At 35.3% G+C, this 71,732-nt stretch overlaps 8 protein-coding genes across 8 annotated transcripts; 4 read left to right on the top strand and 4 right to left on the bottom strand.

Moving 5' to 3' along the window:
• Positions 1–415: 415 nt before the first annotated feature.
• LOC112081431 lies at positions 416–1,051 on the bottom strand. Its single transcript, XM_024147874.1, has one exon. It carries the CDS (start codon positions 1,049–1,051, stop codon positions 416–418), a length of 636 nt encoding a protein of 211 aa, XP_024003642.1.
• Positions 1,052–13,859: 12,808 nt separating this feature from the next.
• On the bottom strand, positions 13,860–14,989 carry LOC112081432. The gene is made up of 5 exons (XM_024147875.1): positions 14,759–14,989; positions 14,454–14,677; positions 14,300–14,409; positions 14,012–14,089; positions 13,860–13,942 (listed from the first exon to the last, which is right to left on the bottom strand). Exons 1-5 carry the CDS (start codon positions 14,987–14,989, stop codon positions 13,860–13,862), a joined length of 726 nt encoding a protein of 241 aa, XP_024003643.1.
• Positions 14,990–18,306: 3,317 nt separating this feature from the next.
• LOC112081433 lies at positions 18,307–19,440 on the bottom strand. Its single transcript, XM_024147876.1, has 2 exons — positions 19,053–19,440; positions 18,307–18,995 (listed from the first exon to the last, which is right to left on the bottom strand). Exons 1-2 carry the CDS (start codon positions 19,438–19,440, stop codon positions 18,307–18,309), a joined length of 1,077 nt encoding a protein of 358 aa, XP_024003644.1.
• Positions 19,441–24,482: 5,042 nt separating this feature from the next.
• On the top strand, positions 24,483–26,195 carry LOC18026624 (MATH domain and coiled-coil domain-containing protein At3g44790). The gene is made up of 4 exons (XM_006409685.2): positions 24,483–24,725; positions 24,819–24,979; positions 25,071–25,366; positions 25,533–26,195. The coding sequence occupies exons 1-4, from the start codon at positions 24,502–24,504 to the stop codon at positions 25,995–25,997; spliced, it is 1,146 nt and encodes a 381-aa protein (XP_006409748.2). The 5' UTR covers positions 24,483–24,501; the 3' UTR covers positions 25,998–26,195.
• Positions 26,196–26,491: 296 nt separating this feature from the next.
• Positions 26,492–28,861, top strand: LOC18026625 (flagellar radial spoke protein 5). Its single transcript, XM_006409686.2, has 9 exons — positions 26,492–26,907; positions 27,178–27,262; positions 27,377–27,493; positions 27,592–27,656; positions 27,743–27,831; positions 27,919–27,998; positions 28,080–28,191; positions 28,305–28,424; positions 28,515–28,861. The coding sequence occupies exons 1-9, from the start codon at positions 26,601–26,603 to the stop codon at positions 28,698–28,700; spliced, it is 1,161 nt and encodes a 386-aa protein (XP_006409749.1). The 5' UTR covers positions 26,492–26,600; the 3' UTR covers positions 28,701–28,861.
• A 4,105-nt stretch (positions 28,862–32,966) lies between these two features.
• On the top strand, positions 32,967–33,566 carry LOC18026626. The gene has a single exon (XM_024147877.1). It carries the CDS (start codon positions 32,967–32,969, stop codon positions 33,564–33,566), a length of 600 nt encoding a protein of 199 aa, XP_024003645.1.
• Positions 33,567–49,818: 16,252 nt separating this feature from the next.
• LOC112081434 lies at positions 49,819–54,033 on the bottom strand. Its single transcript, XM_024147878.1, has 9 exons — positions 53,191–54,033; positions 52,002–52,653; positions 51,876–51,923; positions 51,508–51,785; positions 51,360–51,419; positions 51,060–51,254; positions 50,695–50,969; positions 50,542–50,626; positions 49,819–50,457 (listed from the first exon to the last, which is right to left on the bottom strand). The coding sequence occupies exons 1-9, from the start codon at positions 54,031–54,033 to the stop codon at positions 49,819–49,821; spliced, it is 3,075 nt and encodes a 1,024-aa protein (XP_024003646.1).
• Positions 54,034–57,914: 3,881 nt separating this feature from the next.
• LOC18026627 (cytochrome P450 94C1) lies at positions 57,915–59,837 on the top strand. Its single transcript, XM_006409688.2, has one exon. The coding sequence runs from the start codon at positions 57,950–57,952 to the stop codon at positions 59,441–59,443; it is 1,494 nt and encodes a 497-aa protein (XP_006409751.1). The 5' UTR covers positions 57,915–57,949; the 3' UTR covers positions 59,444–59,837.
• Positions 59,838–71,732: the final 11,895 nt, after the last annotated feature.

The raw sequence follows: 71,732 nt of genomic DNA on the forward strand, positions 1-71,732 counted from the left end.
AGTACTTAGTAAACACACAAACACATAAACACATTACCTTTTGACAATCAGAAACCAAAATAAAACCATCACCATCATTCAGCTCCAACTTGTGCTTCAACTTCCTCACAAACCATACCCAATTCTCAGTGTTTTCAGCTTGGACAACACTCCAAGCTATTGGGTATATGGCGTTATCTGCATCTCTTCCTAATGCTACCAATAACCGTCTCTTGATTTTGTGCTTCAAGAAGCAGCCGTCAACTCCTATAAGTGGCCTACATGTAGCTTTCCAAGTTTTTCTGAGGGTTTCAAAGCACACGTAGAACCTGTTAAACTCGTCTTCACCTTTTTCATTTGTCAGAGTTTCAACAACCACATAAGAATGCTCATTTGAGAGACGCAACTCAGCCGCATAGTCTCGGAGACGGGCAAACTAGCGATCATACTCACACTCGATCCACCTCAATGCCTTATTCCTAGCTGCTTGACATTGTGGCCTTGATACAGTAATTCCCCACTCCTCCCTAATCTTTTCTTCAATATTCATAGGCATATAGTACTTAGGTTCCTCTCTAATTTTATCAAGAAACAACCTAGCGATTTGTGGAACCTTTAACATGTCAACATCTCCATTAGGTGTACATGAATGCTCATCTACAAAAATCCTAATCTTCCACACATCATCATTTGGAAGAGTAGAAGCATAGACTCGCCATTTACAACCTCCACTTTCTTTATCACCACCAATAGACTTAAATGATATGTTAGTCTTATCATACCTTGTCTGCGACAAATTACGTCCAGTTCTCAGCACATAGTCGAGGATATTCTCCTTGAAATCTGTCTGATCGAGATACAATCTCCCATTACCACGGATGTAGTAGGTTCGCCGTCTCGGCCTCCTCGGAGCTGCCTCTTCCTCGTCATCACTCTCTGGAATATCATCGTGACAAATTAGAGGCTCATCCACAAATTCTTCAATCATTTTCTCGACTTCAGTTGCATCTTGCTCCACTTCTTCTTCATCGAAATAGTCTTCGCCAAGCTGACGACGGATGACTAACGCCATCAAAATCGACTTCAACCTCTTCCTTCACCTTTAATTTTCGAATTTGATTTCTAGGGTTCTACGATTTGGGGATTTTTCTAATTTGGGGATTTTAGTGTTAGGGTTGGGAATCGTGGGTTTTTAGGTGTATTTGGGTTTAATCGTTTTTTCGGTTTATTATTGCTAATCAGGTCATAATCCGGATCGTTATTGGTTTATACAAGGTTTAGGATTGTTAGGAAACAGTAAACCACCTATAACCGAGCTTAATGGGGTTTGGGATTTCGAACTTTTAAACCGTGTGGAAATAGGATTCAAACTTTTGCTTCGTGTGGATATAGATCTTTAACTTTCAAATGATGGATATATAGAACGAGGTCATAGTTCCGTGTGGATCTGGTACTATATGATAGTTCCCATGGGAAAATAGATCGTCAACCCGGTTTATTTCAACATTACTTTTGCCAAACGAACCGAACCAAATTACCATATTAAACTGATTGTTCAGGCCTATTGGCAAAGGTCAAGGTCACTTTCATGTACGAGACAAAGCAAAAATTGGACCAAAATGAAAATTTGGTGTATGCCACTGGCTCTCTAGGGTTCGGTTGCGAGGACTCTTTTTCGATGCCGAAGCAAATTGACGAAAAGAAGTTCACTTGGGTGATTAAGAATTTCTTCTCTTTGGAATCTGATGTAATCTACTCTGATGAATTCATCGCTGGTGGCTGCAAATGTAAGAAGACCACTTGTTTTGGTTCCTTCAAGCTTTAGACTTTATGTGAGACATCCATTGTTTTTTTTTCTTTTTCTTTCAGGCGTCTTGTGGCCTTTTCCAAAGGATATAATAACACCTGTGATTTGTCTCTGATGAATTATCCAGAAGAATTATTTAAATAAATCAATAACAAATGAGCAAACAAACATGATCTCAATATCAAGAAAAAAGTATTTCCATCCTAATATAATTAATATATCTCTCTTCTTAGGGTTTCGTTTCTTGTCGTGTACAGAGGAGTAGATAGCTATATTCTTCTATTTATATCTTCATTTGTCGATAGATTACTTGTTAACAGAAAAATTAAAAGAAAACTTGTTAATAAAACTTTTAATATAGACAACAAATCTTGAATGGAGATCTAAATATACATGTTACTCATTTGATAACTACCATTTATCAGTTGTGTTGATTTAAATCTATTATCTCACCCGCATGATCGTATGGAGTGTTACACCATTTTATCCAGTTTGATCTATCTTAAAAAAGAAAACATAATTATGTGGGAAGTGTGGGGTTGAACCTAAAGCTTAAACAGTTTACATGATAGTTAGTAATAAACGATCTAGCTATTCCTAACATTAGTCGAAAAGAATTTCAAATTCTGAGATTGACAGTATGGTAATCCACTGGATCTCATAGATCTCATCACTTGTTGACCCAAGTATGCTCGAAACTCATGATGTCGTTGAGCTGTTAAACCTAAATAATTAGTCCACTCTGTAGCACTTCGATGCGTTTCTAACGGGTTGACCGGATCAACCGATAGGGTTTATAAAAAAAATATATTATCTCTACAAAAATGTTTTCGTTTTCATTAGGACTCTTGATACTCTGTTTTTTGTTTTTTTTCCTAATTGTTTGCTATTCTGTTTTCTTACTCTTTGACACTTTCTTTGGTGTGAAAACCTTTGGTTTTGTTTCAGTTTTGAGCTTTTGGTAATGAAACTTTTTCAGATGGCAACAAATAAAAATGTTTTCGGTTTTAGCATGATGTAAGCTATAGAATCTTCCTTCGGCCACTGAAAACAGAGCTATAGATATTAATGTTCAATTTTTATTTTTATTTTTCTTTTAAAAATATTGTTAATTTTCTTTTATTGTACATGCTAATTGTTTTCTTTTATTGATAAACTTTATTATTTTAAGACTTCATAATTAAAAAAGAAAAACAATCAGTTTTGATTTATTTAAAGATAAATAAAAAAAATATTAAAATTTGAAACAGTTAAATAGATATGGTTTATTACACATTTTCCCTTTTTGAGTGCCTATAATATATCTTTTTATCTTTTAAAAAACCTGAATTCCTATGCAGATGAATTTAAATTGAAATTCCTAATAATAATATTTTTATTGGACAGCAATGACCGGAAACCGGAAACAATATTTTTTTAAGTGTTTTCCTTTTCGTCTACTTTTTCTTTTCGAACTTAGTTTTGTATTTATAGCTTCATTAGGAACCTTAAGAAAAATACTATATATAACTTGTTCAACTAGTTAACTTGTCGACTAATGTTAGGAATTTGAACTTAGTTTTTTTCTTGTTAGCTATTTTTAATCAAATGAAAGATAATATATAGTGTAGCACTCCTAAATAATAATGAAGTTAAGCACCTTAAACAAAAGATTAAACTAAAACAGAGTAATTTTGAAGAAAACAGAGTCTATATGTTGGCAAAAATCTATTTGTAGACGATATTCTTTGTGGTTTTCTGCGGTGCTCCTTTGTTGTCAGTAATCAATATTTTTAATCCCTTTTTCGTTGGGACTCTTGAAAGTGCAACATAAAGTTGACCATGTGAGAAAACTGGTTTTGGCAAATACAATCCTACCTTCTCCAACGTCTGACCTTGACTTTTGTTTATCATCATTGCAAAAGCAAGCGATACTGAAAATTATCTTCTGCGCATCTTGAAAGGGAATCTTGCATCGGCTGGAGTAACAAACATTCTTGGGATTAAAACCTTTTCGTCTTCATCACTGTTTGATTTTCCTGTTATCACTCTTGCCTCGATAACATGATTTGCTAACTGAGTAACAATAAGCCGGGTCCCATTGCATAATCCTCCTTTTGGGTCAATGTTTCTAAGCAAGATAATAGGAGCTCCGATCTTCAAAAGCAGTCTATGATTAGACAAGTCTGAAATTTTGATGTTGTTAAGGAACTCTTGTGTGTAGACAATATCTTTTGGAAAATCTGTGTCCAAAGTATCTATATCATCTTCTGGAATCACCACTTTTTCCGGTGGGTCGATACTATCAGTGCTCAAATAAACTCTTTCCTCACCTATAGAATTATACAATTAGAGAGTTATGAGATATTCAAAATTTTAAAAAGAAGACGTTTTAACATATATTATATTGTTAGAGAAATAATACTTTTTAATTGTGTAAGCATATACTCATTAATTCTCTCGACATCCAGATTTGTTGGGGCCAAAATAGCTCGTTCTTTGAAAAACTTGGGGTCATCTCTATTAGCAAAGGATTCTCCATATATTTCCCTTACTATAGTTTTTACTGGATCATCACAGTCTTTAATTAATAAGTTTTCTGGAATCTCTATCTCAGTTTCTCCATCATTAGGCTCATTTATTTTTCCTTCTCCGATTTCCAAAATCCATTTTGAAAAAGAGCTTATATCATTTGTACACTCTCACTTAGACCGGTGTGCAGTCGCATGTTTTTGGTTAGCCGTAGAACCTTACATTTTTTTCCAAAGCTTTTATGCATTCAAAGCAGCCATTACTGTTATATTTCTGCAGGCATCTGGTATTACCAGTAGAACCTGACGAAAATCTCCCCCAAAAACAATGACTTTGCCTCCAAAAAGTTCTTCAGATTTCATTATGTCTTGCATGCTCCTGTCGAGTGTCTCGAAGCAGTGTTTACTCATCATTGGAGCTTCATCCCAAACTTTTAGCTTTGTTTCCTTGATCAACTCTGCTAAATGTGTACCAGATTTCATCGAACATGTTGTGCTGTCATAGACATTTATGGGAATTCCAAACCTAGAATGGGCTGTCCTACCCCCTTGTAATAGCAATGAAGCAATTCCACTTGATGCTACATTTAGGACTACTTCACCTTTAGATCTCAAAGCAGCGCCTAAAACACTCCAAAGAAACGTCTTGTCTATGCCTCCAAAGTGATTTTGTGTGTGTTGTGTGTGTCGAGGGTTGTCAAGTTTTACCCTAATTGAAATCAATAGCCGCAAGTGCACAGCTGATCGATTGTAGTACTTAGGGATCGAATCCACAGGGAAGGAGGATCTTGTCCTGCAAAAAGCCTTTGAAATAAGTTAAAGTAAGGAAGTCTAGAACAAAAACGGTTTTGTAGGGGTTTGGTAGTGTGTTTAAAATCTAAAAACGAAATATTAAAAGAGAAAACGAGAATTAAATGACGTAACAACTAAACTTAATGAAAATGACTAAAAATGATAAAAACGGATATTCTAATGCTTAAATGAAAATGAACTAAAAAGGAAAGACAATATTGAACTAAAGCTTTAAAGAAAAACGGTGTAAATCAATAAGGAAGAAAGCGTTGGGGTTCAGGGAAGTTTTCTCAGGGGTACGAACGATTCAAAACATTGCTAGAGAGTAAATTTGATAAGATCTTAGCTTAAATTTTTTGAACTGGAGTCGCGGACGTATGAATACGCCAATGTCGTGATCATAGACAACTATCTCTCTCAACCCTGACCTGTAGGTTTCCACTCTGGCCCTGGAAGAGAAGAGATGCATTATGTTTAAGACTCGTCCTAATTCACAAATCGCCCATATGTAGGTTTCCACTCCTATGTTTGTTTTGCTCTCCCAAACTAGATCTGATACCTGATGAACACTTTCGTGTCACCAAGCATCTGGATCAGACTGTAGTTCATGACGCTACCTTCATGCAGTAAAAACGAATTCAGAAGAAAAGGCTCTAAGATTCGGCTCAAAAGCTCATGGAATCCTCATCGAACATATAAATCCCCATCGAAAATCCCTTAATCCCAACAATAAAACTACTCAGACATAATGAACGAAATCAAAGACATAATATTAAGAAGTAGAATAGAAACCGAAATTGAAAAAGAAAGAACAAGGGTTCAAGAGAACAAATCTCTCTCTCCCTAAAACCTAAAGCAAAAACAATAAAAGTATGAAGTAAATATTTCGGTGGTGATCTGTTCTCCTCGTTTAGGGTTCCTAAGACATGTATTTATAGTGCTCAAGACCTCTTTGGACGTCACTTAGGGTTTCTCCAAATGTGGGCTTCAGAAATGGGCTTTTTGGGCTCGGAGGTTGATGGCCGCGGTCGGGACAAGTGTGACCGCGGGTAATGAGTGTTTTGCCGCGGTCGGGATGCTCCTGACCGCGGGAAATTGCTTGTTGGCCGCGGGTGGAAGTGCTTGCCGGCTGGTTTACGGGACATCTTGCTCTTCGCGTATCTTTTGATTGAACCGTTGGATTGCCAAGCTGTAAAGTGCACTGGAAAGCTGATACTTCCATCTTTAAGGTATCCAAATTTGAGCTGGATCAGACGGTGAGAAGGCCTTCAATCAGGGGTGAACTTCTGACGGTTTGACTCTGAGCTGAAATCTGGTTTTCTATCCATTTTGTTAAGCTTTTCCCTAAGTTACCTGAAAAGAGTCTTGGACCTACAAATACTAGAAAAACGTAATAAAAGTACTTAAAAGCAATTAAAAACATAGAAAAAGTATTTCAAAACAATCCATAAAAGTGGTCAAAATACGGTGTTATCACAAAGCCGTAGACAAAGAAAATGCCGCCTCTATTGCTTTGAACAGCATTTAGAATTTCATTATAAACACACAACTGCTCTTCTGTGATCATTGTCATGTATTTAATATGATCTGTGCGTAGTTGTTCCTGATCGTAACTCTTTTCGTCGCTGAGCAGTTGATTGTTGAATTTATCAATTTCAATATCGTCTGGCTTTGGCATATCGTCAAAATTGGCAAGAGTACTTCCATGAGTTCGCAGTAACTTTTCAATCTCCGAAAGAGTGAAATTCTTTATCTGTTCCTCTGTTAGCACCAAATCTACGAAAAATGTATAATTAATTGTATAAGTTCAATTTACAGAATTTAGAGTCATTAATAATACAATAAATTTCAAAGATATTTAATTGTGAACATATTAAGAGAAGTTTATATAGGTAAATATATACCTTCTTTCTTCCGTACTTTCTTTTGTTGGTACAATATATCTTCAGAGAGTATTTCCCATGAAGCGTTCCAAACTCCAAGTACTGAACCTACATTATTTGAGAGAATCATGATAACAAACAATTTGCGTGTATATCTAGCAGAACACCAGAAACTGGCCTCCTTTATTACTTCAATATATTCTTTGTCATCGTCTAATAATCCATGTGCATAGCAAGCATCTTTGAATGTCTTGTAGACTACACCTTGATAAGTTCTTATATCCTCAAAACATGTTGCGCCTTTAACTTCATTAAGCAGTAGTCGCAAGTAATAGATTTGACATAGTGTTTGAGATACGAACACAAGCCTTCTTATAACCTTTTTCTCTTTTCTTGTCCTTGGTTCCCTAAAACATTCAAACGAGCAAACAGTCAAAGCTAGAGTGGCTTCTCTCGGGATTGAAAGTTCTTACATTTTGTAAAGAAATAATATTTTGGTTAAGAGGACTCAGGAAGGATTTTGTAAAGCTTGCAGCTTTAATGAAAAGGTAAAATCTTTTAGACATCTAATTCATGACTCAGTAAACTGATGTATCGTGTTTTTCAGAATTTTTAACCATAATTAACTCACTAGAAACCAAAGCAGAAGTCATGAGAATCGCAGTAACACAATAAGAGTTTGGATTACGTTCTGTGGCGATTCAACTGAACTATATACTTTACTCCAGGACCAACCTTATCACCAGAATAGCTACAAATGTAAAGGACATCCATGAGAACGCAACTTAAATGAATTACCTTAATATCTGCCACCCATGAAGTTTAGAAATTTAAGTGTAAGTTGTATGATATTTTAAATGAATTATCCCTTCAGATTTAGTTTTGCACCCATTCATACTTTCAATTTTTTATAGCCCTAAGTAAGCCCCAAGAGTATATATCTAGACCTATTATTCAGTAGCTACGGTGGCTGTATCTTGTTTACTCAATTAGGTTATCAGTTACGTTTGTTTCTTTCAAGAATGCCAAGAACACGATTCTTTATGTTTGAAAGTGTGTGTGCTTAATTGGTTTATTATTTTTGTGTAAACAGTTTATCAGAAGTTCAGAACTCTAAAATTCTTTCATATTTCATGTGTACAAAATCCAAAGTTTACGTTATTTTACCCTATTATTTTTTTCCTCATTACACTCTTTATTTAGGTTTTTCTATAGTAGATTTATTTATTTTTGTTTTTTTCTTTTCTGGTAATAGATTCTTGGTTATAATTACTGTTTGGTTTTCTGTTGACAAAAAAATATCGATAACTGTGTTTTTTTGGCTGTCCAATTATATTATTCTTAAAGATTTAAATTTGAATTCAACAGCATAAATTCATGTGTTTTAAAGAAAGACTAGATTTTACCCCGTGCATCTGCACGAGAATTTTTTTTGTTATTAATCAAATTTTGTAATGTAATTTATATTGCTTTATAGATATTAATTTTTTAATGAGTGACAAAGATTTATTTTTTTATTTATATATAATTTGTATTTATTTTTTTAAGTATTATTATGACCATGATCATAGAAACATAATTATAACCTGGTCATTCTATTAATAAAAAGATAGTTATTATAAAACCATAATTATAAAAATTTAAATTTGAATTCAATTACATAAATTCACGTGTTTTAAAGATAGATTATTCTTGTCAGTCAAAAAGGAAAAATATGTATTAAAGCAAATCTGTTTCAATTTTATTTTGTTACTTCTGTTTAAATAAACTGATTTTCTTTCTTTTTGGATGTAAAGTCATAAAATTAAACAAGTATAATTAGGTTATCAGTTGCGTATAGTATGTTTGTTTACTTGCATTGCAAGAATGCCAAGAATACGATTCTACATGTTTTAAAGAGTACTAGGAGAGAACCGTGCGTATGCGCAGATCTTGTTTTAATTAATATATTAAATATTTTGTATTGAATTTTGTGTTTACTATTAATGTATTTTTGTTTAAAATATTTTTATTTTCTTTAATTCCTTCTTGATGATACATTATTTTGTAATCTTTTCTACACAAGTTGTGTCAAATAGTCTAATTTTTTCTTCGATCTTCATATTTTTTTTATTTTTATAAATCTTACTAATATAATACTTTTTAATTTTCTAGTTTACCATTTATAATTTTTTGGTTATATATATTTTATTGATTCCATCTTTTATTATTATTTTTAATAACTTTTATCTTTTTAATTGTTTATTAAATATGCTTTGTGTTTTATAATTTTATTAGTTGAATTTTTATATAAAATTATTTGAAACTTTTTAACTTATTCAGTCTCATAATTTTTTCCCTTGCATTAAAATTTAATTATATTTTTAGTTTGTAAATAAAGTTTAAAACATTTGAAAATAAAATAGAATTGTGCATTTAAAAAATCTTGTATTATATAATATTTCTAAGTTTTATATATTTAAATTAAATTTAAATTTCAATCTAATATAAATATAAATTAATATTTATTTATGTTTTTAATGTGTTGTAATATGTTTGTTTTAAATATGATTAACTATTTATTTTATTAATATTTAGCAAAGACATATGGCGTTTTCAGTACTGGCGTATCGCTCAACTGGAGAGAGTTAACCAAATTTTATATATAAGATTAATTGTTTTATTAGCTTTTTGTTCAAACAGTTATCAATACTCTATAAGGTTTAATTTCTATTTAATATTCTTTTTTTATTAAAAGACCTTCATATAAAAAAAAAATTTTGGTTTCTCTCTTCTCTCTTTCAAATCTTTCAGATAAAGTGGAATTTTTTCCACTCATACTTCTGATCATTTGATCGGAGTTTTTTTTTTCCATATTCTAAGAGTTTTATGTAGAAGCGTTTAAACCGAACACATACATTTGCCCGGTTTAGCGATGAATATGACTCGGTATGATCTGAAAACAGACGCAGAGATCGGGGAAGAGATCACAGATGGAAATTAACCACTTATCACCGTTCAAATGCCCTTCCAATTCATCTCCCCAAGCTTTTTCTCTCTAAAACGTTTTCTCTCTCTCCTCTGTAATTTCTTTATTTACCAACAGTTACAAACTGTTGTAAACAGACACCTTATTTTCTCTGCAATGTCTCATATATATATATACTTAATGAAGAGACATTATCTGAAGAGTCACAACTCTTTATTTAGTTATAAGAACCAATTTCTCATAACAGCTGGTTTAATCAAAACCGGTTTGGTATGCTGCCATATCATGGGTGCAAACCGATCATAAACTAATATCTCCCACTCGCACATGATAGGGAGCATAACAAGCATTGAAGAAGTATTAGAGATTAAGGTTGAGAATCGTAAATCGGAAATCATACAGCAAATGAACTGTGCGACCCTTGCGAATACACCTGCATTTGGGAGCCAAACTATGCACCTGTTATGGATACATACAAGCTACAACCCTAAAAAAAATGAATTTCAGCATGTCTTGCTGTTCCCCAAACTCATTTTTCTTTTATATCAGTCATAACATATCTTATCCCCAAAGCATGCGTTAGACCTTTTCTGACATCAAGTGTTCACTATATACAAACTCCAAGTGGCTGACCAGCAAACACATATGTCAATATAAAAAGCAAATTCTCATGTCTATCGGATCTGAACTAACTGCTTTCCTAGCATGTCCCTTAAGGCTAATTATTCCATCACCGTCCAAAAAACATACTAAAGTAGCAATCATTAGTTCATCCCTTCAAAACATAGCCGAATGTTCAAGGGTAACCTTGTAACCATAAATATAATTATAGGAACTCACATTGCAGGAGATAGGAATTATAAAAAAAAATCACTTGCTTCCTATATAGTCGTATTAACACATGTGGTATGACTCACATGCTATAGCGGTTTACTCTTCCTTTGAGAGTATAGTCCATTGGATAAACCAAACATTGCTATATGGATCAAGCTACTACCAGCTCGCTTTCTAGCACCTGATTATGTACTTATCCAGCTATGCCAAGTATTCATGATTCTGGGACAATCATGATCGATATTTTAAAAGAAATATCTCATCTTAATTTCTTATTAAGGCGACATTGATAAGTTTTATAAGGCAAGCTCCCACTAGTGCCAAACTCATCACGTCTCATCTTAGCCTTTCACAAAGAAATCTAAGGTGACTGTTCCTGTGAGTGAACCAATCTCTAACTTGGGGACACTTCTCAAAATTTATATGTAAGTATGCAAACTAAAAAAAAGACCATTGTAAAATGTTTGAAATATCCTTAAATATTTATTAGATATCAAAAACAAATACAATGTCAAATGGCAAAGCTCCATGAGTACATACATCAAACTCTACGCAAACCTAAAGCTCGAACATGTGCGAGAAACACATCTCTAGGAATGGGCTTAGTAAATGGATCAACGACCATCCGATGCATAGATATGTACTTAAGGACCACTTCTTTCTTTGCCACAATGTCTCTAACAAAATTTTTCTTAATTTCAATGTGCTTTGTCCTCCCATGATACTTGGGATCTTTCATGTAAGCGATACAAGCTTGACTATCACAATGGATAGTCACAGGAAACGAAGCCTCTGTTGTGACTTGTAAGCTCTCTAAGATCCTCCTTAGCCATACATCCTCTTGAACTGATGCTGAACATGCAATAAACTCAGCTTCCATCGTGGATAAAGCTGTACAAGATTGCTTTTTGCTACTCCAAGTAATAGCATCATCACTGAGTAAGAAAGCATATCCTGAAGTCGACCTACGCTCATCCAGATCGCCAGCCCAATCGGCATCTGTATAACCCGTCAAGCATAAATCACTTCCTTGATAATATAAGGAATAGTCCATTGTCCCCTTCAAGTATCTGAGGATCCTCTTCACTGCCATCCAATGTTTCTTCCCGGGATTTGACTGGTAACGACTTACCAAGCCAACCGCATAATAAATATCCGGCCGGGTTCACATTATGGCATACATCAAACAGCCTATAGCACTAGAGTATGTGACTCTTTCCATCTCTCTTTTCTCACCATTGGTCTTAGGGCACATATTACGGCTAAGGCCTTCACCTTTTGCGATTGGGGTTTCAATGGGATTACAGTTAAGCATCTTAAATCTTTCAAGGATTGTTCGAATGTAAGACTCTTGTGAAAGAGCTAGTAATTTCCTTGAACGGTCTCGGTGTATCTTAACACCAAGTATGTAATCAGCTTCTCCCATATCCTTCATCTCGAAATGAGATGATAACCATTGTTTAACGGTTAGTAGAAACTCCATATCATTTCCAGCCAATAAGATGTCGTCAACATAAAGAGATAGAATTACAAAGGATTTTCCAGTGCTCTTGACGTAGACACAATGGTCTTCACTAATCATCGTAAACTCATAAGATGTTATAGCTTGATGAAATCGAAGATACCATTGCCTAGAAGATTGTTTTAGGCCATATATTGAACGTCGGAGCTTACAAACTTTGTGCTCCTAGCCTTTTACAACAAACCCAGCAGGTTGTTGCATGTAAATATCTTCTTCTAGTTCCCCATTAAGAAACGTAGTTTTAACGTCCATCTGATGTAATTTTAAGTCTAGTCCAGCAACTATAGCTAGAATAAGGCGAATTGAGGCAAACCTCACCACAGGTGAAAATGTTTCCTCATAGTCTATACCCTCTTGTTGGGTATATCCTTTTGCTACCAAACAAGCCTTGTAACTATCTATGGATCCATCCGCTTTACGTTTGATCTTGAAAACTCATTTGTTTCCGATCGCTCGACGTTCTGGCGGAAGATCAACCAAGTCCCAGACATGGTTAACTTTCATAGATTCTAATTCTTCTCCTATTGCACCATCCCATTCAGCAGAATTTGGGCAAGAGAGAGCCTCTTGGACTGATCTAGGCTCTAGATTGTCATGTAAAGCAACCATAAAAGCTTTTCCTTCAATTTCAAAACACGTCGAGGAAATTTTCCACAGTTACTTCTACGTAACTCAGACTCTTGAGGTTCCTCCCTAGAGGAATCACCAACCAATGTCTCTCTCCCACTAAGTTGTGAAAGTTCATGTGAACTTTCACCAACTTCCATAAATTTGTTAGTAGAAGGAACACTAGTTGTCTCAACTATCTCTTCGAGATGGAGTCCCTTATCAATCTCTCCCCTTCTATGAAAAATATTTTCCAAGAATGTGACATCTCGTGATTCGATTTCTGTTACATTCTGATTGTTCGCCGATAAGGACATAGCCTTTAGAATGCTCAGAGTATCTTATGAAGATACACTTATTTCCTCTAGGACCTAATTTTCCATGAGGATGAAAAATATCGCGAACAAATGCTGCAGACCCCCCAAGGTCTCAGATGCATTAGGTCAGGTTTTCTACCCGTCCATAATTCATAAGGAGTAGTAAAACAGATTTGTAGGGCACAAAGTTAAGTATATAGGCTGCAGCATCCCCCCAATATGAAATTGGAAGGTTAGCTTGCGCCATCATAGACCTAACCATTTCAACAAGAGTTCGATTTCTTCTTTCCGCTACACAATTTTGTTGTGGTGTATAAGGGGTAGTCATTTGTCTGACAATACCCTTTTCATCACACAGTATTTGAACTGTTCAGATAGATATTCACGACCTCGATCCGTTCTCAAACACTTGACCGTCCTCTCCAACTGATTCTCGACCAAAGTGATATATTGTCTAAAGCACTCTAGTGCTTCTGACTTATGTGAAATTAGGTACACATACCCGAATTGTGTGAAATCATCTATAAAAGTGATGAAATATGAAGCTTCATGTCTCGCCCTCACATTCATCGGACCACATATGTCTGAATGAACTAATTGTAATGGAAATTCAGCTCTAGTCGCTTTTCCAAATGGTTTTCTTATTGCTTTTCCAGCCAAACATGGTTCACATGTGTCAAGATCAGAGCTTTTCTAGCTCTAGTCGACTCCAATGTGACCAAGTCTAGAATGCACACATTCATTTCAACATTTTCAGAACTTGTGACAAATGAAAAAAAATTATCAACATTACTTCTAGTAGAAACATTTGTAGTACAATCAAGTACAATAAAATCATCACAAGCGTAACCAGAACCAAAGAACACAGACCCTAGAGAAATGTGCAAACACATGTCATGAAAGTTCAAACTAAATCCTAACTTAGTTAGAGCCAAAACAGAGACTAAGTCCCGACGGATTTCAGGAGCATACAAGACATCATGTAATATGAGAGTTTTTCCGTCACGCATGTGTAGCTGGCAAGTGCCGATACCCTGAACCGAAACTTTGGAATTATTTCCCACATACAACCATCTTGTACCTTTAGGCCTCCGTCGGTACTCTACAAATGCTTCTCGACTTCTAGCTACGTGGTCTGTTGCTCCTGAGTCTACAATCCACGAAGGATGGGATTCTGTAAGCATTGCATAACTAGAAACATAAGCATATTTGCAAGTAGAGTCCAAGGATAATACCTTCTTTGCCTCAGCGCATTCACGAGCAAAGTGACCCAATGAGCTACAGTGTAGCACTTCATTTTGGTCTTATCCTTCTTGCCTACATGCTTGCCACGCTTGACATTTTTCTTTGGCCTCTTAAGTTCAGACTGATAGGGAGCCTTGTGTACCATGTTACCTTTCTTGCGTTTCATTCCAGAGTTTGAACTTGCAAAGTTGGCTTTGTTAAAGGACTTAGAAGCCTATAAGCGCTCATCTTCTAACTCAAGATGACGTGATATATCTTCAAATGTTTTCACATTTTTAGTGTGCATCATCTGAACCTTCATATGGTCCCAACTTTCAGGCAACGAGTGGAGAACCGGTTGGACTTGCTGTTCATTAGACATAATCTGACCAGCATTTTTTAGCTCTCTAATCATGTTTGACATGACTCTAAGATGCTGCCTCATCGATTGATTTGGGCGCTTCTTATAATCATTAAACTTTTGATTAAGTCTCCTAAGTTTGGTAGCCGATGTGGCACCAAACTTATCTTTCAAGGCCTCCCACATGCCTTTCGCAGTTTCATACTCTTAAAACTAACACATGAGATCATCTTGCATACAACTCCACAACGTGATGCGAGCGATGCTATTCTTTCTTTTCCAGACAACATATGCCTCGTGATCTTTCTCATGTTGAGTCGTAGTACCCTGATTAGGCTCTTCCATGTGATGGAAAAGAGTCTCCTTTACCTCTTGCTCCTCGAGGCATACTAGACTTTCCGATACCAAATATCGTAATTGTCACCATCCAATTTGTTTCCTCGATTGAGCTCAGCAATGATGTTCTTACAAGCAGACGACATACCTGCTTGAACATCTAGAGATATTACTTTCTTTGCATACTCTTAATATATAACATATAATTTTGCCATGAACACAAACTAATATAAAATAACTCAATTTTTATATGAGATCGAGAGTTCACTATGTTCCCAATCATCACCTGTATCAAAAACTTTGTTATAATAAATTAATTTGTTCTATGCAAAATTTTAAGTTCTAAACTAATCAGAACTCCCACTTGATCAAAGTATTCTTTTATATATGAATTAACAAATAAAACATATATAAAAAAATTGATCCAAAACAAAAAAAAATTCGCGGATACTGTTCATCATCTTCTTCAAAGAGATTGTTAAACAGCAAAAAAAGTTTGAAACTTTCGACCCTTATATCTCTCTAAATACGTAACCAAATTATTCTTTCTATATATCAATCGAAATATAATTTCAATATCTACGCACGGAAACTAAAATCATGTAATTGTGAATTATAAACAGAGAGATATGGACGAAACAATATTTCCGGTTTTCTCACTATTTTTCTAAATTCATGCAAACTATTGTGGTTCTCAAAGTGATATTTTCCAGAATAATTCAAGCCTATATGAAGAACATTTATGCAAAGTTTCAATTCATTTCATCATATATTCACGAATTCACCATTTTCAATCATTTAAACATTAACCATTTTCTTCAGTTCATCATGAATAAGCATGATTAACACAGAGAGGTTTTATATCATGATTACTATGAACGTTTTCATTCCAGAACCTAATCCTAATGCTCTGATACCAATATAAGAGTTTTATGCAGAAGCGTTTAAACCGAACACATACCTTTGCCCTGTTTAGCGATGAATATGACTCGATCGGTATGATCTGAAAACGGACGCAGAGATCGGGGAAGAGATCACAGATGGAAATTAACCACTTATTGTTAATGTTTTGATTCAAAGATGAACTCTGTTTTAACAGAGTTTGAGAACGAAAACTAGAAACATAGTATTGAAGAAAATTATACTTTATTGATAAGAGAAAAGTGTATTACACTCGATGTGTTTTGCGGACTCGATCCGATCTACTTATACAATACGAACAGATGTGTTTCAACAGGTGTTATTTAACAGACACAACTTATACGAATAGACGTAACTATACGTTCGTGACTTTTAAGTAAATAACTAACTTATACTAATATGACTTTAGGTTATATGACTTAGATTAGATTTGATTATAGTTCAACACTCCCCCTTAATCAAATCTCGGTTTCACTCCAAGCTTCTTCCTTAGATCTTCAGACCTCGTTCCACTTAAAGCTTTAGTGAAAATGTCCGCGAGTTCATACTTCTCTCAAAAACGTTTTGAATGAAGTAAGAATCTATCCTTCCCTACCAAGCCCTTGGTGCTTGCTTTAAACCATATAAAGCCTTGTATAGCCTTAACACCTTTTCTTCTTTGCCTTCAATCACAAACCCAGGTGGTTGCGTGACATAAACTTCTTCTTTTAACTCTCCATTCAGAAAGGCTGACTTGACATCCATTTGATACAACCTCCATTTCATTTGAGCCGCATGTGCAAGGATGACTCTTATTGTATCATGTCTTGAAACCGGGGCAAACATCTCAAAGTAATCGACTCCATATTCTTGATAAAACCTCTTGCTATTAGTCTTACCTTGTGTTTGATCGGATTACCACTTGCATCCGTCTTGATCTTGTAGATTCATATCACACTTATAACGTGTTTGTTCTCTGACTTGTCTACTAGTTTCCATGTCTTGTGTTTCTCAATCATGTCGATCTCTTCCTTCATAGCTTTTCTCCACTCTTTGTCAATGCATGCTTCGTTGTAGGTTTGTGGTTCTTCATGAGCTAGAAGACATTCTTCTATAATTTCAGCCGCTTCTTCAGTGTCCACCCTTGGTGCTATATTCATGATCTCTTGCATAGATCTGAATCTTCTTGGAGGTTCGGATGTCTCTCTTTCATCACTTCCATCTTCATTGATATCATGATCTTCTTCTTGAACCAAAACCGGAATGGAGATGTCTCCGGTTTGATCTTGTGATGTTTGTTGATCATTAATGGGTAAAACAAAGATCTTCTTCACTTCTTCTTGCTTTTTCCAATCCCACTTCTTGTTTTCGTCAAACTCAACATCTCTTGATACTTCAACCTTCTCATTCTCCAAGATAAAAACTCTATCGCCTTTTGACTGATTGCTATAGCCAATGAGAATTCCACGCTTTGCCTTAGCGTTTAACTTCCTTCTCTTTTGATCTGCTATATGCACATAGCATATGCTCCCAAATATCTTCAAGTGTGACACATTTGGCTTGTGTCCACACCACTTCTCTATAGGCGTCATATCATCTTCAATAGCCTTTGATGGAAGACGGTTTTGAATGTAAGCCGAGGTACGTACCGCTTCTACCCATAACTTGAGCGGTAAACCTTGCTCAACAATCATTGATCTTGCCATCTCCACCAAAGATCTATTCTTCCTTTCTGCTGCACCATTTTGTTGTGGCGAGTAAGGCAAAGTAACTTGCCTATTGATCCCTTCTTCTTCACAAAACTTGTTGAATTCTTGTGAAGTGAATTCACCACCACCATCCGATCTTAACGTCTTGATAACACAACCGGATTGCTTCTCTATCATGGCCTTGAACTTCTTCAACGTTAAGAATGTTTCTGATTTGTGTTTTAAAAAATATACCCAACACATGTGAGTATAATCATCTAAAAACAACAGAAAGTAACGGCTTACATCGAGTGATTGGTGTTGCATAGGTCCACATACATCCGTATGCACAATCTCAAGCTTCTTTTCTGTCTTTGTTTGAGATTCTTTTAGAAAGCTTTTGCGTGATTGCTTTCCAATATTACACGCCTCACATGCTTCCTTGCTGACTTTGAACTTTGGTAAATCATTTACCAAGTTCTTCTCTTGCATTCGTTGCAATCGTTTGCTGCCTACATGACCAAGCCTTTTGTGCCATGTTCCCATCTTGTCTTGCTCACTCGCATTCATTGCTTCTTCTTAAACCATTCTCAACTTGATTCTGAAACTTTTGTGACTCATTGGAATCTCCATTATCTTCTTGCCTTTTGCATCAAGTATGATGCATCTCTTGTCTTCAAAACTCACTCGATAGCCGCTTGAAATGATTTGAGGAAAACTCAATAGATTTTTCTCCAAGCCAGGCACCAAAAACACGTTTTGAATGATCTTCTTGCCATTGTTTGTCATGATGGTAACATCTCCTTTACTGGCTGTCATGACTATTTCTCCATTGCCGACTTTTATCGGAACTTTGACACTCTTTTCAAGTTTAGAGAAATATCCCTCCTCCTTAGTCATATGGTTAGTGCATCCACTGTCTACTAACCAGACATCTTCTTTTGTTGCTGCTTCGATTTCACTTGCGGTAAACAACATGTGATCTTTATCACTCGAGTCTTCTTCTTCGAGACTCACATGTGCCCTCTCTTTCTTCTTTGAGCGACACTTGTTTGAGTAGTGGCCGATCTTACCACAATTGTAACACTTAATATTGCTCTTGTTATTCTTTCTTTGATCGTTCTCCTTCGGTTTCTTCCAACACTCTTCGTTTGTGTGGTTGTTTCTCTTGCAAAACTCACACCACTTCTTGCCTTGATTCCCACGGCTTTTAGTGTTGTCTTGTTTGGAACCGGTTTTTCTTGCCTTTGTGCGAACATTGAATGCTCCTTCATTTGTGCTTTCGTCTCTTGTAGATAGTCTTGCTTCGTGTGCTTACAGAATACCGATTAGCTCTGTCATCGTTAATGAATCCAAGTCGCGAGTTTGCTCCAAAACACTAACAATGCTATCAAACTTGGCTGGGAGAGAGATGAGTATCTTCTGAATGATTTGAGAATTTGTTTTCTTTTCTCCATGATAAGTTAATTGATTCTCAAAGACAATCAACTTATCGGTGAATGATTTGATGTTTTCTCCATCGTACATCTTCAGATTTTCGTATTCCCTACGCAACGCTTGAAGTTTAATCAAACGAACTTGCATAGATCCTTTATATTCAGTCTTCAAAGCCTCCCATGCCTCTTCAAATGTTGTTGTTGGCGCAATGCATGAGAAGATTTGATCAGTCACGGTGGTTTGCAAAATCTGCAAGGCCATCGTATCATTAGCCATCGCCTCTTCTCTTTGTGCTTTTGCCACCGTTGTCTCGGGAGTTACTTCTCCTTGTCTGATTCGGCTGGCACTCCTTCTTCAACCACAGACCATAGTTTCCTGGTCTTGAGAATTGTTGTCATCTTAATGCTCCAGAAGTCGTACTTCTCCCCATCGAATATGGGGATCACTTGATGTAAAGAGCCTTGCATCGTCTCGGCTTATTTTGCGAAATCGTATGCAAAAAACTTTGCTTTTGTTCTTGCTGTGATTTTTTGTGCTTTCTCTTTTTTCCTCTCAATCGGTAAGCTCTGATACCATGTTAATGTTTTGATTCAAAGATGAACTCTGTTTTAACAGATTTTTGAGAACGAAAACTAGAAACAGAGTATTGAAGAAAATTATACTTTATTGATAAGAGAAAAGTGTATTACACTCGATGTGTTTTGCGGACTCGACTCGATCTACTTATACAACATGAACAGATGTGTTTCAACAGGTGTTATTTAACAGACACAACTTATACGAATAGACGTAACTATACGTTCGTGACTTTTAAGTAAATAACTAACTTATACTAATATGACTTTAGGTTATATGACTTAGATGAGACTTGATTATAGTTCAACACTTATCACCATTCAAATGCCCTTCCAATTGATCTCTCCAAGCTTTCTCTCTCTAAAATGTTTTCTCTGTCCTCTGTAACTTCTTTGTTTACCAACAGTCACAAACTGTTGTAAACAGACACTTTATTCTATCTGCAATGTCTCATATATATACTTAATGAAGAGACATTATCTAAAGAGTCACAACTCTTCATTTAATTATAAAAACCAATTTCTCATAACTGCTTGTTAAATCAAAACCGATTCGGTATGCTGCCAAATCATGGACGCAAACCGATCATAAACTAATAGATATATATCGGATCTTAGCTTCCGACTTCATTCTGATAATAAAGTTTTGGTTTTGTTCCGATTAGTTTGCCCATCTCTTCCGCTGACAGTTTTCTCTTATAGAGGCAGTGCTTTCAGGTCCGTATTATATAATTAGAGGTTTGTTGGTGATCAATTTGCTTGATTTCATGTGATCGGAGAATAAATCTTCATACCCCCTTATGGGGACTATATGATCGGAGAAGGATGAAGTGTCTCTGCAAGCGTGAGAATCATGATTTGTGAATTTCGTTGGCTGGTTCAGAACTGATCAGAAGAGCGTTTTGCGACTGGTCCAACCTTTAACCTTGCCAAGACATTCCATGCTCCATGGATTATGACAAGGAGATCTCTACTTTCAACACACGGTGATTTGCAAAAGGAAGAGATTGTACATTGATATCTGGAGAAAGTTTGTGGGTAGCAGTCGAAGCTTTACGGCGGTGAAAAACAAGTGCTGATGTTCCGGCGATCCTTCGGTGAGGCTCCGGCAATGTTCTAATGATAATTCAGCACTCCAAACTTTACAGCAGGCCATGTGTCTGGCCTGGCCTGCTGGCCTTTTTTCACTTTAGTACACATGTTTTAGCTTGTTAGAATGTTGATCTTATCAACTACTCACGTGTTGGCTTAGTTGTATTTGGGCTTTAGAGTTTGAATTTTACTGTATCAATTGTAACTACCTAATTTAATGAGTTTCTATAATATACTGATTTGCTGAAAAAAAAATGGTTTTTGGGTTTACATATGTACAAAAGCAAGAAACAAATATTCATAAAAAAAAAAAAAAACTAGAAAAAACAAACAAAGCCCAACCACATAACCTCTAATAGACTTGGTTTGGGATAATCAGTACCAAACGGTCAAAACCAGTTAAACTGAAAGACATCTTTAAAAAACTGGGATTTTTTATTTAATATATACAAAATCCAAGTTTACTTTATTTTCTTTTATTCATTTTTCTCATTGCCGTCTTCATTTAGGTTTTTCTCAAGAATTTTATTTGTTTTTTTTTTCCTTTTTTGGAAAAAGATTCTTGAATATAATCTGTTGTTTGGTAAAAAAAATATATGTTACTGATATGATTGGGTTTTGGCTGTCCGATAATATTATTCTTATTCGAAAGACACCCGTACATGACACGAGCTAGCTAGTTCAGAGCTAAGAACCAACATCTCAAGACAGCATGCATAAATGTCCTCCTCAAACTTATCGACACACTTAGCCAGAAACAATTCTGGTATTGTTAGCTCGTTTGAGACTAGGTTTAAAAGTTACTATCTCTACGTAGAAGCTAGAAAGACTTTTGTTGGGATTGAACATGGTTTGTAAAGAACTAATCTTTTGGTTAAGAAGACTCGATAGTATTTTGTAAAGCACGCAGCTGTAATGAAAAGGTAAACAAAAATTTAGATGTCTCATTCAAGACTCTGTAAACATAGACTATCTATGTTTGTCTGTGTGTTCCTTTTTCACTCTGGAATTTCTGTTTTTCTCTGAGAAAACTAACTCATCGATGATGATTTTTGAGTTCTCCAATCTTACTGATCGATGATATAAATTCACATGTATTTTTTAAATTTAAAAATCAAAACAGCATCTGCCAAATTAAATTAAATTAGGACATTTTACCCAAAAAAAAAATTAGGACCAAACCAAGATAATAAATAAAAACTCGAGAAAAATCGATTCCAATGCAAACTCTTGTCTCTCTTGTGAATTGTTGATTTTTGAAAGAAAGAAGTCGCATAAGACAAAGGTTCTTCCTTGCTCCTTCTCGGAAGCAGACGGGTTTCTGAAAAAAGGAAGTTTTTACTTTTTTTGCCGGAAACTTTTAAATTGTCAAATCTCTAATATTCTAAATATCACAAATTATTTAATTCAATATCGATCTTTTTGGCCACTTTTTTTTTCAGTTCTTTCTACGAGTATCTATCGTAGAAAGCACAAAACATAAAGATGGAATAAGGTTACAACTTAGCTTCATTTCCCATAAGTTTTCAGCTCTATAATGTAAAAGCAGATTTTATGACATTATTGATCTAAAGTTTACGCTTTTATTTCTTATTTGCTATGTTCTTTAAATAATCTTTTAGATACAGTGATGTAAACTCTTCGATACAACGATTTAACTAACTTTTACAGGGTTTTAATTTAAAGCAGATTTTATGACATGATTGATCTAAAGTTTAGGCTTTCATTTCTTATTTGCTATGTTCTTTAAGTAATCTTTTAGATATAGTGATGTAAACTCTTCCATAACGATTTAACTACACTTTTACAATTGGGTTTTAGTTAAAGTATATTCAAATCGACAATGTTGACTGCAAGTAATTAAGAGCCAAAATTGTGCATACATTCTCTAGGTAAATAAAGTCAAAGATGATGGAGTCTTGCATTTACTTTTTTTGTCTTTTTCCGGTTTCTAGCTCTTTAGATACAAATGCCTAAAAACGTGATTATTTTGAAAAGGTAAACAAAACATTTTATATTTTTTTTATAATCCATAAAAAGAAAAACGACAAAATAAAAATAAAACTAAATCACCCATGAAAATAGATAATATTATATCAATATAAGAAACTCAATTTCTGATAAAATAAATATATATCCTGAAGGAAAATCTGGTGAAACAAATGCAGTAATTAGCTTTCAATACGATTACTGGATTTTAATTTTTTGGTATGTAGTTGACATATTACCAAAAGAAGTCATAATGAAAGTTTCATTTCCTTATTGTTTGATAGGTTTAAACCGACCCATTACATTAGATAAAAAGAAATATATGGAATGTAGAGTTTCTAAATTACATCAAACATATTTGATTACAGGAACAGACAAAAGTGCCTTGCCAAAACCATCATCAAGATTGCACAAAGTTATGTTGGTAGCAACAATGTGAATCTTCTCTTACCAATTGGACAATATGGTACCCAATTACTTGGAAGTCTATCCTTGCACAAATATTGTTCTCATTTTCATCCTAGTTCGAATACATCATAATAGTGTACATACATATAATGTAGAAAAGATGCAGCAGATTCATAGTACATTTCCACTAGGATTTTTGCAATTAATTTTGTTACACAAAGATGAAGATATTTTAGATTATAAAATTTTACTTTTTAAGATTATAAAATGGGTTATTAATCTTTTATAAATTTAAAGTTTTTTTAATTAATTGACTTTAAATTTTTCTAACTTTTGACTTGATACATGTCACAACCTGATGAGTTAGCAACTTTAAAATATTCTATAGTTATATAATAAGATATATACATGTATATATATTACTAACCAAGATTAAGATTTGATAATTCATATTGATTCGTTAATCTCCACCATATCTCAGTTTACATAATATATTTTTAATAGTATGAGTTAGTATATTGCTAATCCAGAAACTTGGTAATGAGTTTCAGCTCCTTATATTTCATCTCAAATCCTTTGAGGTCGCCTTACAATTCATTTAAAATAAAAGTAAAAATACTCTTTATCATTAAGTATTCATTTCTCTCTTGATACGTATAACATTATATGCATGATACATGGGAACGAGATCATTAATCCAGCAACCCGAAAACTGGTCTAATTTCCAAAAAGCGATATCAAAAGCGTACCGTTTCTTGTATTCACGAAGCACACTTGCCAATGCCATGTATCTGTCAAAGACTAAAAAACACATAAAACATGATCGCTTTGGACTCATTTTGCATTGGAGGCTATTTTAGTAAAAATTGTTCCCTTATTCTCTTATTTACTTTTACGTTTTCATTTGAAGAAAACTAATCAAAGTGTCAAAAGAAAAAAAAAAGTTTATGGATTTATTTACACAAGCAAATGCAACCAAACAAACAGCAAAATACAACCAATGGTTCTTTACTTAGGGAATCACTTCAGTACAAACAAATTCGGTTCAGTAAACCGAATAAACCGATTTTAACCAACAAACGGTTCCATTCGGCGATATCTTTGGTCTTTTGGAAGCATGAACCGAACTGAACTTTATTATAGCCGAACCGAACCGAACTATTGTTTGGTTTATTTCAGCGTTACTTTTTCCGAACGAACGGAACCAAATTACCGTATTAAACCGATTGCCCAGGCCTACTTGATTTCAGGTGGAGCGGTGAAATGCGTAGAGATGGCAAAGGTCAAGGTCACTTTCATGTCCGAGACAAAGCAGACATTGAACCGAAATGAAAAATTAGTGTATGCCACTGGCGTTCTAGGGTTCGGTTGCGAGGAGTCTTCTTCGATGCCGAAGCAAATTGACAAAAAGAAGTTCACTTGGGTGATTAAGAATTTCTCCTCTTTGGAATCTGACGTAATCTACTCTGATGAATTCATCGCTGGTGGCTGCAAATGGTAAGAAGACGACTTGTTTTGCTAATGCTTTCGTCCCTTCAAGCTTTAGCCTTTATGTGAGACATCCATTGTTTTTCTTTCTGTTTCTTTCAGGCGTCTTGTGGCCTTTCCCAAAGGATATAATAACACCAGTGATTTGTCTCTGTATCTGGTGGTTGCTAATGCTGAATCTTTGCCTTGTGGATGGAGAATACACGCAGTAATTTCCTTAAGTGTAGTTAATCAATGTTCAGAGAAAGTCTCACAAGTGAGAGGTAATTCTTCTTTACGCCCCCTTATGAGTTATTATTTAAATGTTCATGTAAACGATTGTGAAAGAAACTCTCTGTCTTGTGGGTTTTTCAGTTAAAAAAAAATGGTTTGATGAGAAGGATCCAGAGTGGGGTTTTAAGTACATGATTCGCCTTGAAAAACTTATGGCCAAAAATGGTGGCTTTATGGTTGACAACGAAGTCAAGATTGTTGCAGAAGTACATGTTCTTGAAGTTATTGGCGATTTAGATGTGTCAGACAAATCTGAGGAGGTAACCCAACCTCTGAAGAAGATAAAGATAGATGTTGCTGGGACTAGTGATTTGCTTAAGGAAAGTCCATCAGATTGTGTGGTGAATGTCAATGGGTTTAAAGTTCTTTCTTCCCAGGTAAGAAGTTAATAAAGATGGCAACTTTTTTATAAATTTCAACCTCTAGGTAAGTTACCAGTTGTTTCTTTTTTCTTGGGTTGATTTTGGGACAAGATGTGGCTAGGCAGTTCTATACCATTCAGATTCTTGATATGTATACTTCATTCATTCTTTTCAACTGCAGGCAGAATTGGTGAAACTTATATTTCAAAGGCACCCAGACATAGCAATAGAGCTCCAAGTTAAGAACCAACATCTGAGGACAGCGTGCATGTATGTCCTACTCAAACTTATCGACACACTGTGCCAGAAAGAGCTCTCCTATGATGATTTGGTAGGAGTAGATAGTGCACTAACATACGTGAAAGATTCTGGCTTTAAGGTGGATTGGTTGGAGAAGAAATTGGAGGAAGTGAAGGAAAAGAAGATGGAAGAGCAGATTGGTGAGACTCTGAGGCAGGAATTAGAGAAAAAGATGAAGGACTGTAAGCAGAAGTGCTCAGAAAAAGAAGCTTTGCTGGAGAAAGAGAATAAAGAACTGAAGGACTTGAAGCAGAAGTGCTTGGACATAGAAGCTTTGCTAGAGAAAGAAAAGGCAAAGGTGTTGGCCACTGTTGCTGCTCCTCTAACGTTGGATGATGTTGTCTGATGTATTAGGTTTGGAATGTTGTCTAGGTGTGTTCTGACTTCTGTTACTGTATGTTCGTTTGAGTGTAGGTTTCAAAGTTTGTGTCTCAGTCTCTAAGTAGAAGCTAGAGTAACTTCTTTTGGGATTGGAAGTTTCCTACATTTTGTAAAGAACTAATATTTTGGTTAAGAGGACTCGGGTAGAATTTTGTAAAGCTTGCAGCTGTCATGGAAAAGTAAAAATCTTTTAGATGTCTCATTCAAGACTTTGTAAAAAGACGGCTTTCTTTTCATATGAGAAGTGAATATCGTTCGAAAGTTATGTATTGAAACTAGTATATTGCATACATGAACTTTGAACATTGCTTAGAACAAAAAAAAAAATCGGTGCTGCTTTTACCCTTTTTTTTTGTAAAGTTATTGTTTTTGGATCTGAAGAGAACGAAAGAGTCAAAATAATTTTTTTGGGCCTAAGTGCAATTAAAGGCTCGGAAGACCTCAGAGACGTTATCCAAGTTTTTCCTCTTCTCTCCGCAGAGAGAGAGAGAGAGAGAGAGAGAGAGAGAGAGAGAGAGAAAGAAAGAGAAAGAAAGAGAGAGAGTCAGAGAGAGAGAGAGAAGAGACCATGCATGTGTCCGTACATCCCGTCTTCGCCACAAACTTAGCGACTAAGGTCTCTTCGAATAGGTTTTACCGTAATGTTTCGCGCCGTCGAAACGGCTCCAGCTCCGTCAAATGCTCGGTGGAGACGACGGAGGCTGACCGGTCGGTGAAGCTGAAGAACGGGAACGACTCACTGGAGATTTGCAGAGTCCTTAACGGGATGTGGCAGACAAGCGGAGGATGGGGCAAGATCGATCGAAACGACGCCGTTGAGGCAATGCTCCAATATGCCGATTCTGGTCTCTCTACTTTCGACATGGCTGATCACTGTAAGTATAGCTAGTGTCTCATTTCTTTACACAAATTGGGATTTATGACATTAACAAGTAAGAGCTTTAGAATTTTGATGACCTGAGTAGAATCGGCCTTAGTTGTTAGCAGAAATTAGCTTAGAAATTAACAAAATGATGAAGAAATTAGAGAGTTTTGATGCAGAGTTTTGATGCTATGGTTGTGCTACCAGAAGACTTGAATTGAAAGTTTTAGTGTGGAGATTAATGATGTAATTGTGATTAGTGTGTTCCTTTGATGTGTTTTAGATGGTCCTGCGGAGGATCTTTACGGCATTTTTATCAATAGGGTTCGTCGAGAGAGACCACCAGAGTACTTGGAAAAGATTAAAGGGTAAGAAAGTTTTAACTTTGAAGTCGATTGTTTTGTCAGTAATGTGGAGATCAGAACCAATGGTACAGAGTTTGTGTAATGGCTAAATGATTAGGCTATGTTTTGTGGTGTTAGTTTGACAAAATGGGTACCTCCTCCGGTGAAAATGACAAGCAGCTATGTTCGTCAGAACATCGACATATCGCGGAAGAGAATGGATGTGGCTTCTCTTGATATGCTTCAGTTTCACTGGTGTTTGCTCCTCTCTTCTGCTTAAATGCTTAGCAGTTTCTTTAGCTTCACTGAAGTGCATTTGCCCTATTTATTTGCTAATTTTTAGTTTGGAATAGGTGGGATTATGCGAATGACGGTTATCTCGATGCTCTGAAACATCTCACTGACCTTAAAGAAGAAGGTAAGCAATGATGGGATATGTTTTTGATTATCATTTATATCTATCTATCGGCTTTTTCTTAAGCTGAGGCATTGAAATGCTTGCAGGTAAAATCAAGACTGTTGCTTTGACAAATTTTGATACAGAGAGACTTCAGAAAATCTTAGAAAATGGAATCCCTGTTGTTAGCAACCAGGTATTTGTTCGAACAACTATAGATTCTGTTGTTCCTTGCAAGTTCCTTTATTGTGTTCATGTAGACATGGATGTAAAATCTTTCCAGGTGCAACACTCCATTGTAGACATGCGTCCTCAACAGAGAATGGCTCAGCTTTGCGAGCTCACTGGGGTCAAACTTATAACGTGAATTCTCTTATTACTCTCTCTACATATCTCGTTTGATTTCATCTTCTTTAACAACGGACTTAACCACACAAACTGCAGATATGGGACAGTAATGGGTGGTCTCCTGTCAGAGAAGTTCCTTGATACCAATCTAACAATCCCTTTTGCTGGCCCGCGCTTGAATACGCCTTCTCTCCAAAAATACAAAAGGGTAAGACTTCAAATCATTCACATATTAACCTTGTCATGAGTTTAAGGATTCATCATCACCGTATCATCTTACTTTTTTACTGTTTCTAAGATTTTTGAAAACTTACATTACAGATGGTTGATGCATGGGGAGGGTGGAATCTATTCCAAGGTTTGCTTCGAACGATGAAGAGCATAGCCACAAAACATGGAGTCTCTATTCCGACAGTTGCTGTGAGATACGTATTAAATCAGGTATGTATCTTTCCTTACATGGATTACTCTGACTCTTAAAGGCCAATCTGGTTTTTTATTTGTTCTAAAAATTTGGGAATCTCATCGCAGCAAGGAGTTGCTGGATCAATGATTGGTGTGAGGCTCGGGTTAGCCGAACATATACAAGACGCAAACGCGATATTCTCATTGGTATTGGATGATGAAGATGTTAATAGCATACAAGACGTTACCAAGAAAGGTAAAAATCTTCTCCAAGTGATTGGTGACTGTGGAGACGAATACCGACGTATATGATGTTGTAGAATATTGTATACATGTTTTCAATACACAAAATCTATGGTAGAATTCGTATATAACTTTTGATAATGTCTTCCTTTTCGTCTGTGCAAATACTGATAATGTATTCAATACACAAGATCAATGTAAATCGCAATCATCTAGATATATAGTGTTTTGTTAGATTTTGGTGTTTTGGGTAATGAACCAATCATGTTAGTATAACAGTGCTTTCTATTTAGAATTCGTTGCAGAGAAAGTCTAGGCTTCTTAGACTTGTAAGCCATGTCTTTGTTAGGAATGTTGTTCAATCTTAGATGCTTTAGCGACTGAAAAACAAATAAATCAATATTAATTTAAATTTTGCAAGTGGAAATGGGAAACCATACGTTTTTTTTTTCCTGGCGCAGCTTTAAAAGTCTTACAAGCATATTTCGACTCTTCAACTACTATCAACTTGAAATCAACATCTTAAATTACTTAGAACAACTTGTATACTAAGACAAAGTGCAAAAGACGAAATCAAATACAATGCTATATTTTTACAATTATTTTTCTTGAATCGTCATATTATATCCTGATTCTGAGCTTCTTTTTTTTGAAAATCATAGTCAAAAATTATTTTCTTTTCTTTCTTTTGTTATAGTCTGTGTCGAATTTCTTTCTTTTGTTATAGTTTTTGTGTACAGCATTATTTTTTTTATAGCTCAGTCACTAATGCATCTAAGGTTCTAGGATTTTGTTAGAAGCATATGATTTGAATGTCTACTAATATTCTAAACACTATGGTCTGACTGGTGAAATGTTAGAGTAATATAGAGTAATTTAGAGAAAAGAAAAATAAAAAGTTAGAGGAATAAAGAGGAAAATAAAAGATACAAATAATAGATTTCTATTTTTATGTGTTATTCTGGGATCCTCTTACAAAAAGTGGTGGAAAATATTGCTACAAAGTACAAACTAAGGAAAGACAAAAAAAAAAAAAACTATTATTTCTAGTAAGAAAGAGCGTAATTTTTGTTTTTCTCATATTTCACCTTACTGGTAAAAGTTAAGAGGGAAATAGCGTAACTACAATTTGTTATCCCACACTTTTACTTTACAATAACTATCAGGTTAGATGTGTTCTAAATCATGTTAAATGATTTCTATAATTCCAAGTCAGACGACTCAGATTACTATATTTCTCAATCATATTAAATGAGTTCTTAAGAAAAAGCTTTATAGTAGTATCAAATTGTGTCGGCTTCCATGACATGCTAAATAGCCTAGAATAAATGTTGACAGAAAAAAAAAATGTAGCTTAAAATAGATTGCTTCCTTATCCAGCTGCAAAACAACATAGTATGTCGACTGTCGAATTCAAAAAAAAGTATGTCTTTTTTTTGTCTGAAAGTACTTACAGTAAAATTAATATTCGATAAATTAATAATCATTGTAAATTAATAATTTTTTTGGTCTCAAGTTGGGCCAGTATAAAAATCTATCAAATTCGATAAGATAATAAGATAATAATTTTTTTGAAACTCCTATATAAATATATGGTCTCAACATAAACATAAATTAATAATTATAAAAATTTATGTATATAGGTAAGATAAAATATATTAAAATATGATTAATGTATTTTTGTTTTTATTTAAGTTTATCTATTTAATTATTTACATCAATAACTTTTAATGCTGTTTTTTTAACTCTATTCAAAATTTATGAAAAAAATTAGATGTTATAATTAATGTTTTTACGCGTAACTGTTTTCTAAATATATTATGGTATTGTCTTCAATTTTAGCACTAACATTAAGCATAGTAGCCATATTTTTTTCTGAATTTTTTACTAATGAACATTTATACTTTTATATAGATAATTCAGTTCACAATTAACAAATAAAAATAACTATTCTATTTGCGATTGCTATGATTTTAAACATAATTTTAAGTTTGTGCATACCATTTTATAAGCATATAAGTTTAGGTTCTTAAATATAACATCATTTCAAAAAAAATTAAGAAGAAGATGGACGGAAAATAATTTTTCTCTATAAATTAATAAAATATCATGGTCCCAACATTATTAATTTATAGAGGTTTTACTGTATATAAATAATAGCTCATATCAGTTTAAGAGAAAACATAGTGTTCTCTCATAAACAGAGAGTCGAAACATGGCTCAAGGCCGAAAAGTATACAACGAAAATTTAATAAAACTAGAAAGTTGAGCTCACTATTGAGACCTGCTTTCGATGACGTGATCGCCTCCTACACTCCTGGTAGTAGACTGTTCCGTCCTAAACAAATCTCTGAGCCAACAGGGTTCTCCTTGAGCAACGTATGAGACGAACCGATTTTCAGCTGTGACGCTTCGGGCAATTTCGGCTGCTCCTCTGTTCGCCTTTGGAGGTTCGAAAATAATATCCCATCCCACCTGATTCTTGGTAAACTCCAATAGAGCTGCCAAATATCCTGTAAGAGCAGGCCATTCTCGAGGTTTGTATAAAGCTTTGATGATGTCCAGCGATGAGGCCGCAAATGTGACATTTGAATCCGCAAGCTTCTCATACTCTCCAACGCCCACTCCCATCCTTTGAACTTTGCGTCTAAACATGTTCGCTCCTGAGAAAAAGAACGACAGCTATGGCTTAGTACCGTACCATCACTATTTCGTAGAACCCATGATGCTCCCGATATAGATGTCCCGATATCCGATATTGCATTTCACCCTGCCCATCTCCGGTGGTATCCATTTCTCCCTTGCACTCGCATTATAATTCTGCTCAGAGATACTCTGTCGCTGTTGAACTAAAATCCATTGTCGTGTATCATCATAAGCTTTCTTTATAGCTTCGGTGGCTTGATACACCACTCCATCAAAAAGCGTTTGTTATGATTCTTCCATAGAGTCCACTCTATCCAGGGAGGCACTACTCTTATTCCTTCTGGAACGTTACGGTTGTTCTGCAACTTCAGAATATGATGTATATTTTCATAGATTGAATTGCAGAAACCATTAGCCGGAGTCGGAAAAATTGAAAGCGTCCATATCTGTCTTGCTGCAGGGCATTTAAACAGAATATGGTTCACTGATTCCACCTCTGCCGGACACGACTAGCAACCATCTCTATAGTTCATACCTCTTGTTTGTAATCTGTCAGTGACCGCAATGGCACCCTTCAGTGCTTTCCAAAGAAACAGCTTAATTTTTGGCACAGTTTTTGCCTGCCAACACTGGTGATAGATGGGATTGACAGATGGTGACGCTTCTGCTTGAGAAAACAGCTCTTTTTTCTTTTTTTGGTGGATGAGCTCATATCCGGAGCGTACAGAGTATACCCCATTCTTTGAATCAGTCCACACAAAGAAATCATCCCGATCCGGTATAGGCATGTGTTTGTGAATCAGAGTCTTGTCAGCATCAGTAAACAGAGCATCCAGCTGATCAGCATTCCATTGAGAAGTCCCCTGAACTATTAGATCCGCAACTTTGAGTCCAATGTTCATCAGGGACTGGGTTCCTCCCTGTCTGCATGGCTTACCATCATATAACCAATTATCAGTCCACACATAAGTGCCTTGTCCATTTCCGATTACCCATTTTAATCCCTGGGCCAGTAAATCTCTTCCAAACAGGATAATTCTCCAGGCGTATGATGGTCTACTTCCATTCGGCGTATCTAGCAATCGCTATTTGCATAATATCTACTTTTAAAGAATCGTGCAAACAGACTGTATGGATTACTGAGAAGCCGCTACGCTTGCTTAGCCAACAAGACTTGGTTGAAGTTGAGGATATCCCGGAAACCCATCCCTCCAAGTTTCTTAAGAAGCGTAAGTTTATCCCAACTCACCCAATGGATTTTGCGCTGATTCATCTCTGTTCCCCACCAATATTATGCAATTGCACTTGTAAGTTGAAAACCCTCTAATATATTATATATCTAGATTTATTTTGATATTATTTGTTAGCTATATTTTTATGTCCAAATGAAGAAAAAAAATAGATGTTAAAAGTTAGAATATATAGCTTAAAATTAATAGTTTAAAGAGTATGTCGAGTCACAAAAAAATATGTCTAAACCATGTATTATATCTAGATTTATTTCGCTAGAAAAGAAAAAAAAAGTGGGAAATTGTGATAAGGATAAGGTTTCTTTTCTTTCATGAAGATTCTTTGGCGATTTTTTGGCGAAACCCTAATTTTCGATCTCAATCAAATTTCTCTTCTAGTTTATCTGGATTTAATCTTTGTTTCTACCCCAAATCCCTTCTCTAATCTTAATCCTCATATATGGAATCGCAAAAGGAGATATGGGAACTCTTTCAAGAGCTCCATATTGGAGCAAATCAGTTAAAGTGGGTCGTTCATGAAGATGCTCAAAGGAAATTCGAAAATGATCATCGTCTTTATCTTGTTGCAAGGGATCTTAACCCGAATCACCAGAACCCGGTGGAAATTAAAGCGTTGATGCCCAAAGTTTTGTCGTTAATCGAACAGGTTAAAGGTCAGGTTAACGAAGATGATACTATCAACTTCTACTTTACAAAAGAGCATCATCTGCTTACAGTTCTCGACAACGGCCCTTATTCCTATCAAGGATGGATAATTGCTCTTGATCGATGCAATCACCGTCACTACCCTAATTTTCTTCAAGAGATTCCGTTCTGGGTCAAGATCAAGAACATACCATCTGTTTTCAGGCGAACTGGGATTGCCAATAACATCGCCTCTAACCTTGGTCAAGTTCGAGATGTCATAGTCATTGAACAGACTGTTAATCAACCAGGTGAGGTTTGGGCAAAGGCTGATTTTGATGTTGATTCCGAGATTACTCGAGCAAGACAAATACAAATCACTAGCCACTCTCAGTCTGTTGAGCTTGAGTTTTGATACTCTGGATTACAGAAGTTATGTACTACTTGTGGCAAATTAACTCATCACTATGATGTATGCCCTCGTGCTGCTACTCTTCCTACTGTTGTTGGCCATTGGACTCAAGTAGGTCATGATGTTTCTGCCACTCCGGAGCAGAGAAGAGAAGAAATAACATGACTAAATCAATACAGAGAGAAAGAGGAAAGTTTGCAATAGGAGAGTGTCAACAGAGACAGAGCTATCACTTCCAGTCACGCCAACGTTCGCTTATCCAACAGCAGTGATCGGAGATAATCTGAATCTTCTTCAAGGAAATGAAGTTACAAATGGAGCTGATCAGGAGATGGAACACCAAGACCCAAATCTTAAAAGGAAAGCTCCTGAAACAGATCCTACGAATCAACCTTCTACTTCTAAGAAAACAACTACTCAGGTTGTGACAGCGAAAGGTTCGGTGGTTATCCTGAAACCACCTCGTCAGCCATGAAGCTTTTGCATCTGAATTGTCAGGGTATGTGGAACAACCTGACAGTTCAGTATCTGAAAAATATCATGCATGCTCATCATCCTGATATTATATTCCTCGTAGAAACTAGAAACAATACAGATGTTGTTGATAGCTTATATAAGAACTTAGCTTATGCCCATTCTTTTGTTGTACCATCAGTTGGATTTAGCGGTGGGTAAGCCATTTTTTGTGATGTACATGTAGAGCTAACCTTAGGATCTTTTCCTTCTCTTTACAGTATGGATCTGTACATTTCTGATGTTCATAATATATTTTTTTGACGTACTTATACGGCCACCCAAACTTAAAAGATAGAAAGCATCTTGGGAGCGTATGATCTCTGAAGTTAATGCAGGTATGTATAGCAACAAACCGAGACTTGTCATGGGAGAACAACATCAAGTATCCTTATGAAAAAGAAGGGGGCGCAACCAGGTCTGAATTCTCCTTTTATGCTTTTAGGAGAATGTTATATAATTTTGGTCTCTATGATGTTAAGACTTTTGGTGGAAAATATACTTGGGTGGGACAGAGACATAACCATACAGTTCGATCTTGCATTGATCGAATAGTAGCAACTACTGATTGGCTTGATATGTATCATACTGATATTGTTTAAGTCTTATCATGGGAATGTTATGATCATTGGGCTTTTCTTCTTATTACAGAGACATCTAAATGGAAAGGTTATAAGCATTTTCGATATGATAGTAGGTGGAGACTAAACCTGCAAGTGAAGAAAGATATCCAAAAAGTATAGGTCCAGGATTTTCAAACAATTCCAAGCAACAAATTCAGTAAAGCTCTAGATATTTGCATGCGTAAGCTCTCCAGCTGGAAATCTCATAATCCTACCAATTCGCAGAAGCTTATTCATGATCTTCGAGTCTTTTTACAATAAGCCTATGAGGTTAGCCCGATCAATTATAATACTATTGGACAAATTAAGTCTCAGTTGTCTCAGGCTTATAGGCTGGAAGAGGAATACTGGCGCATCAAGAGTAGAACTATGTGGCTGCAGGCAGGGGATAAAAATACCAAGTTTTATCATGCAAAGACTAAACACAGAAGATCTCTAAACAGAATCACTTTTCTTGATGATGAAGCAGGGCATATTTTCTTTAAACACTGAGATTGAAAGAGTCGTCACTAATTATTTTACTAACCTTTTTTATTGTCAGAGTAACCATTCCTAGATTGACTTCCTTCAGTATTTGCAACCAAAAGTCACCGATGAAATCAATGCTATGCTTACTTGTAATGTCACTGAACATGAAGTATACCAAGCTCTCCTTCAAATGAATGTTGACAAGGCACCAGGCCCTGATGGACTCACAGCAGGTTTTTATAAAGACAACTGGCAAACGCTTAAAGGTGCTCTGGTTAGTTTTATTCGTCATTTCCTTGAAACCTCTGAACTTGACTCCCCTTTGAAACTCATATTTTCCTCGTTCCCAAGATAGAATCGCCAACAGAGGTAAGGATTTTAGACCCATAAGTTTGAGTAATGTTGCTTACAAAATCCTCTCTAAAGTGCTTTCTGAGCGTTTAAAGTCAGTATTGCATCATGTCATATCGGAGAATCAAACAGCATTCATTCTTGGACGTCTAATCACTGGCAGTGTTTTGATTTCACATGAATTATTGCATTCTATGAATACCAGGAAGCGAGTTAATCTTTTATGGCTTTAAATCTTGACATAACAAAAGCGTTTGATAAGCTTGAATGGTCATTCATAAATCAGATTATAAAAAGTTGAGATTCTCGGAGACATGGTGTAAATGGATTATGACTTGCATCACGACAGTCTCCTACTCAGTACTCATTAATGAGAGCCAGTTTTTCTACCCTCAGCGTGGTATTAGGTAAGGTGACCTAATCTCTCCCTATATTTACCTACTTTGTACATAAGGTTTATCTTGCATAATTGATCGGCTAGTAGTTTAGGTCTTATTACAGGCTTTCAAGCAAGCAGAGGTGGATCGGCTATTACTCACATGCTTTTTGCAGATGATTCTCTCTTGTTTTTTAAAGTAACAGCAACGGAGTGTGATGCCATTATGAATATTCTTAAGCTTTACGAGGAAGCTTCAGTCCAAGCTGTAAACTTCCAAAAGTCTGCGATCATGTTCTCTAAAGGTATATTGCCAGCCCTTTAAGATTATATTCTTCAAACTATATGTATTTCCAAGGTTGGTTGGAAAATATCTGGATCTTCCGGAATGCATTGGTCGCAACAGAGTTAATACCTTTTCATACCTTGTCCAACGTGTCACAAAGAAGGTTGAGAATTGGTATTCGAAAGTGATGTCCCCTGCTGGTAAAGAAATTCTCATAAAGTCAGTTGTAACTTCCTTACCTACTTATTGTATGACATGTTTTATGCTTCCTATGAAAATTATTAAGCAGATGGAGGCAGTTACTCGAAGATTCTGGTGGTCCACCCAACAAGATGAAGGTATTATAAATTGGATCTCATGGGAAAAATGACTGACCCTAAAGATTATGGTGGGCTTATAATTAGAGATTTCCGAGATTTTAACATAGCTTTACTGGCCAAGCAAGGATGGCGATTATTGCAAGATCATCAGTCTCTGTTATCACGTGTTTATAAGGCCAAATATTATGCTAAAAATTCATTGTTAGAGGCTAAGCAGAAGTGGTCATCGAGTTATGTATGGCATAGCATGTTGAAAGGTACTAAGCTTTTGAGGAAAAGAGTTAGATGGGTGGTTGGAAATGGCAATGAGATTAGTGTGTGGAAAGACCTATGGTTGCCTACAATTCCATCTACCTCACCTAAAGGCCCATGTGCAAATCTCCTCCCTCATTTAAAAGCTAGTGATTTAGTACTCGATGGCACATAAAACTGGAATTGTAATGAGTTGCAGAAATTATGCGATCCATTTGATGTTCCTCTTATAAAGACAATCCGACCATCTATTACTGGAGCTGCTGATGGAATCTCCTGGCTATATACTCGACATGGAAATTACACAGTCCGATCTAACTATAATCTGTTGCGAAGTATGTAGGGCTAGACTTCCTCAACTCATATTCAATCTTATAAAACCATATGGAAACAGCAGATACCACCTAAAATTAAACATTTTTGGTGGCGAGCTTTCCATAAGGCTTTACCGGTGGCAAGACAATTGCAACAAAAGAAAATCCTAATTGATAGTACTTGCCAGGTATATGGAGAGGATGAGGAAACTGTGGAACACATGCTCTTTAATTGTCGCGTGAGTAAGGAGATTTGGAACCTCACGCCTATAGAAAAGTCCAGTGATTTTTCCTTGATGCATATATCACATAGATGACATTTATGCTTCTTTTATGGATGCAAATAAGCATGACCAGAGCAAACTCATGCTGTTCCATATCATGAGTTGGAGGATATGGAAACAACGAAATGATGTCATATTCAATGGTTTTCGATGGCCTATACCTCAGATAATAAGCAAAGCATTCATGGATCTTAAATTATGGATTCAAGCGATGGAGTTTAATGATCAAAGCCTTTCTTTAGCAAATCTGAAAATTGTTTAGCGGATGAATTAGAAAAAGGCTATAACTCTATCACAAAACTCGGTTATCCAATGGATATTGTAACAACATCAATGAAATGAAAGATCACTTTGACAGCAACAAAAAAAATATAGATTTTTTTGTTATATTCATGGATCTTGTGTACTTTTATAAGCGATTGTAAATTATTAATAGATCTAAAACGAAATCTAACAATGATATGTACTTAGACGATGTAATCTATTTTTTTCGATCGATCTGAAATATCTTTTTTTGTCAAAATTTTTGAAATATCTGGATAAACAAAAATTTATGTTTGATAAAAGATGGATGGGAAAGTCGGGTTTCAAAGAGGCGGTAATCTCCGGATGAAACTCTTTTGATGGAATCTTACGTCGACATTTCCACCACAAAATTGCAAACTGCCGTAGGAGTATATCCATTTGGAAGAAATCTCTTCCAACTAATTCGGAGAAGATGATCGAAGAATTAAAGTATCAACTAGATGCAGCTCAAGATGATGAGAACACAACAACAGAAAATTAGAAGAGATCAGGAGGAAACTCTGTTCAGCGTTTCAAGAGGAAGAAATCTATTGGCAACAGAAGAGTCTTGAGCATGGCACAAAGATAGTGACAAGAAGACAAACAAATTTCATGCTCTTACTAAACAAAGAAGAAGTCGGAACCGTATCATTTCTTTAAAGGATAGTAATAAAAACTGGGTGGAGAATGCGAAAGGCATTGAACGTGTGGCTACCCAATATTTTCAAGACCTGTTCACCTTGTCACAGCCTACAGACCCGGGAGATGCACTCCGGTTTATTACCAAGAAAGTTACAGATTCCTCTAATCAGCTCCTACTAATAGAACCATCGGAAGCAGAGATTAGAGAAGTCTTCTTTGATATTAACCTGGATAAAACCCCGGGACCAGATAAACTGACGAGTAAATTTTACCAAAAACTCTGGCAAGATTTCCGTCATGACATAGTTAAATTAGTGAAAGACTTTGGAATTCTTTGATCCTAGACTTAATTATCTAACATATGTCTTATCCCCAAGAAAGATAAGCTAAGAGCAATGGCGGGATTATGTGTAAAAGACTAAAGAGGACACTACCAAACCTAATTTTAGAAACTCAATCAGCCTTCAAGGCTAGGCCTTTTATTACAGATAATATTCTGTTGGCACAAGAAAATTTTCATGCTCTGTACTAATTCCATTTGTAGAGAAAATTTCATGGCCATCAAGACAGACATAAATAAAACATACCGAGTAGAATGGAGCTTCCTTGAAGGCTTTATGATCAAGCTAGGATTCTCTGAGAGATGGGTCAGACTCTTGATGTTTTGCATTTTCTCAGTCTCATACCAAGTCCTTATAAATGGAGAACCAAGGGGAGAAATCATACCATCGAGAGGTTTACGGCAAGGAAATCATTTCTCTCTCTTTCTCTTTATTCGGTGTATTGAGGCTCTTATTTCACTACTAATGGAGCAAAGGATGAAAAATGTACGGGCTGAAAGTAGCTTAAGCAAGCTCACTGGTGTCACACTTGCTTTTTGCCGATGATAGCTTCTTCTTTTATAGAGCGGATACCCAGCAGGGAGCCGAGATTTTTTAGGATTATTAATACATATGGATCAGTCTCGCAACAACAACTTAACCTAGGCAAATCATCCATCATGTTCGGAAATAGGGTAAATCCAAATTTGAAGCAAGGTATCAAGAATGCCATTGGAATAACTTTGGAGGGCGGCATGGACATGTATCTGGGACATTTCTAGAACAAATCTGTGGATCAAAAAAGATAGTGTTCTCTTATGTCCATGATCGCCTGACTTCTTTACAAAGGTGAAAAAGAAATTCAAATAAAATCGGTGGCACAAGTCGTCCTTACCTATGTCATGTCATGCTTTCTTTTACCTCAAGAAGTGACTAACAAACTGCGGAGTGCAATTGCCAATTTTTGGTGGATCTCAAAGCAGAATAATGGTGGGATACACTGGATTGTCTTGGATAAAATTTGCATTCCCCAGGATATGGGAGGTCTTGGATTTAGAGATTTACAAGATTTTAATTTAGCTCTTCTAGCTAAACAGTTATGGTGACTTATTCAGTACCCCTCAACTCTCTTGGCTCGGGTTTTAAGAGGCAGATATTACAGATAATCTGATCTTTTAGAGGATCGGAACGTCTATTCACCATCTTATGGGTGGCGAAGTATTATGACCGCAAAACCGTTACTGAAGATGGGCTTGAGGAAGACAATTGGTTTGGGTCTAAAAACGAGAGTTTGGAGTGAACCATGGATTCTGGATCGTAGAGCTCGTCCGGCAAGAGCCGCCCTGCAGATCGGGTACTGGGATCCAGATTTATTGGTATACTCCTTTATCCGCCAAGATACGAAGCAATGGGATGTTCTCCTCTTGAGAGAATTTTTCCAACCTGAAGATGTCTCTCTCATCCTTGGGTTGAGACCTAGCCGTAACCGTACCTTAGATGGATATGCATAGAATCATTTCAAATCAGGACTTTACTCGGTTAAGTCGGGATATGATCTGACTAGAAGGACGAAGTTAGAACGAGAAGCTGAAGTGATAAGAGAACTGAGTATCACAGCCCTTCAAAGCCATGTATGGAAAGTTTGTACACCTGGAAAGATGAAACACTTTATGTGGCAATCTTTATCAGGGTGCGTTGCTACCTGCCAGAACCTCACCTTCCGACACTTGGGATCTGACAAGTGTTGTCCCCGTTGTGGGGATCCAGAGGAGTCTATAAACCACATATTGTTTTTATGGCCTCCGGGGTTACAAGTCTGGGTGTTATCGGACTTCTCGTCCCTTTCGGATCTCTTCCCGAGTACCTCTATTTATCAGAATATGAGCTTATATGGTTTATTTGGAAAGAAAAGAACGACAAAATTTTCACGGGAAAGAAATCTCTCCGGAAGATACCTTGCTCCATGCAAAGGTGGAAGCTGAAAATTGGAAAATCGCAAACCAACCTGTAGACGACGACAACGCATACGTCAAGACGATAGTCTCCCTCTGTCTCTGATATCCCTACCGGAGGACCTACGGATCTTGATTTGATGGATTGATGCTTCTTGGATCAATCACGGATCGGTTAGTGGCCTCGTTAGAGTTTGGAGGATAGCAGGGGAAATGAGATTTTTGGACTATAGGGATGCCAAAGAAGCCTCTCGGTTCTTCAAGCCGAGATGGATTGCCTCCTATGGGCTATGTCATGCTTGAGAGAAAGACAGATGTTTCGAATTATTTTTAGACCGATTGTTCGGACCTTGTGAGCATGTCTGAATATCTAGCAGATTGTCCGTCTTTTATGACGGAGTTGGAATCCTTCTATATCATTCGAGAGAGCTATTCGGAATTTACTTTATGTCATATCTCTAGAAGTCTAAATGTCCGGGCGGATAGTTTTGTAAAAAAAAATTCGAGTAAAATAATTAATTTTTCTCAAATCAATCATACTGAATCGGTCGAAGATGGTTTTCGGACCATTTTTCTGACTAGCCATATGTAATGTAATAGTTGGGTAAAAAAAAAAAAAAAATTTATAAAACAAAACAACGGTTAGAATTTTTAATCCAAAATGGAAAATATCACTCGTATTAAAAGTTGCATAGGAAAATATCAACTTATCTCTATATGGTTTTATTAATAAACTAATTATAAAGCTGATAAAATATGAATTACAATTTTACTAATATTGTAATTTATCTTTAGCTCATAAAAACATAAATAGTAATTTTACTAATATTGTAATTTATCTTTAGGAAATTTGATTTTTTTCTTTTCTTACTTCATAAAATTTTGAGAAAAACAAAATCTTGACAATAAATACGAATTGCAAATATGTCGACTGGTCAGAAAGAATCGAACTGTATTTGTAGTTATCATCTATCAGCTTAAAGTTTGCAAAGTGGAAATGGGGAACCAAACTTTAAAAAGTAGGAAGCATCTTTAATTTGGTCTCTGCAAGTACATACGTCCACTATGAAACATGTGCCAGCTCAGTGCATGAAAGACGCGATGTCGACATGCAAACTGTTTTGGGATTACAAAACATAAAGACCCAATCCCCAGTTGCGGCATATACTCCACTAGCTAACTTCACACACGGTTCATATAATCACGTGTTAAATTTAACGAAGCACGTGCATATATACACATATTATATATATACACATATTATATATATACACATATTATATATATATACACATATTATATATATATATTTGGATTGAAATTGCAGTGAAAAAAAGTATTCATAATGTCTGCCAAATGTTCCAAATTTCATTTCTGTAATGAAAAAAAACTTACATAATTTATTAACTAAATAAAGTGAATTATTAAATAAATTAAGATTGAGACCGCGCTTCGCACAGATTTTAATTTTAATTTATATTCATATTCTTATATGTTTTATATGTTATTTTTAAAAAATAATTTGTTGATAAATTTTTCTAGTTTAATAATTTTTTTGAAGTTTGCATTGTATTAAAAATACATGTGTTCTGTTAGTTATCTTTATTGGTGTATCTATATAACAATAATTTTTTTTAATTATGTTATTAATTTCTGTATATTTTTATTTCGTGTGCTTTTATATTTTATATATCACTATTCTGTGATTCTAATTGAAAATATTTTTATTATTTTTATTTTTCTTAATTTATACTTTTCCCAACTCTTTTATTTATAATCAAATATTATTACAAATTATTGAACAACTAATTCACATCACATTTGTTTTTTTTTTTTTCTTTTTCTTTTTTTCTTTTTAATTCTATACTTTTTCTCCATCTTCATATTCTCATAATTTGTTAGTTTTATCTTTTGGTTTTTTTTCTTTATTTTTAACGTCTTTGTTTTCATATTGTCTAAAATTCTTCTTTATTAGATTCGTGTTTTTCATTCTCTAATTTTTTTTTCATTTTTCTCTAGTTTTTGATTTCTACTTTCTCTTCTTTTTTTTCAGTTTTTCTCATCTTCTTCTGATATTGTTTCGCATTCATTTGCGTCTTTTTTTATATATTTTAATCTTTCTTTTTCTTCTTATATTTTTAATTCTTTTTCATTTTTTATCTTTTTAAACTATCATTATTTTCTCTAACATTTTCATTTTAAATAATATATTACTTTTAATATTTTATATATATATATATATATTTTTAGTCCAGTTAGTATTACAATTTTCTTTAAATATTATTATATATTAATAATATATATATATATATTTAGTCTAGTTAGTATTACAGTTTTCTTTAAATATTAATATCTAACTACCACTTATCGTTTTATTTACACTAAATTTTATTTTATTTTATTTATATTAAATATATTAATAATAAATATAAATATACATGTATCAAATACTTATTTTAAATATGATTTAATATTAAAATTTGAGAATTTGCTAATGTGGACACCCTAGATGGAGAAAAAACTTTCTTATTATATAATAAATTATTAGACTACATGACATGAACTAGTTATAATTTTATATCGGTCAAAATACTCATTCTGTTCATAATGAGTATTCATTAATATTTTTCATCTATATTAAAAAAACTATATTAGAAACTCTATTATATTTTATAAAAACAAGTTGAGTATTATTATTTTTTTATTAGGTTTGAGGTAAATTAAATATTTCTAGCTAAAAATCTAAAAAGAATGAAATAATGTTTAAACGATGCTAATTTTGAAATGGAAGAAGTAATAAAAATATATTATTGATAGATACGATATATTTCTTTGTTATAAGATTTGTTGTGCGATATATTATGGTTACATACTTACATGTGATTATAATTATGGTTGATCAGAATAAAAAGAAAAAGAAAAAAGAAATCAACCTTTTTATTGCAACAAACTTCTTTTGAGATTTTGGAGATGCAGTGCTAGTTCCAAATACCATAACAAAGAAGAATGTACTATTGTCAGTGACGTATCTCCTTAAAATCAACAAGTAGCATATAAATCAGTCGATATTTATAAATTATGGTCATCTCCAAACGGTTACTTTCACCAACCAGCCAATATTTTTTTAATTTTACTTACTTATTATACAAAGAAAATGCCAAACTGTACCAAACTTAAAGCCAACATTTCGGCCCCAACAAAAACACTTTTAAAAGAGATGCCTATATCCAAAACAATATTTACTATAACATAAATTCTCAATTTTAAATTTTCCTTTCCTGAGAAATTCCAAGTACTCTTTTTTTTTGGCGCTAAAAACCGTAGCTAGATTTTGGTGATGTAGTTGGCAAATTCTTTAAATAATAAGTAGATTACAAAATTGGAATAAACATAGAGGTTGGTTGGCATACGTAACCGTTTGAAGATGGGTTTGCAGAATGCACGTTTAAGTTTGCCCCGAGACAAGGCTGCAGTTACACTATACGTCTATACCTCAAATGGTAACTCTATATCTAATATTCTTTTCTTGCTGTCAAAAAGAATAATCTAATATTCTCAAAGTAATTTAATGTTTGTATTTTTGTCGCTTAAAATATGATTTAAAAGATGCTATTTAAATTTAATATTTTATTGTAATAATGATACCAATTAAGATACGACTAATTCACTGTAGTATTCAGAAACATGACAAACAGTTGATTTCATAACGAACAGTTCTTTCTGCAGTACAAATATTTACAATGAACGGTTCTACATATATCACGTTTAGTATTTACATTTGTATCTTTAATATACCATATTAAGATAAACAATTCCTTCTGCATCATGAAAGAAATTTTCAGTATGTTTGCATCCAATAATCTGCATAATTTCATATATTCTGAGACAGTATATGATGTGGAAATATTTATAATCCCTTAGCTAACCACTAGATTAACTGATTAAGAGACTTTCACTGTCAAAAATATCGTGGTCAAACCATTTATTAATAATACTGTATGAATCTATGATTCTTATTTGGTAATGATTTAAATAGTGCTTTTAATTTATATGTACATGTATCGTTTATTTAAGAAATATTTAGAAAATAATGAGATTAATCAACCATGTCAACTATTATAGAATACAATATTATTGAAAATGTATTATAGAATAAAATATATTATTTATTTGTTCTAAATGTTTATATATACTGTTTAACATTGACATATTGATAACATTTCTTTTGTGAAAATTTTTGCCGAATTCTTCTTTGTAATCACTTTCGATGCTCAGCGCTGAATTTTTAAAAAAATCAATTGATGGCTCTACTACCATATTAAATATTATAGAATAAAATATTGGGTCAATTTACACAATACTAAAAGTTGACCAAAAAATTAATAATATATCAACAGATATTTCGAAATTAGATGTCTGGTGCCAGGTCAGCAAAAGTTGACATTTTTATCCCTACATCTAACGCACGTCGCCTAAAAGATTTCCTGACAAAAAGATAGAATAACCCGACAACAGCATTAAATGCTGGTCAGATGGGGGCAGAGATAACCTGTGTATCTACGCACGCCGCCTGTACAAAAGATATGGAGAATCAAATAAATGTGTGGTTGACAAACGTTAACAACATCGGTAAGTGAAATAACAATAGAAAATGAATTTACTTAGGAGAGTTACTGCCTATTTATCTCCATGCTTGCTATCTCTCCAACAAGACACTTTTCTCAAATGCATTAAATAACCTCAGACCGTTGTTCTTCACCTGAAATAACTGCAACTGCTTGTTTTGGAAAGTTCTTCGAAGAAATCGATTCCTTTAGCAACACAACATAAGTATAGTTAGTTTGCTTTTCATTTCTTTGTCAACAGTAAAGTTTATCGATAACTGGTATATTGTTATCCGATTTCTACAATACATTAATGACAAAGTCCATATTGTTGTGCAGGAACAAGATGACTCTCGTTGTTGACATCGTTCGAGGGGAGTGGCGGATAACACCTGATGGTAACTGTGAGTTTCATCGAGATTTGGAGGGGATGACTAACACAGTCATGCTGAGAGAAGGAGACACACTAAGTACTATGGAAATGGCAATCAGGGCGAAGTTGAAGTTGCAACCTAACCAACAAATGGAGCTGACCTACCTTTGGCCCCACTGGATGCTAGGGGTGCAGTGGAGGAAGACTCAGCCGGTGAAAATAGTAGACGACGAAGGTGCTGCTCTTTTCTTGGCCATTAAGGCGGATCTGGATGAAGTGTTCCTACGAGTGAAAGTACAACAGATTCCGGAACGTCACCTTGTTAACCCTGTTAGCAGTCCATCTGATATGGATATTAGCACTGGAATAAGCCCAAGGAGTGTTTTGCCCCCAAATCATGAACCTGACGAACAAAGTATGGCAAGTTACTTGGGTTTTAGATCCACAGGTGCTAATCAGGAAAGTAGACCAGGGGGGGCTTCGAGCAGTAGAAATCAAGGTGCGTTGTACAATTTAACATGTGTACATTGTCGTTATCTTATTTAACGATATTTTTTGGACTGTTAACGAAGTTTTCTCTTTGATGGTAGTTGGTGGTTCAAATCAACGGTCTGACCTGCCACGTACTTTGAACGATTTGTGGAGATTTTTCCACGGCGGGCCTGGTCCATTTGCATCTACAACCAACAACGTAACGATTGAAGAAGTGAGTAGTGAAGGTATTGTTAACAAGGGTGGTGATAACCCAGAACCGGTTGCAAATGATGCGGGGTTGCAGCTAACACTCGCTGGAGCTTACGTAGAAATCGAAGGTGAAACTGATGTCTTGTTAACACAGCCAACGGTGATGCAAGTTAGTTCGGATTCTTCAACAACATCACTGCCCCCTGAAACTGGGATGTATAACGTATCTCACAATGCAAACATGGTTTCTGTTGAGGAAGCGGCTCTCGAAATTTCACTAATAGGTAACGGTGTTAACAACATAAAAATGTTCGACCGCAACAAATGATTAATAATATGTTGCCGAACCGTTTTTACAGGAGAAGATGTCATTGCATGCCTGTATGCCGACCCCATTCCTGATCCCGATATATCGATCCAAAATGCAGACCAACAGCCAACACATATGACATACGAAAGGTCATCCGTTGTTGACAAGGGAAAAGGTATAATGATGGACACTAGAAATGTGCGATCCCAAAAAGGATCTACTTCTCAATACAGAAACAGAGCACATGTACGACGATCCGCCACTGGTCTACTGTTTCAGACAGATAATAGGGTTAGAGAGAAAGGATCAGGATCAGGAGGACAGAATCAAGGGCGCTCTAGGCAAATGACGCCAGTGCTAACAGGTGTGCCCATAGCGTATCCACCGCTGAACAGGGCCAACGGAGAAGGTACACTACACCTGCCAATCCTCGGTCCTCCCGAGATACGGGTCGAGCCAGCTTTACACGAGAGAGATGCACCACCTTACTTCGATGATCCTCTCTGCGAAGGTATTTTGATTGGATTTGAATTATAATTTATTACCTCTCCGAGCTATTTGACAACATTGTTATCGTTGTGTTTTACATTGTCAAACCTAGTTAGCAATAATTAACCATGTTTTAGTTAACCATTTTAACGGTTTATTGCATGATGTCAATTACGTTATCCTTGAGCATATTTCCTTCGTGTGATGTTAAAGTAATAATGATAACTATTATAGTGTTATCGTTCATCAGTTATCGTGTAAACTTCTACATGTGTATTACCGTTAACGTTGTTAATATAATTTCTGCAGCAGATGAACTGGCGCGTGCAGTGCGCGACGTCGATTATGAAGACGACGACATCTATGTTGGACGAATCTTCAAATCACAGGAAGATTGCAAAATGAAGTTAGCAATACATGCAATTAACAGAAAGTTTCACTTCAGGTACATTGAATCACGCTCTGGGGTCAGCCATGGGGAGTTATAGACTGGTAGAGTCATACTTCAAGAAACTCCTGACAACTAACCCAGATTCGGTTGTCGCCCTGGAAACAGAACAAAGTCAAACAGGGGGAGAGCGGTTCAAATATCTGTTCTTCTCACTTGGTGCGTGTGCTAAAGGTTATCAGTATATACGAAAGGTGGTAGTTATCGACGGCACACATTTGAGCGGACGTTATGGTGGATGTCTTCTCGCTGCAAGTGCACAAGACGGTAATTTCCAAGTGTTTCCGTTAGCATTTGCAATAGTTAACAGCAAAAACGACGACTCATGGGAGTGGTTCCTACGCAAGCTAACAGCGATTGTTAAAGACGAGCCAGACTTGGTTTTCATCTCAGATAGGCACTCGTTAATATATTCTAGCATTCGTAAGGTATACCTTGAATCACAATATGTGAAACATCTAAATATATGTAGTACACGCTAAGGTACTCACATTCATACCTATTTACTTTTGTAGCGTTTTTTAATCGTGTTAACAACTTCGAATACCCATGTTAACAGGTTTATCCGATGTCTTCTCATGGCGCTTGTGTTGTGCATCTACAACGTAACATTGTTAGCATCTACAAATCCGCCCATCTGAGCTTCTTGGTGTCCGAAGCTGCTCGTGCTTACCGCCTTTCAGAGTTTGATCGATTCTTTGCTGAGATAAGATCGATTGACGCAGACTGCGCAAAGTACCTAGAAAGAATTAGATATGAACATTGGACCAGATCCCATTTTGTTGGAGAGTGCTACAACGTCATGACTAGTAACATATCGGAAACTCTAAACAAGGTGATGACTATGTGTCGTGAGTATCCAACAATTTCAATCCTTGAAACTATTAGAACTACTCTGGTTAGTTGGTTTGCTTTACGAAGGGGATCTGCTTAGACAGAAACAGACATTGTTAACCCAAAGGTCCAAGAGATGCTGATAGAGAGTTTCCAGAAATCATCAGGATATTTTGTTATGAAAATAGGTACACAAATTATATTTTTTGTTGTTATCTTCGATAATCCGCACTTGGCGTTAACTATTTACTCGTTAATTAGCAGATGACGGCGTTTACGAGGTTCGAGATGAGATGGATATTGCATATGCAGTCCATCTGTGGGAAGAAACTTGTACTTGTCGGGAATTCCAACTTCTCCATATCCCATGTAAACATGCAATTGCTGCTGCAATACAAGAAGGAATCCGAGTTGATAACCTGGTGGGGGTTCACTATACTACCGAATACAGAAAGCTGGCGTATTCAGGACTGATAATGCCTGTACCAGATATGGACTTCCTAACCCCATCTGCAACTGATGCCGGAGACGGTAATCTTACTCCTCCAGCTGTACGCAGACCGCCCGGGAGACCACGCAAGCAACGCATCCTTTCCCAAGGGGAGTTCAAGGTATCTGATTTTGATGTTTTTATCATTATTCATTGTTAAAGTAATTTAGTTAACTGTGATATATGCAACTTGATATTTAGCGTGTGAATCGAAGACAGTGTACTCGTTGCAAAAGACGTGGCCATAACCGCTCTACTTGCAAGGTCCCTCTGCCGATAATTTAAAGCTAAACTATAATTGTTTTAACCGGATTAACATGAATCGTACAATTAATTGTTTTATTAATCTAAAACAGGGGCCGTAAAACAATGTTATTCGATGGACCTTCATGATTCGGATTTTGGGCAGTGAAGACTTCTTTTGGAAAATGATGGTGACGACCTAATTATTTTGTATTGCGTTGTTACTCTTGTTCGTATTATGTAAGTTTTTAAAGACTTGGTCGGTACTTAGCTGATGTAAAATACTATGCTTATATTATGCAAAATGGAGGTCCATCATATGTAACAATGTTTGCTTAATCCATATGTAAGAAAATTTCTATCTTCTATTCGGACTGTTATTTACAATATATTATCATTCTGATAACTTCGTTGAAGTCTAAAAAGGTTTTGATAACTTTGTTGTTCAGTGGATATGTTAACTATATCCATTTATATAACTTTGATAGCCATATCGAATACAGCAAAATGAATATGCAGTATGTATATGACTTCTTCACATCAAATACCTAACTTAAAATGATGTGACGACAAGAAATGACTTCTTCACATCAAATACGGCACGACTTCTTCACATCTTCACATCAAAGGACTTTTTCGCACAAAGACATAAAATCCTTAACTTAACTTAAAAGAAGTGGTACAAAGGATGTCAAATACACAACATAATTGTTAACACATAATAGCAATGACATAGTCTAAACCAATAATTTAAGAACCCATAACAATTGTTCGAGAACTACTTAAAGCATGACTTAGTTATTGAAAACCTCAATAAGAACGGTAATCAACTTCCGCGCATCGATCTCCAGATCTGAAGGGTCAATCAGTCTACATTGTTCGATTCCACCAATGGCATGAGCTTGCATTAGGAAAATAGAGCATAAGCCTGAATCATTTGGGCTAGTTAACTGTTGAATGCCTGTTGCTCTTTCAATTGTCATCTGTGTTAACGGCATCTTCGCCATTGACTCATTACCGCCAACCTGCCTGCACAAATAAGGAAACATTACCGCAATAGGGAGCAGCTCGTGGTGCATGCTAACGTCTGTCCTAAGTTGAACGTTGCAGTCGATAACCTCAATTTTGGAACTGCAGAGATGGACCGCTAGAAAGACCCAGTGTTTACCGTCGAGATTGAAAGGGAGGTATAGTATGTCCACCTCTGTGAAAAGATGTTGACGGCCTCCCTCACCAACGCCAACCAGTTTCTCAACAACAGGTTTGCTGAACTGGTATGCATCACGATTAACAGCCTTCGAAAATCTCGGATACAGTTTGACAAGGCTAGAGACAAACTTCGTATCGAGCACTTCAACTCGAGGTTTGCGATCGTCAACTTTGAGGAGATGCCTACTTAGTTTAACGAGTGCATCCATCACATGTGTTGATAACTGAGTTAGATACCTCAATAACTCTTTAACCTTTTGTTAACTGATTTATGTGGTTAATTATTAAAGATATTTGGGAGAATTTACCTTTGTGAGCATGCATTTCTCTCGACCGATAATATCTGTAACATCTTTCACTTGCAGAACAATCCCATCCCCAACAGATAGAGTTCTGTAAAAACATGTAACTTCGTTAACATCATTCTAAGAGTTAACGGCTAATAGTTATCGAGTCTATACCTTTTCAGCGACTTGATGGACTCTTCGTACTCTTCTACACCGTCCTGAAGTCCACCTACTGGTGAGTGTCTGCAGACTTTCCTCTTCATATCCTTATCACAGATAAACCGATTATCCAACTTTGTTGAAGCGAATTTGGTTCGCTTGCTTTTCCTACGTACTTCCAAATCACTCGCATTGTTGCCGTCTTCCTTCCGCAGGGCCTTATCAATAACAAGATCAGACCTTCGTCCTCCATCATCAGCGGCATCTATGATATCAGCATCTTGCGAACCCTGTCGAACGGTGGAAAAAATGAATGAATTTTTTTTATAAATCTATAAGTTAACACCCTACCAGCATCTTGCTCCATTAGTTTTACTTACTCGATCTGGAATTGCAGTTCTCGCTACCACATCCCCCTGAGGTAGTGTGGCGCTAACTGGAATTACATCATCTTTGCCAACCGGCAAGATGTCCACATGCACATTGGAGTGGGTTGTCGGAGGCACTTCCGTTTGGGAATCTTCAAGTACCGCAGTCTGATGCGTTTTGTCGACCGTTGGAGCTGCAGTTGGAATCTAACAGAAAAATAATATGGTTTAACAGAGTTATCGAATATTGTATTGATCTACTTAAATCAAAATAACAAAAACAGTTGGATAGAAAGATTAACGATCTATTACCTTTTCTGATGTTTCTTCAGACAGTATGCTGGGAGGCGAATTCATGCCACCTTGTGTTGCCTGTAAAGTAAAATTTTCCCAACACATTTCACTTATCACTATGTAGTACAAGTAAAGTGCAAATAGAGTTGGGGATTTGAAAACACACCAGATTGTTTTCGTCGATTAAAACATCAGCGACGCCTTGATTGTTAACTCCAACGTTGTTGTCGCTAAATATGCCATCATTGATATGGTCGCCGTCGAATGCCGTGTGTTCAGTGGATTCACCATGTTCAAAGGTTACAGTCATCGGTTCGTTGTTAACTATGTTATCCGCAGTTGGTACGTTGGTCGGGTTAACAGTTTCAGATGGTGCATCCTTGGCGGCTATGTCCGAATAAATAGCGGTAATATCTTCCACAGAAAGTTCTTCGTTACCAATTCCTGTAATATTACCACATACAACTTCATATATAATATTTAACATCCACCATCCAAAATTCATATCTACATAACCCTTCTGCTGATACTTACCTCGTGACTGAGCAGACGACTTCGGGATTGAGGAATTCGCAACATGACCTGTTGCCAATTTACAAAATCTTTAGCGTAAAACTAAATAACCAATTAATTGTTAACAAAATAAGATTGAAAACTTACCTTGAGCTGGCCCAGGTGTTTTCGGTATTGAATGGCTTGCAACAGGTTGGTTATCCTCAGCTGGTTGGTTACCTTGAGCTGGCCGACCTGATTGGTTAACAGCAGGACTAGGACGGGCACCATCTGATATATCAACGACTTCCTCAACGATTACATTTTTCTTGAACCACTCCGTAACACCATCGACAATTAGCTTGTTGTTAACGGTAGATTGAGTCGCCGCAACAGACTCGATCTTCGTGCTGAGCTCCTTGATTTGAGCAGCCAAAAATTTCTTCAGATTAGCTTCCACCATGGATGCTAACTCTCCTATCTTCGTGTCAAACAAACTACCAATTGCGTTGAGATCAATGCCAACACTTGCAGAACTTTCCCCAGCAGAACGACTAACTGATGGTTTCCTAAGCTTTCCTTTCCCTTTCTTTGATGCAGCTCCCTTAGCTTTCCGAATTACTCGTTTTTTCTTAGACCGAGTAGCCAGTTCTTCGGCCGTCAGACCAGGTCCAAAAATCTCCTGAGAGAACTCCATACCCTGATTGTACGACTTAATCATGTGATCCACCTTAGGATCTTCGTCATCTTCCGACCAAGATAGATCTTCGTCGTCTTGATTAAACTCTAATTCAGGGCGTATGATCATCTCTACTTCGACCTGCATAGAAAAAGGTTAACGACGTTAACGATTAACTATAACTACAACACACTGCAATAACTGGTAATAATGTTATCACATTCATTGGAGTGCAAACATTGTTAACGTCTGCGGTGTCTTTAGTATCGACAAACGATTTAAGAGTTAAACATTGTAACAGTGTTATCTAATCATAGGGGTATTTGTAAATAGTGTTAACGATGTTGACGGACAAAGTTAACAAATGCGTTATAATGCTAACCTAGTTAACATTCTACGAAATTGTTACGAACTGACGGGAAGCAATCATGCAAATTTAAAACAATTATTTGTCCGTCAACATCGTTAACATCTACATTTAAATTCCGACTGCTAACCAATTATCGCTAACAAAGTTGACACATCTGTAGTTACTACTACTTTATTCCGCTAATCTAGTTATCGAGTACAAATCAAAACGACTTATTCAACGGAGATTTCCCAATCAGAAAAGCTCATCTCTTAAGGTAATAATCTCAGACATGATTATCAGACAATTATGTTAGCAGCAAAGGTTACCTCATCTTTTTCATCGAGTGAGCGAATCTTGGTCATCGACAACTGAAGCTTCTGCCCGCCGCGTCGGCTGACAAAATCTTCATCTTCACTTACGTCGCTATCTTCTAAAATAGCTGGGGCGGCTTCTAAAACGACCATCTGAATAGCCGGGACGAAACCTTGTACAACAACGTTAGCGGTCGCGAACTGAGCAAAATCTCTAGTTAACAGCGATTCCATTATTATTTCGTATGAAACTCTGCCCCATGGATAAGCAACGAAAGCATTTATATCTTCCACCATCTCAGCATGGTCAACATCAATCTTCACACGCGGAAAATGGAAGGAGGGCAACAGAATTGCATCAACAATTAAAAGACATGCATAACGCAGCCTTGTTTCCCTGTCATTAACCGACCAACTTTGCAGCATCTGGAGCACCTTCTCCGCGGAAACATCTCTAGCACCACCAAATAACTGTTCGTAGAAATGCTCGCCGTTTGACCTTCTTCTCTTCTTCCCACTTGGTGGATATTTCCCACAACATAGACCAGTCACAATTTTGAATTCTCTGAGACTAAACCGAATTGGTTTACCAGCAAATAACACCCAAATCTCGTTGTCCTTTTCAACTTCAAGCATCCTCGTCAGTGTGAATAGCGCAAAAGCACCGGACCAGGCCGGCTTTTGAGATATCTCAAAAAGTTTCCCAAACTGACTGTTGTATATGAACTTGCGTTCTTCATCGTCAAGGGCATTTTCAATCTCGGAAAGAACCGAGAGCTTCTGGTAGATATTCACCCTCTTGCCGGTAGGGACGTAGTCAGCGGCCAGAATCCTTTGCAGAAGTTCCAGATCCGCCATTAAACCTGCATGTAGACCCCAAATTGGTCAACTTTCATCCCTAATTAAAGAAAATATTTACATAGGAGATGATAACAATACATACCAATTCGCCGATAACTACAAGAGACTCTGAAAAGAGAAAGATGAAGAGAAAGATAAATTCGTAGATTTGCAGAAAAGAGAAAGATGAAGACAAATATATCGCTTCTGGTTTGCAGCGATGAATTAGTTAGAGGCGATATGCCCTAAGATAGTGTCGTTTTTGCAGACACTGTTCTTCCTTTCGTACTTTTTTGTTGTTCTTATTTCCTTTTTATTTTTATTGTTTAGAGCAAACGGTTGCGTGCTCAAGCGACATAATCTTCCACTGACACTTTTTATTATTTAGTGGACCCTATGCGAAGAGAGAGAATGGATATAGAAGGACGCAAGGAATAGGGATTATATGGTCATTTCCTGGTGAATAGTGTCGTTTGAATATTGTCCTTTATACAGAGTTAATTACGATATTATATTTGGTAGACGATGATAATAAAATATTTTATTGAATTATCCTAATGCAAAATTATAAGATATATATAGTGTTTAGTATTGACATATTGTTAAAACCAAACAATATAAATCTATATAATTTTTCTCATAATAGGATATCTATAATAATAATTTTGATTTGGGTTCACGAACTTCATTTTATAACTGGATTATTATGGTCATTTAATTTGCAAAATACTCAAAATATCTTCTTTTTTTTTTTTTGGTAAAAACTCAAAATATCTTTAATGAACCATGCGCATGATAGGGAACAAACATCTTACAAAAGTAAACACATATATGCTAGTGTCCATCTTAATTTCTTGATCTTTTGTTGTGGTTTCTTTTCATCTTTTTCGATCTTATATGGTTGATGTCTAAATTCATAAACCATTCAAGCATCTTAGAAATCGGTTAAGGAGATTTGACGTAAAACGGTTTGATAATCCATTACGTGAGAAAAGGAGACAAGTCACAAAAGGGAAGTACCATTACATAGCTGTTGCTGGCTCACATAACTATCTATCACTTCTTCCAATCAAAATCACGTTCACGCTACTTATGCTTTGGTTGTTCAAACTTCAAATGATAAATTATAACATGTGACATGTCATGTCCCTTTATATAACAAATTTAATTAGTGATCCTCTTTAATAAGAGAAATTTACTTTTATAAAAAACAACCGTATGAGTCCACATGGTTTTCTACCGTGTAATCTTTGTTTTAAGACAAACTAACAGTACGAAGTTTTTGGCATAAGGAAGATGAACTAAATAGGTTTTTTAAAAATTAACCAAACGCGTATAAAAATACATAGCTTAAAAAAAAATCTATAGCTTTTCATAAAAAAAAACTTAGTAAAAGAATTTTATTTTTCCTCGCGTATAGATTGATGTTAAAAATGTACCACCATTACTATGTTCATCGATCCAGCTTCATCCATTTCACTGCTACCATTGTTTCAAAAGCGAATCTGTCAGTTGTGCAGGAAACTTATATCATTTTAGATATGTCTCTTTATTTTGAAGTCTCGGAGACTTTTAACCGATTTATTTTAATTCTTATAATTAACGCACTAATGATCTTAGATCTATGGTGAATCATTATCAATATTTTTTGAGTAATTAATGATGGAATTCTGCCATATTTTTTTAGTAATCAATGATGGAATTCTACACACACAAAAATCGATTGTAATTAAAAAATTAAATAACTATGTTAAGTGAAATTGCAAAAACTGGAGAATCAAATATATTCCTTATTATAACTTTTCTTGTAAAAGAAATATTCATAATCTGAAAATGGACTATACATATAGAGTAAATACTTACTCCATAAAATAACTGCTGCAAGTTAATCATTGAGAAAAATAAATTTAATTACAGAAAAAAATTCATAAAACAAAACAAACTGAAACCAAACAAAATTGGATTGCCCACCCCAAGCCAAAAGTGTGGGGAGAGATGGACGATTTTAATCCAAAATGCTATTTGGAAGCCATTCATAATCTCAGATTTTTAGATGAAACGAGTGTTTGAGATTTCAATCATTAATCGCCTCTTTGTTTGCGTACTTGGTAGGTGGTTTGACAAAATGTTGGTCCAAACTGGTCTCTGTTTTCTGGTTCTATGAATGGCAAAAATGAGTGCTGTTTTTCTAAATAACTAATTTTTTTTCTTCTTCTTCAAAAGCGTGATATATTATTATTATTCTTATTATTATTATTATTATTATTATTATTATTATTATTATTATTATTATTTTGCGATATATTATTATCCTACATAACCTGGTATTTTGGGGTTTTTGCTACCAATACAAAAGTTAAAAGTCAAGTTTCACAATATGATCATATATATCTAAATGACCCAAACAAAAACGTCATGATGTAGTATGTACATAGACACTCATAATTCCCAATGACTTATTTCATTTTTACAACAACAAATATAGTAAAGAATCTTTTTGTCGACAAAAATTAAAGAATCTTTTTGTCGACATAAGTAAAGAATTTCATGTCGACCTAAACAAGGAATACTACCTTATCAAATTTTGGTTGAAAAAAAATTGACGAATTTCAAACATCAGTACATAGTCAAATAATATCCATCATGCATTGCATATGGTAAGCAGTAAAATTCCAAAATTATTTTCTTTATACCAAAATTGTAATTTCCTTATTTTTAGGTTATTCGCTTTCTTGTCCTCCAAGAAAGAAACTAAACCATCACAATGAATTATACTCTTTATATATTTAAAAATGATTCAAATCATAATAAAACAAACTAGATGATTAGCTGTATCATATACGGAATAAATATTAATTATATTTTTTTATTTAAATATAGAAATATAATATATATAAATATAATTATAAAAATATTAGCTGATATTTCTAATTACAAATAGATGTGCTGATTATACAATTGTAAATAATAATTAAAATTATATTTATTTTATAATATAATTGTATAATTACTAAATAAGTTTTATAATTAATTTTAATAATATGTTTTATATGAATAAAATTACATATTAAATATACTAAATTAGATTAATACATTCTATCTAAGCGGTCAAACATCAGACTAAAATACTTTATTTTTGATAAAAAAAATTAATTATAATATATATTAAAATATTTAGATTTATTACTAAATAGATAATATGATTATTATTTTTAACAAAATTAAGATCAAATAAATATAAAATATAAAATATAATATTTAGTAACATAAGTAATATTATAAATTAAATTTTTATAAATATGAAAATCAGAGAATATCTCTTTACATATTAAATATTTGAATATTAAATATATAATTGATATAAACTTATTTTTAATTAAATTAATGTTAATGATATGTAATGTATCTATTAAATTGAGTCTAGTCAGTCTACTTTAAAAAAAATTCTAAAACACTTTCTGAAATTGACACCTCAACATAATAAATAATACATAAGACAAAAGAATTTTTTAAATATTTTTATTAATTAATAATATAAGATTACAGAATTAAATGGATATAACTTATAACCATAGAAAATCCATTAACTTTTTAGTAAAAAAACAAAAATCCATGAGACAAAAGTATTTTTTAAATGTTTTTATTAATTAATAATATAAGATTACAGAACTAAATGGTTATAACTTATAACCATAAAAAATCCATTAACTTTTTGGTAAACAAACAAAAATCCATTAACACAATTTTTTAAAATCAAAAATAGTATTATCAGTAACGGTAGGAATAAAATAAACTCGCAAACACATGTCTGTCCACAACTAATGAGAGAAAGAATCTCTATTTATTGACTCTAAGTTTTTTTTCTTTTCTCGTACCTCACTCTTCTCTTTCCTCTCACCTTCCTGCTTCTTCTTCTCTCTCTCTCTCTTCAACAATGATACTAATCATATCCTTCATCATCGTCTCCATCTCCTTCTTCTTCATATTCTCACTCTTTCACACAATCTTCAATCAAAAGCTACGTTACTGCAACTGCGAGATCTGCCATGCTTACCTCACTTCAAGCTGGAGAAAAGATTTCGTCAATCTCAGCGATTGGTACGCTCATCTTCTCCGGCGTTCTCCGACGTCGACGATCAAAGTCCACGTCCTCAACAGCGTCATCACCGCGAATCCATCTAACGTCGAACACATCCTCAAAACGCGGTTCCACAATTACCCGAAAGGTAAACAGTTCTCCGTCATCCTCGGCGATCTCTTGGGCCGTGGGATTTTCAACTCCGACGGTGACACGTGGCGTTTCCAGAGAAAACTCGCGAGTTTGGAGCTCGGGAGCGTCTCCGTCAGGGTTTTCGCTCACGCCATCGTGAGAACCGAGATCGAAACGCGGTTAATTCCGGTTCTGACTTCGTTCTCGTCAGAACCGGGTTCGGTTTTGGATCTTCAAGATGTTTTCAGGAGGTTCTCGTTCGATACGATTAGTAAATTGAGTTTCGGGTTTGACCCGGATTGTCTCCGGCTTCCTTTTCCGACGTCGGAATTCGCCGTTGCGTTCGACACGGCTTCGACGCTTTCCGCGAAACGCGCGTTGGCTCCGTCTCCTCTGCTGTGGAAAATCAAGAGGGTTTTGAGAATCGGTTCTGAGAAACAGCTTAAGGAATCAATCGATGTGATAAACCGGTTAGCTGGTGATTTGATTAAGCACCGGAGGTTAACCGGTCTGACGGAGAAAAACAACGATTTAATCTCGAGATTCATGGCGGTTGTGGCGGAGGAGGACGATGAGTATCTCAGAGACATCGTAGTAAGCTTTCTACTGGCTGGTCGGGACACGGTGGCCGCCGGTTCAACCGGATTTTTCTGGTTATTGATACATCATCCGAAAGTAGAGAACCGGATCCGAGAAGAATTGGACCGGGTCATGGGTCCCGGTTTTGAATCAGTCACTGCCTCTTGCGATGAAATGAGAGATATGGACTATTTGCATGCGGCGTTGTACGAAAGCATGAGATTGTATCCGCCGGTTCAATTTGATTCCAAATTCGCTTTAAACGATGACGTTTTATCCGACGGTACATTTGTGAAAAGAGGGACTAGAGTCACGTATCATCCTTACGCAATGGGTCGGATGGGTCGGATATGGGGTCCTGATTACCAAGAGTTTAAACCGGAGAGGTGGTTGAATAATGAAGGTAAATTCCGACCCGAAAATCCGGTTAAGTATCCGGTTTTCCAGGCTGGAGCTAGGGTTTGTGTGGGGAAAGAAATGGCCATCATGGAGATGAAATCTATAGCCGTGGCGATCATTAGGAGGTTCAAAATACGAGCGGCAGGTCTTGGATTCACCGAGACACTCCGGTTTATGCCGGGGCTAACAGCGACGGTTAATGGTGGATTGCCGGTTTTGATCCAAGAAATGAGAACTTAAAGACCAAGGAATCGTTCCCGACCAAAAAAATAAATAAAAAGAAAGACTAAGGAGTCGTTTTTTAATCAATTTAGGTTCAAAAATTTTAAAGTCAGATATATATTAATACTTTATGAAACATAGATAGTCTGGTTTTAAACTGATCAATTATTGTTAACATGCAAACACACTTGGTGACAATATCTATGTGTACCATTTGTATCTACTAGGGTTGAGTTCGCGCGGATTTGAACGTATGTTCATATTTTTATATGCTATTTCTTAAAAAGAGTTTGTTTGATAAATTTCTTTTCTTTGTTTAAGAAATATTTTTTATGGTTTGCATTGTGTTAACAATGTCTGTATTCTATTAGTTATTTTTAATAGTGTTTCTATATAACAACAAATTTTTCTCTCTCCATCTTTATATTATCATATTCTCATAATTTGTTATTTTAATTTTTTGTTTTTTTCTGCATCTTTATACTAAAATTTCTTTTATTTTATTTATTTGTACTAAATATACTAAATATACATGTATTAAATACATATTTTAAATATATGTTAATATTAAATTTTGTGGGTATAGACTTTCATCATATTTTTTTTAAAACAGCTAATTCATCATATTCTTTTTCTTATTTTTTTGATTTTATTTGACTTTTTCTTTATCATCATATTAAAATAGTATATTATTTTTCATTTTCGGTCTTCTTTCTCATCTTTAACATTTTTGTCTTCGTATTTTGTTAAATTCCTCTTCATCAGCTTGAGTTCTTCTTCCTCTTCTTCTTTATCCTTTTTTCTTCATCTTCATCTTCTTCAACTTCTATTTCTTTTCTTTTTTTTGTTTTTCTTCATCTTTTTTTTCTAATTTTTTTTTTCTTATTTTACTTATCTCGTGTATGTATTCTTCATCTTCTATTTCATCTTTATCTACATGCTTTTCTTTATATTTTGATTTTTTCTTCTTCCTTTTTTTTCTTATTCTTTTTCATCGTCTTGAGTTCTATTTTCATCATCATCTTTTTCTTTAACTACTTCTTCTTATTATTTTTTCCAGATTTTTCTCTGCTTCTTTTTGATAAAAAATAATGATTATAAACAATGTGTGAATTAATGAAGTCATTAACTTTAGTATTAGTGTTTTTATTTTATTTTTAAATGAAAATAATATTATTTTAAAGTGTATGAATTAATTGAATCATTAATTGTAATTTTCTTCTTATGCTAATGTGGACACCCTAAATGGAGAGAAAACTCTCCCATTATATAATAGACTAGGGGCTGATCCGCGCTTCGCGCGGAATTTTGTATTGTATTTATTGACATATTTAAAAGAAAACTCTACAATATCAATTTTTTCATTAGATTTTGTATTTCAAAATTTTATATATATTTATAGTATTTAATAGTTTCATATACAACATTTAGAAAATATTCCAATAATATATCAACTAAAACTTCAAATCAAATTTAGTTTGTAGATATCTTTATATTTATGCAGGTTTATGATGGTTGCATTCAGAAAAAAATATATATGTAATAGACAAGGATAGACGACCGTCCTAGAATTGTCACACACTTGGCTCGGTGGAGGTTGATAGATCCTTGGATCCAGTCCGGTTCGGTGAAAGAGATGCTAAGGCGTGAGCGGGAGCTCGAAAGTCCTTAGGCCCAAATTCAAGGAAGAGGTTGGAAACGAGGGGATGGACCAAACGATCAAGGGGGTTGCGATACCAGATGTTAGGGTGTGAGACAAGTCCCGAAATTCCCTAAGCCCCAAATACGATTACAACTCTCTTTCACACTTTGGATTCGAAAGCTGCGTCAAGCAGGATGAAACTACTTGATAAACCGAAGATCGATCAATGGCTAACCACCAAAATATCGACAAAGTTCTTGAAGAACAAGAGAGAAAACTCAAAAGAGAAAATTTATATAAGATAAGTGATATGGTTCTAAATACATCGAGGCCTTTATATAGAGGCTAAAGGAAGACCATAGGTCTTTACAGAAATTAAAAGACATTAAAGACATTAAATGAAACTAAATGAATCTAAAGATACGTGGAATAACGATTGGATTTCCGGATGACCCTTCGCGTCCTCTCGCTAGACCTTTGAACTCCTTGACTGTTATACTTTGGCCGCGAATCGAACCATGGTCGTGAGATGGACGTGCATTAACCTCATTAAAACCCCATTCGGAAAACCCAGTGGGACAAAATCGAATGTAAGGAAAAAGAGTGTTAACACAACACCCCAACCAGGTCAGTTCGGACCAGAATACATGAGCACGGTCATGACTTTGTGAACGGGTGTTAGGTCGTCAGCTCGGCCTTGGTTCCTTAGCTCGGTAAGAACTTGTTGGATTGCTCCCGCGAGCTTCTTGGTACGCGACATAGTCATCGGTCCAGTTGGCATGGCCAGGACGTCGTTCTGGTCGGCTCCTCGGTCTTCTACCTCATCCTGAACCTCGACTTCGCTCAGCTCGGCCACTTGGTCTTGTGTTCCGGGCTGAACCTCGATCTGTTCCTTGTCCTTAGCTCCCATCGGTTCCATGATTCTATCATCCCCCCCCCCCTCTTGAAAAGGACTTGTCCTCAAGTCGGCTTCATCTGCGTGAAAAGGAATGATATCAGCAATATTAAAACTTGAGCTAACTGAGTACTTACCTTGGAGGTCAATCTTGTAAGAATTGTCGTTGATCCGCTCTAGGATAGTGAATGGTCCGTCCACTCTTGGCTTCAACTTGGAATTTCTCTCTTCCGGAAACCTATCCTTCCTTAGGTAGATCCACACTTGGTCTCCGGGCTCATACATCTTTTTGGTTTTTCCTTTGTTGGCGTACTTCTAGAATTGCTCCGTCTTTCTTTCGATGTTTCGCCTTGCCTTTTCATGCATCTTCTTCACCAGATCGGCTTTCTTTTTCCCATCCATGTTCTCACGCTCAGTCATTGGTAAAGGGGTTAGATCCAAAGGTGTAAGAGGATTAAAACCGTAAACTAACTGAAATGGTGAAAACAAAGTTGTAGAATGAACAGCTCGGTTATAAGCGAACTCAACATGAGGTAAACATTCCTCCCAAGTCCTAAGGTTCTTTTTAATGACCGATCTCAAAAGAGCTGACAAGGTCCTATTGACCACTTCGGTTTGACCGTCGGTTTGAGGGTGACAAGTTGTGGAAAAACATAGTTTAGTCCCTAACTTAGCCCACAATATTTTCCAAAAGTAACTAAGAAACTTTGTATCCCGATCTGACACTATGGTTCTAGGAACTCCATGTAATCGAACAACTTCCCTAAAGAACAGATCGGCTATGTTGGAAGCATCATCGGTTTTGTGGCATGGAACAAAGTGTGCCATCTTAGAGAACCTATCTACTATGACAAAGATAGAGTCCTTACCTCGGCGGGTCCTAGGTAACCCGAGGACAAAGTCCATGGAGATGTCTGTCCACGGTTCGGTGGGAATGGGTAATGGAATGTACATTCCTGCGCCCTGGCTGCGGCCCTTAGCTAGTTTTCAAACTGTGCACCTTTGGCAGATTCGCTCCACATCTTTCCTAAGGTGCGGCCAGTAAAAATGGTCTTGGACCACACTTAGTGTCTTAAGAACTCTAAAATGTCCCATTAAGCCTCCTTCGTGTGCTTCCCTGACAATCAAATCACGCATAGAAGTGTTAGGTATACACAGTTTATGCTCATAAAACAAGTAACCATCACTCTGGTAGTATTTGCCATAGGCAAACTTAGAACTGGCGCGGTAAACTTCTTGGAAGTCCAGGTCGGTTGCGTAGGCTTCTTTGATTATCTCAAACCCAAGTATATTGGCATCAAGCGTCGAGATCATGGCATATCGTCGGGATAGCGCGTCAGCCACAAAATTCTCCTTTCCTTGCTTGTACTGAATTACATAAAGGAAGGTCTCGATGAACTCGACCCATCTCGCATGTCGCTTGTTCAGCTTCTGTTGTCCTTTGAGATGCTTTAAGGACTGGTGATCGGTATGGATGAAGAACTCCTTGGGCCACAAGTAGTGTTGCCAAGTCTGGAGAGCTCGGACCAAAGCATAAAGCTCCTTGTCGTAGGTCGGGTAGTTAAGCGTTGCTCCTCCAAGTTTCTCGCTAAAGTAAGCGATAGGTCGCTTCTCCTGCATGAACACGGCTCCAATTCCCACTCCGGATGCATCACACTCGATCTCGAAGGTCTTGAGAAAATCGGGCAGGGAGAGTAAGGGTGCGTGTGTAAGCCGGTGCTTGAGGGTATTGAACGCTTCCTCCTGAGCTCGTTCCCACTTGAATCCTACGTCCTTCTTGATGACCTCGGTGAGAGGGGCTGCGATCGTGCTGAAGTCTCGGACGAACCGTCGATAGAACCCGACCAGACCGTGAAAGCTGCGAACCTCTCCAACCGTCTTGGGGCTCGGCCAGTCTCGGATGGCTTTAATCTTCTCCTCGTCCACCTGTATTCCCTGTGAACTGACAACAAAGCCTAGAAACACCACGTTATCCGTACAAAAAGAACATTTCTTAAAGTTTCCAAATAAACGTTCTTTCCTAAGGACTTCTAACACTTGTTTCAAATGATTCACATGCTCCTCTAGACTCTTACTGTATATCAGAATGTCATCGAAGTAGACCACTATAAAGACGCCTATAAACGACCTAAGCACATGATTCATTAACCGCATAAAGGTACTAGGTGTGTTTGTTAGGCCAAACGGCATGACCAGCCATTCATACAAACCATGTTTGGTTTTAAATGCGGTCTTCCACTCATCTCCTTCCTTCATTCGGATCTGATGGTAACCACTTTTTAAATCTATCTTTGTGAACACACTAGACCCATATAGTTCATCTAGCATGTCATCTAGACGCGGGATCGGGTGGCGATACTTTACCGTGATGTTGTTGATAGCTCGGCAATCAACACACATTCGCCAGCTTCCATCCTTCTTTGGCACTAAAAGCACGGGCACGGCACAAGGACTTAGACTCTCGCGGATGTAGCCCTTGGCCATCAGTTCGTCGACCTGACGTTGGAGTTCCTTGGTCTTGGTCGGGTTGGTGCGGTACGCAGGTCGGTTAGGTAAGGACGCTCCAGGGACGAGGTCAATCTGGTGTTCAATACCTCGGATCGGTGGTAGTCCGCCTGGATTGTCTTTGGGAAATACGTCCGCATATTCCTGCAAAACCCAAGAAATCCTGCTTGGAAGTTCCGGCTCGGAGTTAGACGTACTAGCCAAAGCGGATTTGAACATAAGAAGAATGAAAGGTTGTCTCTCGAGCACAGCCTGTTTTATCTCTCTCGGCCTCACAAAGAGAGTCTCTCTTCTCACGGGTTGAGTGTTTAGGACTTTTTGCGGTGGCTCACTCAGTGTTTCACTCTCATTTTTAGTGGATGTGTTTAGGGGGTCGCTCATGGTAGCTTTGCCTTTGTTACTCCTTTCCAATTAGATTTGATCCAGATATACCTCGTGTGGGGATAAAGGCGCCAGCACGACCTTCCGTCCTTGGTGTTCAAACGAATGTTTGTTGGTGAACCCGTCGTGGACTGCTTTCCGATCGAACTGCCACGGCCGTCCTAACAGAATGTGTCCGGCCTCCATGGGTAGAACATCGCATAACACCTCGTCTTCATATCGCCCAATCTTAAAGGGCACGGTGACCTGCTTGGTGACTTTGAATTGCCTTTGGTTATTAAGCCACCTGAGATTGTACAGATGTGGATGCTTGATGGTTTGCATCCCGAGCTTCTCCACCATACTCTGGCTCGCCACATTTGTGCAACTCCCTCCATCTATGACCATGCTGAAGGTCTTCCCCATGACTATACATCTTGTGTGGAAAAGATTTTCCCTTTGATCCTCTTCTCGGACCGGCTCTTGTGTAGATATCTTTATATTTATGCAGGTTTATGATAGTTGCATTCAGAAAAAATATATATGTAATAGACCTTGATAGACGACCGTCCTAGAATTGTCACACACTTGGCTCGGTGGAGGTTGATAGATCCTTGGATCCAGTCCGGTTCGGTGAAAGAGATGCTAAGGCGTGAGCGGGAGCTCGAAAGTCCTTAGGCCCAAATTCAAAGAAGAGGTTGGAAACGAGGGGATGGACCAAACGATCAAGGGGGTTGCGATACCGGATGTTAGGGTGTGAGACAAGTCCCGAAATTCCCTAAGCCCCAAATACGACTACAACTCTCTTTCACACTTTGGATTCGAAGGCTGCGTCAAGCAGGATGAAACTACTTGATAAACCGAAGATCGATCAATGGCTAACCACCAAAATATCGACAAAATTCTTGAAGGACAAGAGAGAAAACTCAAAATAGAAAATTTATATAAGATAAGTGATATGGTTCTGAATACATCGAAGCCTTTATATAGAGGCTAAAGGAAGACCATAGGTCTTTACAGAAATTAAAAGACATTAAAGACATTAAATGAAACTAAATGAATCTAAAGATACGTTGAATAACGATTGGATTTCCGGATGACCCTTCGCGTCCTCTCGCTAGACCTTTGAACTCCTTGACCGTTATACTTTGGCCGCGAATCGAACCATGGTCGTGAGATGGGCGTGCATTAACCTCATTAAAACCCCATTCGGAAAACCCAGTGGGACAAAACCGAATGTAAGGAAAAAGAGTGTTAACACAACACCCCAACCAGGTCAGTTCGGACCAGAATACATGAGCACGGTCATGACTTTGTGAACGGGTGTTAGGTCGTCAGCTCGGCCTTGGTTCCTTAGCTCGGTGAGAACTTGTTGGATTGCTCCCGCGAGCTTCTTGGTACGTGACCTAGTCATCGGTCCAGTTGGCATGGCCAGGACGTCGTTCTGGTCGGCTCCTCGGTCTTCTACCCCGTCCTGAACCTCGACTTCGCTCAGCTCGGCCACTTGGTCTTGTGTTCCGGGCTGAACCTCGATCTTTTCCTCGTCCTTAGCTCCCATCGGTTCCATGATTCTATCAGACAATTAATTATTTGAAAATATCTTAATTTTCTAACATATTTCCAAAATATATTCATAATCTCTTCTTTTTTTTCTATACCTATTTCCCTCTTCATCTCCCTCTCCCTCTCCTTCTCCCTCTCCCTCTCCCTCTCCTTCTCCCTCTCCATCTCCTTCTCCCTCTCCCTTTCCCTCTCACCCTTCTTTTCCCTCTCATGTTTTCTCTCTCATCAATGCAACATGTTGAACCACCCACAACATATTGGACCGGTTGAAATTTCTATATTCTTAGGTTTTTCTTTTTTTCTAGCCACTTTCAATGTCACCTCTCTAACTTGAGCTCTGTATAATTTTTAAGGCAAACTTCACTCATTTTATGTTTCAAAGCTTAGGTTGAACCTGCTAACATTTTGTGATACCACAGTTTGTTTCACAAATATACATTCTCACATCTCTATATTATTATTTAAGTAGTCATTTTAAAAAATAATTTTTATTTTATAAATTATTACACAATATGCTATTACAAATAACAAAAATAATTAAAATAAGAAAGAATATAATTGTCACTCGAGCTTTTTGAAACTCGTGCAAATATTCCTTACCCATTAATATGCATTTAATTTTATAATCTATTATTCTAATTTTCTTTAAATTTATGTGTTTTGTCATATTCTAGTGTTTTATAACTTTTAAAACAAATTTGGATATTTTTAGATATTAAAAATTTTGGATCCAAGAATTTGTTTCTCGGATTTGGCAAAACTGGATCCAAATCCGGCTATCTTAAAATTTTATAGTTTACTATTCATATCTATCGAATCATATAAATAAAGTAAATCATTTAAAAATAATAATGAATAAATGCATTAATATATAAATTATTATTTATAAAGAGTGTTTTTTCATATTCTTGTTAAATTAATGGATGATAGTTATTATGAAAATTAAAGTATAATAACACAAAATATAATAAATTATAAATTAATAATTGAATTGATGATGTGTCAAAATTTTAGAATTTGAGAAAATGATGTGGCATCATGAGAAGAGAGAACATTTTATTTTATATATATATATATATTATTTAATTTAGCAAGGCAATTGGGTCTTAAACTCTTACTAATTTTCTGGAAACTGGAATCTCAATTAATAATGCTTGCATTTAATAAGATTACGTAAGTAACAAAAAAAAAGGCGTTCAGATTTATGTAATTTTGAATAGCTTTACTTTTTTTATATTTTTTACCAAAGGCTTCTTGAATGGCTTTGTTTGGAGGATGGTTTCTGAAAAGATTGCTAGATTCACAGTAGTGTAAGAATATACTACTGTTTATTATTGCGGATGAGCCAAACCATACAATTCAATGGAATGACTTACCCTTGTTTCAAAAAAATGGAATGACTCAAACATTCATTTTCTATATTAATGATGAAAAAAATTAAATGTTGATTATTTTTTCAATTACTAGACCATCATAAATTGGATAAATAGTTTACTATAAATCATGTATATATATATATTATAAATATTTATAGTTTTAGGTGCACATTTGATAGTAAATGTTAACAATGTAAAACGTAACACTTTTCCCTCAATATATATATATATATATATATATATACTTGTCCAATGCACATGTATAATAAGTATAAACAATTAAAAAGTTGATTTTTTTTGTTCACTCAATATTATTAGATCTAAAGAAAAACGACGGTAACAATTAGTGTACATGTAAATATTACAAAAGAAGGTAATTGTGAGTTTAACAACGACATTGTAATATCAGTAAGAAAAGCTAAAATCTTAATTATTATATAAAACATGGTTAATTTGAGTATCGATTTGGAAATTTTATAATAATATCCATACAAATTAGTAGATATAAATTAGTATATAATATCCATACATTAGTAGATACAAATAATATCCATACAAAATAGTCTATATAACTTAAATGATTTGTATCATATAAATTTGTATCACATAACGTAATTCTTTTACATTATTAGTAGTAAACCTTAATATGTTAGCAGCAATTTCAAAATTGGGTAATTTAGGTAGATAAGCTAGTGTCGACAAAAAAAGAGTAGATAAGCTAGCTCAAAAAAGAAATTAAGTACAAATGGCTATGGTGGTAAACTAGTAAACAAAGAAAACTATTTATGAGAACGAATGAACGTTATATGGTAAAATAACGTGTTATTGGAACTTGGAAGAAAAAGCAATCATATATACATTTTGGTTAAATAGGGTGATATAAGATAAAATAACATGTCATTTGTACACGCGTGAAATATTATTTAGTAAAATTCTAATCATCCATACGTTTGTCTATTTAAATAAAAAGGTACTTAATGGCAATGTAAGATTAGTTAGTGACTAGACTCTTTGAAGATTATGATATATTAAAATACTTCAGAATCATGATTGATTTATACAAAGAAGTATTCAAAGTCGTTTTGGTGCCCATAGTATGATAGATAGGTAGTAGTTTTTAAATTAGGAGGTATCTATCAACATATTTTATAATAGTTGAATATTATATTACCTGCTACTTGCGTACGACCTACAAACTCCAGAGTCCAGACGATTAGAATCAACATAATCTAACTGATACGATTAACCTAAGATGCCAATGGATTTTTTTTTTTTTGCGAGAAATCTACTCTCTGTTTTTATAATCATTTTACACACCTTGATATTATAAAACTATGGCCTATGTCCGTATATAGCCGCCAATTACAAAATAAAGAGATGTTTTCAGATTTATTCGAATAGCTCCAACAATTCGGTTAGAATAATTAATAATCTATTTAGTTAGAATTAGATACTTAGATGAATATATATATTTTCTTTTATTTTGCGGCGGGTGGCTTTATCTTTCAATTAAAAAAATTAGGATTGAGAAATTGGAAGATGATAAAGGCACATGTTGAAAATGTGAACGGCGTGGTGGATGTTGATGGGGAATCAATTTGGGTAAGCGGTCACAAAGTTAGCTATATAGTTAACAATTTTACAATTTCCACAGGTTCCTCATTTTTGTAATCCCTTATGCCGATCAAGGTCACGATCATATATATTTTCGACTCCTGTGATATAACCAAGTAATAATAATCTTCAGATATGTTTTTATATAGTGCCGGACTGCCGGTGTTATGTATTGATGCTGTTCACATGATCTCACCAGTCGCACCAAAAATATTAAATTATGTTGACAACTTTATTGTCCATCTGATGTGTAAAATGTGAAAAAGAGACTTTACATGTAGACTCTTTTAAGCAAAGTGGTGAAATTAACGAATGGATATGGTGTATCGAATAATTAAATTATTTAATATTTTTTGGTTAATTATATTAGACTATTGAATATTTAATCCGATTGTGTATTATTTTGGTTAACTCACATTAAATGTGAAAAAAGACTTTATATGTAGACTCTTTTAAACAAGGTGGTAAAATTAACGAATGGATGTGGCGTATGTGTAGCATCGAATAATTAGATTATTTAATTATTTTTGGTTACCTATACAGTATTAGACTATTATTGAATATTTGGTTCGGTTGTGTATTAAATAATTTAATTATTTTAAGCACATTAAATAATCTAACTATTTTAAGCACATTGTCTATTAGACTATTAATATTTAGTCTGGTTGGTGTATTAAATAATCTAATTCTTTGGTTAACTCACATCAAATATGAAAAAGGGGACTTTACATGTAGACTCTTTTAAGCAAAACTAGATTTTAATTCCGTGCATCCGCACACGGGAATATTTTTTATTGTTTAATGAATTTTGTAATATAATTTGTGTTTTTGAGTTTAGATATAATTATTATTATAAATATATTTTTTTAATAAATGAAAATATTGATTTTTGTGTTTAGATATATTTTATAGTATTAAAATTAATTATGATTATAAAAATAGAATTTTAACCCGTCCGCTAATATTAATTCAAAATGAACTATTATAAAAACATAATTCTAAATTTTCTGTTCATATTACCGTATAATATAAATATTTGTTAAAAATTTGATATGTATTAACAATATTATTTAGCATTATAGTTTTCTAAAATATAATCAACGAAGGGAGTGTACAACTAGTTTTTCAAACCACATTATAGTGTATGCAATAATTTTTAATTTTTTATGTTTTTATTTTGTATGAAAAATATATTTTCGATATACGTGTATAATTCAAAATTAGTGATTTTAGTTACCAAAATATTTTTAACCCAGTTTTTATATATATTTTTAGTTCTATAAATTTAAAAAAAATATATTTATATTTAAATTATACATTTTAATTATACATTTGTTAAAATATATTTTTAATATTAAACAAGGTGGTGAAATTAAGATGTGGTGTATCAGTGTATGTTTAGCATCGAACAATTAGATTATTTAATACTTTTTGGTTAACTATATTAGACTAGAATATTTAATCCGGTTGTGTATTAAATAATTTAATTGTTTTAAGCACATTAAATAATCTAACTATTTTAAGCACATTGTCTATTAAACTATTCATATTTAATCCTGTTAATATATTAAATCTCTATATTATTATTTGAGTAATCATTTACATAGATGAACTTTAATTTGTAAGATATTAGAGAATATTTTACATAAATTAGTTTTACTTTTTAAGATACTATATAACTAAATTTTATTTTAACGACTGCGTCATATAAAATTTTTTGAACCAAAATTACAGATTTTTCATAGGCTAAAATTGCAAGTCTTAAATATAAGTAAACTGGGCCAAAATTATCATGAGAGAAAGTATCATTAAAATTATGTAGACTAATATTTTTTAAATTGTCAAAAAATATTTAAAAATTATCAAAAATCTAGCTTGATTTTAGATACGTGTATCACAATTTTAAAATAGATATGGTTTTGTATGATCATTGGTTCTAATTTATAATAGACATGATTTAAAATTTTAACAAGTTTTAATTTGCAACAATATTACGCTTTTATGTATAACTAAATATCCGCGTATCTAAAATTTATAAAAATTATCATGAGAGAATGTCATTAAAATTGCTCGGCAAAATTTTTTTTTAATAAAATACATATGTCCAAAGCTAATAAAACATTTCATTTTGATAACTTCAAAAAAAAAAGAAAACACATTCGTATAAAAATAATAGATATATTTTTTCAACATTTAACACATAACAATTAATAACAGTTAATTTTTAATTCAAATAATACAAATAATACAACAGTCTAACGTTTTTCTTTGTTTGAATTCACCAAAAATTATTATACACTATAATTTGTAATGTTTGTAACAGTAAATATTTTTCAAAAAATACATCACCTA

This window comes from Eutrema salsugineum, unplaced genomic scaffold (assembly GCF_000478725.1).
Source record: "Eutrema salsugineum unplaced genomic scaffold, Eutsalg1_0 scaffold_10, whole genome shotgun sequence".
In the NCBI taxonomy this organism is placed as follows: Eukaryota; Viridiplantae; Streptophyta; class Magnoliopsida; order Brassicales; family Brassicaceae; genus Eutrema; species Eutrema salsugineum.

What these genes read in the sequence shown, in the direction of transcription:
- LOC112081431 (XM_024147874.1), bottom strand. Translation starts at nt 1,051, where the DNA reads ATGGCGTTAGTCATCCGTCGTCAGCTTGGCGAAGACTATTTCGATGAA.
- LOC112081432 (XM_024147875.1), bottom strand. Translation starts at nt 14,989, where the DNA reads ATGTGGGAGGCCTTGAAAGATAAGTTTGGTGCCACATCGGCTACCAAA. An exon ending in AAAGTTGGGACCATATGAAG is followed by an intron (nt 14,678 to 14,758) that starts GTTCAGATGATG and finishes GAGCGCTTATAG; the next exon opens with GCTTCTAAGTCCTTTAACAA. An exon ending in AATGCGCTGAGGCAAAGAAG is followed by an intron (nt 14,410 to 14,453) that starts GTATTATCCTTG and finishes TTATGTTTCTAG; the next exon opens with TTATGCAATGCTTACAGAAT.
- LOC112081433 (XM_024147876.1), bottom strand. Translation starts at nt 19,440, where the DNA reads ATGGCTAATGATACGATGGCCTTGCAGATTTTGCAAACCACCGTGACT. An exon ending in AACGATGACAGAGCTAATCG is followed by an intron (nt 18,996 to 19,052) that starts GTATTCTGTAAG and finishes GCACAAATGAAG; the next exon opens with GAGCATTCAATGTTCGCACA.
- LOC18026624 (XM_006409685.2), top strand. Translation starts at nt 24,502, where the DNA reads ATGGCAAAGGTCAAGGTCACTTTCATGTCCGAGACAAAGCAGACATTG. An exon ending in ATCGCTGGTGGCTGCAAATG is followed by an intron (nt 24,726 to 24,818) that starts GTAAGAAGACGA and finishes TGTTTCTTTCAG; the next exon opens with GCGTCTTGTGGCCTTTCCCA. An exon ending in GAAAGTCTCACAAGTGAGAG is followed by an intron (nt 24,980 to 25,070) that starts GTAATTCTTCTT and finishes TGGGTTTTTCAG; the next exon opens with TTAAAAAAAAATGGTTTGAT.
- LOC18026625 (XM_006409686.2), top strand. Translation starts at nt 26,601, where the DNA reads ATGCATGTGTCCGTACATCCCGTCTTCGCCACAAACTTAGCGACTAAG. An exon ending in TTTCGACATGGCTGATCACT is followed by an intron (nt 26,908 to 27,177) that starts GTAAGTATAGCT and finishes GATGTGTTTTAG; the next exon opens with ATGGTCCTGCGGAGGATCTT. An exon ending in GATATGCTTCAGTTTCACTG is followed by an intron (nt 27,494 to 27,591) that starts GTGTTTGCTCCT and finishes AGTTTGGAATAG; the next exon opens with GTGGGATTATGCGAATGACG.
- LOC18026626 (XM_024147877.1), top strand. Translation starts at nt 32,967, where the DNA reads ATGGAATCGCAAAAGGAGATATGGGAACTCTTTCAAGAGCTCCATATT.
- LOC112081434 (XM_024147878.1), bottom strand. Translation starts at nt 54,033, where the DNA reads ATGGCGGATCTGGAACTTCTGCAAAGGATTCTGGCCGCTGACTACGTC. An exon ending in GTCGTCTGCTCAGTCACGAG is followed by an intron (nt 51,786 to 51,875) that starts GTAAGTATCAGC and finishes GTAATATTACAG; the next exon opens with GAATTGGTAACGAAGAACTT. An exon ending in GAACTGCAATTCCAGATCGA is followed by an intron (nt 50,970 to 51,059) that starts GTAAGTAAAACT and finishes ACCGTTCGACAG; the next exon opens with GGTTCGCAAGATGCTGATAT.
- LOC18026627 (XM_006409688.2), top strand. Translation starts at nt 57,950, where the DNA reads ATGATACTAATCATATCCTTCATCATCGTCTCCATCTCCTTCTTCTTC.